The following is a 71,091-nucleotide window of genomic DNA, read 5'->3' as shown; positions in this document are numbered from 1 at the left end:
ACTTTTCTACTAACTTTACATCGTAGAAACTCCCCTCATCCACCATCAATGTGTAGCACCCACCTCAGTGATGCACGGTGACAACTGTTGTGTCGGAGCGCTCATCACACATCATCTGTCAGGTGGAGAGACCATAGAGAGTGACACGACAGAGTCAGGACACCCGTTTTAGCGTCCCATCTGAAAGACGGCACCATAAAAACATGGCCCCCCCCGGCTGAATCTAGTTGTTGATCCCTGATGTAGGCTATTTCCAATGGTGTTCATCAAACCAGGCTGAGAACTTAAGTCGTTTTTTGGGGTATCTGTACTTGACTCTGCTAATTATATTTTTGACAATTTTTACCACTACATTCCTAAAGGAAATAATGTACCTTTTACTTCATACATTTTCCCTGACACCCAAAAGTACTCCTTACATTTTGAATGTTTAGCAGGACAGGAAAATTCCCCAATTCACACACTTATCCAAGGAATATCCCTGGTTATCACTACTGCCTCTGATCTGGGGGACTCACTAAACACAATGCTTTGTGAATTATGTCTGAGCTTTGGAGTGTGCTGCTGGCTATCCGTAAAAAAAGGTAATGGTGCCATCTGTTTCGCTTAAAGCAACAATATGTAACTTTTTGGGCGAGCTGACCAAATTCACAAAGAAATGTGAGTTATAGATCTTTCAATCCCTTTGAAAGCAAGTCTAAGAAGCAGTAGATCTGTTCTATGTGCGCTATTTCTATGCTTCCCGTTCTGCAGTTTCGTTTTTACATATTTTACTATGGCTTTTGTACACCGGCTTCAAACAGCTGAATAAAAATGTTTGACTTCTTGTTTGGTCTCTCAAACTGAAATGTAGAATTTTAGCAACCAGGAAATGGCGGAGCCATTTCTGCGTAGTGCAATTTTTATATAAGGAACTTGAAATGATACTTAAGTACAGTTGAAGTCGGAAGTTTACATACACTTAGGTTGGCGTCAATACATTTCTTGTTAAACAAACTATAGTTTTAGCAAGTCGGTTAGACATCTACTTTGTGCATGACACAAGTAATTTTCCCAAAATTTTTTTTACAGATTATTTCACTTATAATTCACTGAATCACAATTCCAGTGGTTCAGAAGTTTACATACACTAAGTTGACTTTGCCTTTAAACAGCTTGGAAAATTCCAGAAAAGAATGTCATGGCTTTAGAAGCTTCTGATAGGCTAATTGACGTAATTTTAGTCAATTGGAGGTGTACATGTGGATGTATTTCAAGGCCTACCTTCAAACTCAGTGCCTCTTTGCTTGACATCATAGGAAAATCAAAAGAAATCAGCCAAGACCTCAGAAAAAAATGGTAGACCTCCACAAGTCTGGTTCATCCTTGGGAGCAATTTCCAAACGCCTGAAGGTAGCACATTCATCTGTACAAACAATCGTACGCAAGTATAAACACCATGGGACACGCAGCTGTCATACCATTCAGGAAGCAGATGCGTTCTGTCTCCTAGAGATTAACGTACTTTGGTGTGAAAAGTGCAAATCAATCCCAGAACAACAGCAAAGGACCTTGTGAAGATGCTGGAGGAAACCGGTACAAAAATATCTATATCCACAGTAAAACGAGTCCTATATTGACATAACCTGAAAGGCCGCTCAGCAAGGAAGAAACCACTGCTCCAAAACCTACATAGAAAAGCCAGATTACAGTTTGCAACTGCACATGGGGACAAAGGTTGTCCTCTGGTCTGATGAAACCAAAATAGAACTGTTTGGCCATAATGACCATCATGTTTGGAGGAAAAAGGGGGAGGCTTGCAAGTCGAAGAACACCATCCCAACCGTGAAGCACGGGGTGGCAGCATCATGTTGTGGGGGTGCTTTGCTGCAGGAGGGACTGGTGCACTTCACAAAATAGATGGCAGGAAAATGTGGATATATTGAAGCAACATCTCAATATATCAGTCAGGAAGTTAAAGCTTGGTCGCAAATGGGTCTTCCAAATGGAGAATTACAGCTTCGGAAGTATGCTTGGGGTATCAAAATGGCTTAAGGACAACAAAGTCAAGGTATTGGAGTGGCCATCACAAAGCCCTGACATCAATCCAATAAAAAAATTGTGGGCAGAACTGAAAAAGCGTGTGTGAGCAAGGAGGCCTACAAACCTGACTCAGTTACACCAGCTCTGTCAGGAGAAATGGGCCAAAATTCACTCAACTTATTGTGGGAAGCTTGTGGAAGTCCACCTGAAACATTTGACCCAAGTTAAACAATTTAAAGGCAATGCTACCAAATACTAATTGAGTGTATATAAACTTCTGACCCACTAGGAATGTAAAAGCTGAAATAAATATTTCTCTCTGCAATTATTCTGACATTTCACATTCTTAAAATGAAGTGGTGATCCTAACTGACCTAAAACAGGGAGATTTTTACTAGGATTAAATTTCAGGAATTGTGAAATACTGAGTTTAAATGTATTTGGCTAAGGTGTATGTAAACTTCTGACTTCAACTGTACATTTAAAACCCGAATACTTTTAGACTTTTACTCAAAAAGTATTTTACTGGGTGACTTTCACTTTTACGCGAGTCATTTTCTATTAAGGTAACTTTACTTTTACTCAATGATGACATTGTGTATTTTTTCCAATGTGTTTTCCTCAAATCTAAACTGAAACCATGTTCGAATGGTGCACATTTCCCACACATTGTGACTATCCTTCGCTGAAAGAGCCCAACATACTACAAGTGGAATCCACAAAGAATCTGAAAGCATTTCAAACTATGTAGCCTATTTTCTATTAATCTCAATCATCTGCATGTGTGTGTCCCTGGATGTTCACCTCCCGGGGAGACAAGATAGTTAATTTTGGACTGGGAGGTGATCGTTCAGCATTGATGCGAGACTAGTGGAGCGTTGAAAATGGGAGCGAGCTTCTCATTCATTCTGACGCTCCACTCCTCCACTCCTCCGAGCTTTTCCCACAGAGCGAGAGAGTTCATGTCTCTCCAACCATGCATAGCAGTACTCCACTCTCTTTTGTTATAGCAACAGGCTGTGACATATATATTATATATAAGGGCTGTATAGGAGCGTTTAGATGGAGTAAGGCCTCTGCATTCACACAAGGAAGTCAGAGTATTTGGCCTTTCCCTATAATGCTGATGAATTAAAACATATGTTTAATCAAAGGACATCGATCAGCAAAGATTCTCAATTTTCTCCTTTGCAGGTAAATCCTCCTTGACAATACAGTTTGTGGAAGGCCAGTTTGTCGACTCATATGACCCAACCATTGAAAACAGTAAGTGTGTGATGTCATCACCGGTCCCCCTCCAGGTTTCTGAGTTCTGGACACAGACAGGTGCATGTCTCTAGGCTCCTCATTCATGGTGAAGTTCACACAACTCGGACTCAGCAGACACTCTATTTATTAATTTGCACCAGAGAAAACAATACAGAATTATTATTTTTTTTTACTATTTTTTTTAAAAGGGGTGTGCGGGTGTGGTTGGAAGCCCAAGGGTTTATATGAAAACCACACCACAAAACAACAATATATAAGTACACACACTATTAGTAAGGGCACCCATGTACACACTTGTTTGCTCACACACACATGCACTCTCTTTCTCTCCTCAATAGGAGCATTTTTATTAGTGGGTTGTGTGGGAGGACTCTGTTTCATCGCCACTACAAACTATTTGCGTGGGGAGCCAGGGGAGCATTTCTGATGTTTGTGAATGAACAGTCATTTCTGATGTTTGTGAATGAACAGTCATTTCTGATGTTTGTGAATGAACAGTCATTTCTGATGTTTGTGAATGAACAGTCGTTTCTGATGTTTGTGAATGAACAGTCGTTTCTGATGTTTGTGAATGAACAGTCGTTTCTGATGTTTGTGAATGAACAGTCGTTTTGACAGAAGGTAGTGGTCTACCTCACTCATAGTCTCTCAAAGTTAGACAAACCAATAACACACACACACGCTTCAGTCAGACATACATGCGCGCAATACACATTGTTGGTATGGCATTGCTCCCTTTGTTAGCACGGAGCACACAGTTTAATGCATGTTACAGTAGCTTAACACTCCTAGGGTAGACTGTGTTCCTGCCTACTGTATCTACGGTGTCTTAAGGCTTGGAGCTTCCATCCATGCAGCCTCCGGTGAAAGGAACGTCGAGTTATTTTTAGCCAGCCAGGGCTTATTTTTTTTGTGAATGAAATGCTTGATTGCCTCAGCTGCTTCTCCAAGCCCAGGAACGTAGAATGCTTCCCATTTATCAATTGTGCTGGCTTTCATTCTACAAACATGATTCTACTATACTACAGTTGCGATGTGGATTTGGCTGTCTTTCCTGCTATTTCGGTGTGTGTATGTGTGTGTCGCGCTTAAATAAGCCACTGAAGAAAACCCCCTTCGCTCACCTGTGATCCCAGCCCACCGGTCACCACAGAACCACCTCCTGTGATGAGGCACAAAGGTGGATATGGGTTTTCACTAGAGGTCGACCGATTTTTGATTTTTCAACACCGATACTGATTTATTGCAGGACCAAAAAAAGACCATACCTATTTAATCGGCTTTAAAAAATAAAATTTAAAAATATATATATATATTTGTTTGAACATGTTCAATTTGGTTTAAATAATGCAAAAACGTGTTGGAGAAGAAAGTAAAAATACAATATGTGCCATGTAACAAAGCTAACGTTTAAGTTCCTTGCTCAAAACATGAGAACATATGAAAGCTAGTGGTTCCTTTTAACATGAGTCTTCAATATTCCCAGGTAAGACGTTTTAGGTTGTAGTTATTATAGGAGTTATAGGACTATCTATACGATTTGTATTTCCTATACTTTGACTATTGGATGTTCTTATAGGCACTTTAGTATTGCCAGTGTAACAGTATAGCTTCGGTCCCTCTCCTCGCCCCTACCTGGGCTCGAACCAGGAACACATGGACAACAGCTACCCACGAAGCATCATTTCCCATCGCTCCACAAAAGCCACGGCCCTTACAGAGCAAGGGGAACTACTACTTCAAGGTCTCAGAGCGAGTGACGTCCCCGATTGAAACGCTGTTAGCGTGCACCCCGCTAACTAGCTCTGGAGTTGATAGGCTTGAAGCACAGTGAAGAGCTGCTGGCAAACGCACAAAAGTGCAGTTTGAATGAATGCTTACGAGCCTGCTCCTGCCTACCACTGCTCAGTCAGACTGCTCTATCAAATCATATACTTAATTATAACATAACACACAGAAATTTATTAATATGGTCAAATCTGGAAACTATGATTTCGAAAACAAGATGTTTTTCTTTCAGTGACATACGGAACCGTTCGGTATTTTATCTAACGGGTGGCATCCATAAGTCTAAATATTCCTGTTACATTGCACAACCTTCAATGTTATGTCATAATTACCTAAAACTCTTGCAAATTATTTCGCAACGAACCAGGCGGCCCAAACTGTTGTATATACCCTGACTCTGCGTGCAATGAACGCAAGAGAAGTGACACAATTTCCCTAGTTTAATATTGCCTGCTAACCTGAATTTCTTAACAAAATATACTTCTGTGTATTGATTTTAAGAAAGGCATTTATGTTTAAGGTTAGGTACATTCGTGCAACGATTGTGCTTTTTTCGCAAATGCGCTTTTGTTAAATCATCCCCCGATTGGCGAAGTTGGCTGTCATTGTTAGGAAGAAATAGTCTTCACACAGTTTGCAACGAGCCAGGCGGCTCAAACTGCTGCAAATACCCTGACTCTGTTGCACAGAACGCAAGAGAAGTGACACATTTTCCCTAGTTAAAATAAATTAATGTTAGAATTCAATAAACTAAATATGCAGGTTTAAAAGTATATACTTGTGTATTGATTTTAAGAAAGGTGTTGATGTTTATGGTTAGGTACACATTGGTGCAACGACAGTGCTTTTTTCACGAATGCGCTTGTTAAATCATCACCCGTTTTGGCGAAGTAGGCTATGATTCAATGATAAATTAACAGGCACCGCATCGATTATATGCAACGCAGGACAAGCCAGATACACTAGTAATATCATCAACCATGTGTAGTTAACTAGTGATTATGTTAAGATTGATTGTTTTTTTTATAAGATACGTTTAAAAATAGCTAGCACCTTAACTTGGCTCCTTGCTGCACTCGCATAACAGGTAGTCAGCCTGCCAAGCAGTCTTCTCGTGGAGTGCAATGTAATCTGCCATGATCGCTGTCCAAAAATGGTGATTACCGATTGCTATGAAAACTTGAAATCAGCCCTAATTAATCAGCAATTCCGATTAGTCGGTCGACCTCCTAGTTTTCACCTCCCCCACCACCCGTTATGAGGAACAAGGGTGGATATGGTTTTCACCTTCTGTGATGAAGCACAAGGGTGGATATGGGTTTTCACCTTCTGTGATGAAGCACAAGGGTGGATATGGGTTTTCACCTTCTGTGATGAAGCACAAGGGTGGATATGGGGTTTCACCTTCTGTGATGAAGCACAAGGGTGGATATGGGTTTTCACCTTCTGTAATGAGGCAAAAGGGTGGATATGGGTTTTCACCTTCTGTGATGAGGCACAAGAGTGGATATGGGTTTTCACCTTCTGTGATGAGGCACAAGAGTGGATATGGGTTTTCACCTTCTGTGATGAGGCACAAGGGTGGATATGGGTTTTCACCTCCACTCACCTTGAAGAAGAAAGCGGTGTACATGTGGTCTTGCCCATGAGCTCGGAGGGAGTAGCCTCTGTCTGTTGGGCAGTCGGCAGGCAGGAAGTTCAGTTCCAGTCATCCAGAGTCACAGCCCAATCAGAATGTGTCTCAGTCCTGCCTGTTCTAGTTGATTTAAGCACGTCACTTCCACTGTGTTATGATCTCAGCACCACATCAACATGTTGCCCTACTTCTCTCTCTGCTTCACCATGATTTGTCATGGGCTCATCAAAGCGATGTGGAGAAATGGCCTTCTTATTTGTAATGAATGAGACGTTCTTTGTGTCTCTACTTGTCTTGCTAATTCTATGTTCTTTTAGAATACCTCTGACAGAACTGTAGGTGGGTAGAATTACTTAGGAACTCTAAGACTGCATTTACACAGGCAGCCCAATACACAGCAAAAGAGTTTATCTGATTAGTCAAAAGACCAATTGGTGACCAAAAGATCAGAATGACTGCCAGTGTAAACACAACTTTAGTCTTCCTTTCTCTCTCTCTCCTCAGCGTTTACAAAGATGATCACAGTGAATGGTCAGGAGTACCACCTGCAGTTGGTGGACACCGCTGGACAGGTGTGTCCCTCTTACCAGTGGAGAGACTTCTCACACAACATAAAATATTAATACCAGGTGTAGTGTAGATTGGACCAGGGGCAGTGTAGATTGGACCGGGGGCAGTGTAGATTGGACCGGGGGCAGTGTAGATTGGACCGGGGGCAGTGTAGATTGGACCGGGGGCAGTGTAGATTGGACCGGGGGCAGTGTAGATTGGACCGGGGGGGCAGTGTAGACTGGACCGGGGGGGCAGTGTAGACTGGACCGGGGGGGCAGTGTAGACTGGACCGGGGGGGCAGTGTAGACTGGACCGGGGGGGCAGTGTAGACTGGACCGGGGGGGCCGTGTAGACTGGACCGGGGGGGCCGTGTAGACTAGACCAGGTGTAGATTAGATCTCAATTGACATCCTTATTCAGCCTCGTTCCACATACAGTAGCTACATTTCCTAATTTTTCCCATCGTAGGGTAGACATTCTCTCTCTCTGATGTTTGACGAATCCTTCCACAAAAGGCTTCTTTCTCTCTGGCAGGATGAATACTCCATTTTCCCACAGACCTACTCCATAGACATCAACGGATACATTTTGGTGTATTCTGTCACGTCAAATAAAAGGTAGGTAAGCTCCACCCTCCCCTTCATACTGCTGCTAAAGCTTCGTTGCTTATCCCTGAGTGATCTCGTCGCTTAAGGTTTCTTTGAATCTATCTGGTAGCTCTCCTCTCTCTCTCTCTTATAAAAGGCATGAATAAACCATTGCAGCTATTATTATTCAAAGTGAGCTCGAACACCTGCCAAATCAATACGTTCTCAATGAAAATCTCATTATTTTGTGCCTCTGCTAGTTTGAAATTAAAGATCTAGTCACGTTTGAAAGGGAAGATGTGTAGTATGTTATTTTGGTGAATATTAAATTACAAATAGTGCCTCTGATCTTTCACATTTCTATCTGAATGCTATTATATGGAACAGGGCTTCTGTATGTTGCAGTATTAGAGGTAGCTGAAATATATGAATCAGAGATGGTCGTTTCTAGCGCATGTGGGGTGTGTGTTCTACCTTGCCTCCATGTCAGCTGGAGATAAAATCATTCCATCTATCTCTCTCCTCCCTTGCCTCTTCTCTCTTAACCTCATCATCTCTCCCCTCACTGGCTTCCTCTCCATCCTACTCTCTTTCCTCACTCCATCCATCTCTCAATTACACACTCACTCTTTCTCTCTCTCTCGGTCATATATAAGGGCTGTATAGGAGCGTTTCGATGGAGTAAGGCCTCTGTAGTGAGTACTCCAACACTAGTGGGAATATGTAATGATAGTAGTCCTATACCGGAATATATCCTGTGTTGTGCTACTGCTCCAGGTTAAACACTGTGTGGTTTGTGAATGCAGCGAGAATCACTTATGTTGATTTGAAAAGTTTTTTTTTTATTGACTAAAGTCCACTTTCTGTTTTCTACCTGAGTGAATACTGGAAATGCAGTAATTTTAGGTTGCTATTCTGCCACGTCGATATTATGGAATTGTCTAAAAGGCCAGAAAGAGTAGCCTAGTACCAATTTTACCTGCATTTGAGCTATGCTCTGTTTCTTGAATATATCCAGTTTTGAAATTAGCCACATGTGATGGTGAAATAGCATGCATTGTGTTTTCTAAAGATATAGCCCAGGCTCAGCATTTTGGCATTGAGCAAGAGCCTAATTCCATGAGATCTGGATATTTTCTGGAAAAATCATTATTTTAGTCTTTTTGGGTTTTACTGCCAGGGCTCAGGTCTGGCAGTACTGCTCTAGCAGGTCCAGGCTCTGCTGTAGGTCATGTTCTGTGGGTAACAACAGGCATAGGTCATCTGCGAAGAGTAGGCATTTAACCTCTGAATTGTGGAGACTAACACCAGGGGCTGAGGATTTTTCTAGAATAGTGGCCAATTTGTTGATGTAAATATTGAAGAGTGCAGGGCTCAGCTTGCAACCCTGGCGAAGGCTCTGCCCCTGGTTAAAGAATTCTGTAATGGTGCACGTATTCCCAGAATACATTGATTTAATTATGTCATATGTTTTACCACCTACACCACTTTCAATAACTTTGTAGAACAGTCCTGTATGCCAAATAGAATCAAATGCTTTTTGGAAGTCGATAAAGCAAGCGTATATTTTGGTGGACATGTTTAACTATCAGGGTGAGTAGGGTGTAAATATGATCAGTCGTGCAATGTTTTGGTATAAATCCAATTGGGCTTTTACTCAAGACATTGTCCTTATTAAGGAAGATTAGAACTCTTACATTTATAATACTACAGAAAACCTTCCCCGGGTTACTGTTCACACAAATGCCTCTGTAATTGTTAGGGTCAAATTTGTCTCCGTTCTTAAAGATTGGGGTTATGAGACCTTGATTCCCGATGTCAGGGAAATAACCTACACTCAGGATCAAATTAAACAGTTTTAATATAGCCAATTGAAAGGTTGCACTAGTGAATTTGAGCATCTCAGTTAGGATGTCATCAGGTCTGCATGCTTTTTAAATTTGAGGGCCTGAAGTTTCTTATAGAGCTCTTGGTCAGTAATTGGGGAGTCCAATGGATTTTGATTGTCCTTTAAAGCTTTTTCTAATACATTCAACTTCTCATGAATTTGGCGTTCTGCGTTTGTGTCAATTTGAACGGTGAGTGTTTTAAAATAGGTTGTCCATATGTCACCATTTTGTATCGCTAATTTCTCTTGTTTGGATTTCTTTTAACGTTTCTTTTTTGTCTCACAGTAATGAAGGTGTAATTCACCATTATTTGGGTCTCTGTGCTTTTTTTCTTCTGTCTCTCTGTCTTTCAATTCAAGGGGCTTTATTGGCATGGGAAACGTGTTAACATTGCCAAAGCAAGTGAGATAGATAATATACAAAAGTGGAATAAACAATAAAAATGAACAGTAAATGTTACACATACAGAAGTTTCAAAACAATAAAGACATTACAAATGTTATATATATATATATATATATACAGTGTTTTAACAGTGTACAAATGGTTAAAGTACACAAGGGAAAATAAATAAGCATAAATATGGGTTGTATTTACAATGGTGATGGTCTTCACTGGTTGCCCTTTTCTCGTGGCAACAGTTCACAAATATTGCTGCTGTGATGGCACACTGTGGAATTTCACCCAGTAGATATGGGAGTTTATCAAAATTTGATACATTTTTTTATTCTTTGTGGATCTGTGTAATCTGAGGGAAATATGTCTCTCTAATATGGTCATACGTTGGGCAGGAGGTTAGGAAGTGCAGCTCAGTTTCCACCTCATTTGGTGGGCAGTGAGCACATCTTCCCTTGAGAGCCATGTCTGCCTACGCCGGCCTTTCTCAATAGCAAGGCTATGCTCACTGAGTCTGTACATAGTCAAAGCTTTCCTTAAGTTTGGGTCTGTCACAGTGGTCAGGTATTCTGCCACTGTGTACTCTCTGTTTTAGGGCCAAATAGCATTAAGTAATTCTCTTTTTGTTTTCTCATAATTTGGTTGGGTCAAATTGTGCTGCTGTCCTGGAGCTCTGTAGGGTGTGTTTGTGAACAGAGCCCCAGGACCAGCTTGCTTAGGGGACTCTTCTCCGGGTTCATCTCTCTGTAGGTGATGGCTTTGTTATGGAAGGTTTGGGAATCGCTTCCTTTTAAGTGGTTGTAGAATTGAACGTCTCTTTTCTGGATTTTGATACTTAGTGGGTATCGGCCTAAGTCTGCTCTGCATGCATTTTTTTATGTTCTACGTTGTACACGGAGGATATTTTTGCAGATTTCTGCATGCAGAGTCTCAATTTGGTGTTTGTCCCATTTTGTGAAGTCTTGGTTGATGAGCGGACCCCAGACCTCACAACCATAAAGGGCAATGGGCACTATGACTGATTCAAGTATTTTTTGCCAGATCCTAATTGTTATGTTGAAATGTATGTTCCCTTTGATGGCATAGAATGCCCTTCTTGCCTTGTCTCTCAGATCATTCACAGCTTTGTGGAAGTTACCTGTGGCGCTGATGTTTAGGCCAAGGTATGTATAGTTTTTTTGTGTGCTCTAGGGCAACAGTATCTAGATGGAATTTGTATTTGTGGTCATGGCGATTCACAGATGAAAGCAGGTCCACACTGAGCACATGTGACAGACGTGACAGAGTCTGGAGACGCCGTGGAGAACGTTCTGCTGCCTGCAACATCCTACAGCAAAACCGGTTTGGCGGTGGGTCAGTCATGGTGTGGGGTGGCATTTCTTTGGGTGGCCGCATGTGCTCGCCAGAGGTAGCCTGACTGCCATTAGGTACCGAGATGAGATCCTCAGCCCCCTTGTGAGACCATATGCTGGTGCGGTTGGCCCTGGGTTCCTCCTAATGCAAGACAATGCTAGACCTTATGTGGCTGGAGTGGGTCAGCAGTTCCTGCAAGAGGAAGGCATTGATGCTATGGACTGGCCCGCCCGTTCCCCAGACCTGAATCCAATTGAGCACATCTGGGACATCATGTCTCGCTCCATCCACCAACGCCACGTTGCACCACAGACTGTCCAGGAGTTGGCGGATGCTTTAGGCCAGGTCTGGGAGGAGCCTCATCAGGAGCATGCCCAGGCATTGTAGGGAGGTCATACAGGCACGTGGAGGCCACACACACTACTGAGCCTCATTTTGACTTGTTTTAAGGACATTACATCAAAGTTGGATCAGTCTGTAGTGTGGTTTTCCACTTTAATTTTGAGTGTGACTCCAAATCCAGACCTCCATGGGTTGATACATTTGATTCCCATTGATAATTTGTGTGATTTTTGTCAGCACATTCTACTATGTAAAGAAGAAAGTATTTAACAAAATTATTTCATTCATTCAGATCTAGGATGTGTTATTTTAGTGTTCCCTTTATTTTTTGGAGCAGTGTATATGTTTTTGTTCTTTATTCTTTGTTATAGAGCCAAAAAGATTGGAGAAAAGGTTTACCCATACATCTCCATTTTGGATAGATAATTATTTGTGTTGTTGTTTGCTTAGTGTTTTCCAATTTTCCCAGAAGTGGTTAGTCTATGTATTCTTCAATTACATTGAGCTCATGTCTGACGTGCTGTTCCTTCTTTTTCCCTAGTGTATTTCTGTATTGTTTTAGTGATTCACCATAGTGGAGGTGTAGACTCAGGTTTTCCGGGTCTATGTTTTTGGTTGGACAGGTTTCTAAATTTTTGCATTCTTCATCAAACCATTTGTCATTGTTGTTCATTGTCTTCAGTTTTCTATTTGATAGGGAAGCTGAGAGGTCAAATATACTGTTAGGATTTTCTACTGCCAAGTTTACACCTTCACTATTGCAGTGGAATGTTTTACCCAGGAAATTGTCTAAAAGGGATTGAATTTGTTGTTGCCTAATTGTTTTTTGGTAGGTTTCCAAACTGCATTCCTTCCATCTATAGCATTTCACTCAGTTCCTTTGGCTTTGATTGAGTATTGCTCTGTTCAAGTAGACTGATTTTGCTGTGGTCTGATAAGGGTGTCAGTGGGCTGACTGTGAACGCTCTGAGAGACTCTGGGTTGAGGTCAGTGATAAAGTAGTCTACAGTACTACTGCCAAGAGATGAGCTATAGGTAGGTATACTTACCTAGGGAGTCCCCTCGAAGCCTACCATTGACTATGTACATACCCAGCGTGCGACAGAGCTGCAGGAGTTGTGACCCGTTTTTGTTGGTTATGTTGTCATAGTTGTGTCTAGGGGGGCATATGTGGGAGGGAATGCTGTCACCTGCAGGCAGGTGTTTGTCCCCCTGTGTGCTGAGGGTGTCAGGTTCTTGTCCGGTTCTGGCATTTAGGTCGCCACAGACTAGTACATGTCCCTGGGCCTGGAAATGATTGATTTCCCCCTCCAGTCTCTCTCTGTCAGCTTCTCACTCTCACCGTTAATACGAGAATGAACAAGTACAGAAGTTCTCCTGACTGCAGAGAGTTGACCAAAATGAAAGTCATATTTTATTTAACCAGGAAAAGCCCATTAAGACCCAGAGTCTCTTTTCCAAGGGCTTCCTGATAACTCTACTACTGCATTTTCTCTCCTGTAATTCCTCCATACATTTCTAGACTATCATTTCAACAGGATTCATACTGTAGCAAATGCTTTGTCCTGTTTAAGACTATTGTACTGGAGCCTAGGATGCTGTGTGTGTGTGCCCCAGAGACGTATGTAAGATGCCATGGGAGCGGGCCTAGGGAGAGTTTCCCTGGAGAAATCTGTTCCTAACCCCATCCCGTCATGTCTTCCTACTGGCCAGTTAATGATGTCAAATTTAGTTAATATCCCCATTGATTTACATGCGTTTCTACTGACCAGGTTGGGACTCAACGTTCGTCATTTTATATTGAGTCTCAAACTCTGCGTCAGGTCTAGCTCACCCTCTGCCGGGTTTAAAAAAAACAGATGCATCTGATTTTCAGAGGAAATGGAAAGAGAGCCTGTCACTCGACTTCTCCTTTTGGACGTTAACAAGGCGACTCCCCATCTTAACTCCTCCTCCACATTTACTGGATTGGTTCAACAGTGCAGAAGAGAACCTCCCCCTCTTCTTTTTCTCCTCGGGGCCAGAAAAAAAGCTACGACACTAAGGCATTTATTATACGCCTGCTACATTGGGTTGAGTTATATAGGCCTCTACAGTAGACTATGACACTGATGGAACAACATTCCTCAACTAGATGTTGGAAAGGCATCTAACAAGCAAACAAATAGCACATTGTTAAGTACAGTAGTATTGAAATGGCACATTAAGTACAGTAGTATTGAAATGGCACATTAAGTACAGTAGTATTGAAATGGAACATTAAGTACAGTAGTATTGAAATGGCACATTAAGTACAGTAGTATTGAAATGGAACATTAAGTACAGTAGTATTGAAATGGAACATTAAGTACAGTAGTATTGAAATGGCACATTAAGTACAGTAGTATTGAAATGGCACATTAAGTACAGTAGTATTGAAATGGAACATTAAGTACAGTAGTATTGAAATGGCACATTAAGTACAGTAGTATTGAAATGGAACATTAAGTACAGTAGTATTGAAATGGAACATTAAGTACAGTAGTATTGATGGTTTTTATTTGAGGGAGGTTTCTTCTCGTATCAAAGCTTATGTCGTATCGATTTCAAGCAATGGTTCAACCGCAACAGTCCTCTTCCTTTTTTTGAACGCAGCCCTGATTTTGTCCCAGTCTGGTCGTTAGGCAACGTTTGTCAATGTAATCATGGTAGGTTACGCCTCCCATCAGCCCTCTCCAAATCCATACCAATGTAACACATTTAATGAACAAATGATTATCTTTTGATGAGGCCCCTATTAAAAATCTATGTAGGTGATAAAAGGCAGTGGGTTAATTTATCCTTCTTATTATTGTGAAGATGTGGATGGATCAGCACCCACTTAGCTCTCAGATGGTGTTGCTGCTTATTCGCACACAAACACGCCCACACACACAGACTGGAGGTGCCGGGGACAGAGAATGAAGCCATTTGATATGCTGGACACCAACATGTTGCAGATTTAACATTGTCCGACCTAGAAAATGTCAAGCTTTACACCCATTTAAGAATGCATTTAAGTACAAGTAAGCATTTTTACACACATTTCTAGACCCAATTGTTAACTATTCAACTGTATAACCATTGTAAGATGATTTCTTTGAGAATAGATTTAGTAATGTTCTGTTGACTCTGTTCTTGTGTCTAGTAGGAGTTTTATTTAATGCTTTAAATGCTTTTTATTTGTGCTGATCATAAAAGATTGAATGACCTTTTTTTGTTTTTCTTTTGTAGTTTTGAAGTAATAAAAGTTATCCACGAAAAATTATTGGATATGGTGGGTAAAGTACAGTAAGTAGACTGATCCACTATCTGACAATGTTTCAATATATATATACATACATATACACAGTGTTTCACTGATTCGTTTGACTGACAGGACTTTGTCTTCTGCAGAGTACCCATCATGTTGGTGGGGAACAAGAAAGATCTTCACATGGAACGGTATGACACACACACACACACAGCTAGTCTTCCCAGAGGACAGTTGTTTTCATTTTCTTAAATTAGATTTAACAGGGATTTACTGTTCTGTCTTGTCGTTATGTTTGACTCTGTGGAGGCCTGTTCAGCTGACCGAGTGGAGAGAAAGTACATTGGTTCAGCAGAGGGTGCGGGGCTGGAATAAACCTTTACGACTTGATGTCCTGTCATTTTATGGGCCTGCCATATAAGGCTCCACATCTTCCATCTTTTGCACGGAGGGCGAAATTGCAACAAGCTGTCTCACTGCAGAAGTAGATGTATAACCACATTCTCCAAACGTCAAATTTCTGTGTTTTTGTTTCTCCTGCTCTAGCATTCCATTTCTCCAAATGTCAAATTTTGAAGTTAAGGGTTAAGTTTAGTCACTCATTCTGAATGGTTAAGGTAAGGGTTAAAGTTTTGGATAGGGTACATTTTTTAAAAGAAAAACCAGTATCCATGACGGGTCGAACACTTACCCTTCAGATCCAGAGTCATGAGATTACACTTATCCACAACCCTCATACACAAGGTCCTGGCAAAACCCAAGACTACTTGGTGGTAATAGCGCTCACTGTTGCCCCTAGTAGCCTGTTTTGAAGGCATGGATAGATGTCAAATTTTGCAGTCAATCTTGAACGATCTCCCTGGAAATCCATCTCCCACTCAATGCCATTCCCTCGTTGTCCTGACTCCACTAAACTAGACTACTGGCCTGTTGGCACATTGACACTAGCTGGTAAACAGTAGTCCAGTCTGCTCTAAGCTGTCTTTGGAGAAGGCTCTGTTTTGGAGAAGGCAGGGTCAGGTCAGTCTGCTGCATGCCTGGGTCAATCAGTCAGTTAGTTAGGCCTAATTCCTAACATGAGAATGTAGAAAGTATGGGAGGAAAGTGGAATGGTGGTGGTTATTGGAAGACAGTGTAGTAGTAGTTATAGGAAGACAGTGTAGTAGTAGTTGTAGGTATAGGTATAGGAAGACAGTGTAGTAGTAGTTGTAGGTATAGGAAGACAGTCTAGTAGTAGTTGTAGGGATAGGAAGACAGTCTAGTAGTAGTTGTAGGGATAGGAAGACAGTCTAGTAGTAGTTGTAGGGATAGGAAGACAGTCTAGTTGTAGTAAGACAGTCTAGTCTAGTTGTAGTAAGACAGTCTAGTTGTAGTTGTAGGTATAGGAAGACAGTCTAGTAGTAGTTGTAGGTAGAGGAAGACCGTCTAGTAGTAGTTGTAGGTAGAGGAAGACAGTCTAGTAGTAGTTGTAGGTAGAGGAAGACAGTCTAGTAGTAGGTAGAGGAAGACAGTCTAGTAGTAGGTATAGGAAGACAGTCTAGTTGTAGTTGTAGGAAGACAGTCTAGTTGTAGTTGTAGGAAGACAGTCTAGTTGTAGTTGTAGGAAGACAGTCTAGTTGTAGTTGTAGGAAGACAGTCTAGTTGTAGTTGTAGGAAGACAGTCTAGTAGTAGGTATAGGAAGACAGTCTAGTAGTAGTTGTAGGAAGACAATCTAGTTGTAGTTGTGGGTATAGGAAGACAGTCTAGTAGTAGTTGTAGTTATAGGAAGACAGTCTAATAGTAGTTGTAGTTATAGGAAGACAGTGTAGTAGTTATTGTCTACTGTCTCTTACCAGGCCTGTACAGTATAGTACACACTGTATGTTGTCTCTTACCAGGCCTGTATAACATACTACACACTGTCTTCTGTCTCTTACCAGGCCTGTAGTATAGTGTAGTACACACTGCCAGCCTGATGCTTTTCTGAAAATGGGTCACTCACTCATAGCTCTACATCTTTCCTCCTCCTATTCCTTTTTTGTTTCTGCTTCCTCTTTCGTACTCTCCCTCTCAGTCATTCCCAGAATAAACAGGAAATGGGGCACAGTCACCTCAAAGCAGGAAATGTTGTCTGCCATTCCCATTGAGGTGATGTTCACACGCTGGCCCCATTGAGGTGATGTACACACGCTGGCCCCATTGAGGTGATGTACACACGCTGGCCCCATTGAGGTGATGCACACACGCTGGCCCCATTGAGGTGATGCACACATGCTGGCCCCATTGAGGTGATGCACACACGCTGGCCCCATTGAGGTGATGCACACACTCTGGCCCCATTGAGGTGATGTACACACGCTGGCCCCATTGAGGTGATGCACACACGCTGGCCCCATTGAGGTGATGCACACACGCTGGCCCCATTGAGGTGATGCACACACGCTGGCCCCATTGAGGTGATGCACACATTCTGGCCCCATTGAGGTGATGTACACACGCTGGCCCCATTGAGGTGATGTACACACGCTGGCCCCATTGAGGTGATGTACGCAGCATTGAGATTATTCATGTTCTTCTCAGTGTGGAGTGAGGTTGTGAACTGTCCATTGAACGCCCACCCAGACACACAGGAGCCTAGTAGACTGTGTTAGTCCACTAAAGTAATCAAGGCATTACTGATCACTTCCCCATCTCTCTTCTTCCTGTCTCGAGGGCAGTGAAAGGCTTGCTCTGGGTGAAGTGAGAACCGGCTGGACCTCTTTAATGAATCAATAACACCAGGCTATTAAATCATGGGAGTGAAGGGGTTTACACCCCTGAGCTATGTAGCTTTGGGCTCGGCTGAAGACTCATGCGATGCAGTTAGGATCAGTGGGGAAAAGGGGATGTTATCTTAGTATTGTGATGCTGTCTTTTCAGTTAGTCGACGTGGTGTATAAATAACCTGGTATTACCGCCACACCGGCGGTCACAAGTCATTGAAGGCAGTCAAATTTCACATGACCACTTAGTCACGTAATTAGGTTTCTCCAAGCTCTGACACTGCTGCTGGCCGTTAGTAGCCTACCAAACTTGCTAACAGCCTGGTACTCAGCACTCAATTGTCCTTCTAATCACTCTGACATCAATGCAAATGTATTTGAAAATCTAATCAAACACTTCATGAGAGCTCATGTTGCACAACATTTCTATAGTCTATGCAATTGCAGAAGAAACAGAGTGATGGCCTCTATTAAAAAGAGGAGGATCCCATCTTTCTATAGGCTAGGCCTACTATGTTTATTTCTCAACTCTCCTAATATTAAGCACGTTGCTTATATTTACAACAGGAGTATAGCCTTCCTGGCTGGCATGAAGAAAAAAAACAACACTGGGAAATGTATCCTCCAATCACTATTTAAGTGCATAGATGACATGTATTTTTTTTCCACTGCCCCTGTTTTGATACAGGTGCATGATAATGGTCCATTCTAAATCAAAACATATATTTTAAACATATATATTATTTAGTATATGTAAAGACCAGATTAAATCAAGATTAGTGTGATGAGTGACAATATTAGCATATCACTTGTGAATGATGCCCAGCGTAAGGCAAGAAACAATGTCTATTTTTTTTTCCTTTTTCTTATCATATTCGCACACCTCGTGTAGCCTAACCCATAGGCCTGTATGTTTTAATAAGGTTTGTATCACAACTAAAGCGGCCAAATAACTTCTTTAAAATGAAGCACATGAATCCGCTTTACAAGGGTTGTAGAGCCTGACTGGCATATAAGCATCGTGTGAGTTTCAAGTTTGGGGAAGATAATTTCCACCATAAAAATGCAACTTTATAATAAAAGCATTACATGCATAATTGCATTTGTGGTCACTTTAGATAATGGTGTTTTCCTGCTAATGGACATTCGTGCTTATAGCCTACTGCTGTGTGCTCATTGCTGTGCTTATAATGTGAAGAAAAAGCCTAATAGTTGATCAACATTTTAAACTAAACGTTCTGATCTGTTGCATCACCCATTGCATGAAACAGGTTTTTTGATGTTAGTGGTTGTATTAATTTGGGATCTATCGCAACCCACAACTGTCCCAAAATATGTTTGACATATTTTGTTCTCACAAAGAATAGAATAGGTCAACTTTTGTACTATGGGGGATAGTAGATTGACAGGCTAGTGCTTTTGCTGTTCTTTAGGCCTACTCTTATTGTTGGCTAACAAAGTAAATGTGGACATTTCTTCCAATATCTTCAATATGCACCTCGGAATTGGATAAGGAGTTGCTTCCCCGATGTCTGTCTTAACTTGTAGCCTGTGAGAAAGACCCAATCACGTGACGGAGAGCCATGTGAGTGAGAGACGCTTCGGATTGCGCAGCACGCTCCGTGAGAAGGGCACAGCACTCTGGGCCGCAAAAGGCATGTTTTTTAGGGAGCATTACAGCCACAAAGGGGATGCCACCGTTAAATTCGAGGCATTATCAAGTGCTTGTCAAATTGTTAATGAGAGACTACTGGAGTGTGTACAGCCTGCACAAAAAAACAAAGCAGAACTCATGCCTTTCAAGCACTTTTCAAATCATCATTAGTCTCATCATGCAGCCTTACAATGTCTTACAAATCAAAACATATAGCCCAACGTTTGTAGAACAACCAAAGTTACATTAATAACTCTAAAAACAACAGTATGCTATTCTTTTCTTCTGAAATAGACTACATTTTCTTCATATCATGCTTCTTTAGAACTGTCTAAAGCAAATCATGGATTTATTGTGAAGGTCTAGGCTATATTACATGGATTTATGAGCCTTTTTAAAATGGCTTGTAGGGTTGTAAAATGTGTTTTATGTTAACTAACGGTGAATTACCGTGAGACTCAGAGTTATTTGTTTGACAATCACCGGCTGACAATTTTGTGACCGCCACATCCCTAGCTGCGACCATAGGAGTTGGCTATATAGCACAAACAGATCTGGGACCAGGGTAGTGTTGAGAAATAGCGTAGCGAGCCTACTCTGTGGCTTATAGGGCCCAATTCAGACATAGGGAATGACACCTTTCTTACGTATGCCTTTCCTAAGCTCTTATCAGTAGTTGGTATTTAGACTTTGCAGGTGTGGTTCCCTTGAGCTCTGCACACATTTGAATTCAAACACTGAGAACCCACTTGCTGGCCAACATATGTTCTCGTGTAGTTTTCATTAAATGGGGTTTTCAGGACCTTTTATCTAAGGCCATCACTTTAAATGTGGTGTACATTTTTTATTACATTTTTCTCGACAGGCCAACTAGAATATCTGTAGAGAATGATTCAGAATATAGGGATCAATGAAAGAAAGTCATCTAATATATGCATATTTGTCTCCGTCTCAGGTAGATTTAATAATACTCTTATCTTGTAGATTATTTAGGCAGTTTTAGGGTTAGGAAAGTGTTATGAATCGGTAACACTTTACACTCAGCGTCATAACACAGTCATGACAGCTGACACAACTTGTCATAACCTGTTATAATATGGTCATAACACAGTCATGACAGCTGACACAACTTGTCATAACCTGTTATAATATGGTCATAAAACAGTCATGACAGCTGACACAACTTGTCATAACCTTTTATAATATGGTCATAACACTGTCATGACATATATTTAGACCTATTGTGACATTGTTGTTTTATGGCTGGTTATGACACCTACAGTACATAAGAGTGTAGAAACCAACACAACCTACCATGGTAGTTATTTTATGGTTTGTTATGACACCTACATACTGTACGTGTCCAAACCCACAAAACCACACAGGGCAAAACATTCCCTTACACCATAGCCTACGTGTCAACAATGTTATTTTTTGTTTGTTAATTGACCATATTAAATTATAATTGTAATTACACACACATTTATGTCAGACATGCACCTACCCCAATGCTCTGTTGCTGATGACTGGGATGAATGCAGGAGCAGGACAAGACACCCTCTTTTTGACTTATGACTGGGATGAATACAGGAGCAGATTTCAGGAGCAGGACAAGACACCCTCTTTTTGACTCATGATTATGATGATCCAAAAGCTTCTTGACAGAGTCATAAAGTGTATTTTCTACAAGTTATTTAAAATATGATGAAAAGAACCTGACGGTCAAGAATTCATAACAACAAAGGATTTAAGAAACAAACTTTCAAACGAAAGGATAAATGTGGGTTTTGACACTCTTATATAGGTGTCATAACCAGCCATTAAATAATACAATATATGTCACAAGTGTAAATACATGGGTCATGAGTTATGACAGGTTATTGTAGCTGTTATTACATATTATGACCGTGTTATAACACTGGGTGTCATATGAATCATAAACAGGTTTGGAGAGCCTTTAAGCACTAAATATATTGCTGAATAAAAAAATGATGCTTTGAGTCGTCCTGAAAATTGGCATATTCAAGTTAAATTCATTAATGTTTTTTTTAAGTGTACAATAGGGGTTGAACAATAGTCCTATAAATCTACCGTAATCATGGAAGTGTATGACAACTGTCCAGTCGTTGTGAACCGTGCTCCAGGTTTAACCTGCTACGTGTGGTCTGAGTTCCATAATGATTCAAATAGGCTACATGTCCCAAATGACAAATTATTGTATAACGTTAGACTATGATCCACTAATGCTAGGAACAACTATACGGACGTATGGAAAGCAAGGTAAACAGAACTGAATGTAATGATGCAAAATGTAGGCTACAAATGTAAGGAAATTAACATTAAAGGGACAGTTATATGTATGTGGGTATTACTGACGGTGGCTAAAATTCAGAATAACGGCACAACTTATTTATAGCCTGCTTCACTGTGAAAAAGGGGCCCCGATACATGTCATGTTGATATGATTTTCAGTTTGCTTCAATATGTCTGATTTCACATTCATCTCCAGGGATCATAATGGCAATTGTTTTATGATTTTCCATGTGTCTTTAAATTCCCCTTCTCCAAATGGATGACTAATTTACCTAGCTCTTAACAATGTGTCTTTAAATTCCCCTTCTCCAAATGGATGACTAATTTACCTAGCTCTTAACAATGTGTCTTTAAATTCCCCTTCTCCAAATGGATGACTAATTTACCTAGCTCTTAACAATGTGTCTTTAAATTCCCCTTCTCCAAATGGATGACTAATTTACCTAGCTCTTAACAATGTGTCTTTAAATTCCCCTTCTCCAAATGGATGACTAATTTACCTAGCTCTTAACAATGTGTCTTTAAATTCCCCTTCTCCAAATGGATGACTAATTTACCTAGCTCTTAACAATTTGTCTTTAAATTCCCCTTCTCCAAATGGATGACTAATTTACCTAGCTCTTAACAATTTGTCTTTAAATTCCCCTTCTCCAAATGGATGACTAATTTACCTAGCTCTTAACAATGTGTCTTTAAATTCCCCTTCTCCAAATGGATGACTAATTTACCTAGCTCTTAACAATGTGTCTTTAAATTCCCCTTCTCCAAATGGATGACTAATTTACCTAGCTCTTAACAATGTGTCTTTAAATTCCCCTTCTCCAAATGGATGACTAATTTACCTAGCTCTTAACAATGTGTCTTTAAATTCCCCTTCTCCAAATGGATGACTAATTTACCTAGCTCTTAACTATTTGTCTTTAAATTCCCCTTCTCCAAATGGATGACTAATTTACCTAGCTCTTAACTATTTGTCTTTAAATTCCCCTTCTCCAAATGGATGACTAATTTACCTAGCTCTTAACAATTTGTCTTTAAATTCCCCTTCTCCAAATGGATGACTAATTTACCTAGCTCTTAACTATTTGTCTTTAAATTCCCCTTCTCCAAATGGATGACTAATTTACCTAGCTCTTAACTATTTGTCTTTAAATTCCCCTTCTCCAAATGGATGACTAATTTGCTCTTAACAATTTGTCATTTACAGTATATAGAGCATGCTGTTATTTCTGTCCTGATAAAATAAAGTAGCTTTTTCCACTCAACCTTATTCATGGTTTCCTCGCAATGAAAGGTAGTGGAATTATGAGGGAATTAAGTCAAGGTCAGAATACGGTGTATCTGTAGACACACCTTCATTTATTTGATCTCCACCCCAAACCAATAGTGGGTGAATAGCCAGTGGCGTAGCGCACTATTATAGCTAATGTCATGCTATTTTACACATTTAGCCTTTATATGCCGTTTTAGAGTTCAGGGTTTCTTGAAAGACGGGACAATTTCAACTCCACAAACATTTGTCTTAATATTGTACCTTTATTTACTAGGCAAGTCAGTTAAGAACAACTTCTTATTTTCAATGACAGCCTAGGAACAGTGGGTTAACTGCCTGTTCAGGGGCAGAACGACAGATTTGTACCTTGTCAGCTCGGGGATTTGAACTCGTAACCTTTCGGTTCCTAGTCCAACACTCTAACCACTAGGCTGCCCCAATATTAACAACATTTGAAATATATATTTTGAAAGACCAAAGTATCAGCTATCACACCATTTGAAGGAACAACATTGTTACATTATTACATTTTTTATTCATAAAATGCAAATAACTGGATTCATGTCCACTCCGTCAGACAAGATAAAAGCCATTTATTGTTACAATAATTGTCCAACAAGTGTTTAAAGGCCTTGATTGTTTAATTCTAACAAGATATTATTCAAATATGTAATGCATATTTCAGGGCTAATTCTGTTAGCATTTTGACCTTATTTTCTAGATTTAGGACATATATTGAAATTTTTACAGCTTTGGTCTTGCACAGAAATGTTTTCCATTGTTTAAGCATATGTTGCAGAACAGTGTATTAACAAAGCATTAGAGTTTACAAGCCACTGGCAGAATTGTCGACAGATAATTAAAACTGACATGTTTTTGCCTCTAAAAATACAAGTTAAATACAAACATTTGTAAAATATGGTAAATTATTCATTTGAAAATCGGCAATTAAAAAAACAACCATTTAAGACACATCTCACGGAGTTGACCAGATCTTCGGACATCTTTTAGGAATCACAGTTTTGAGAGATATTGTTTAACATTCAGAAGGCTATTGCAAGAAACTACATTAGATAGTTATTCAGTTGATATCCATTATTACAAGTTTTTATAATTTTAAACCCTTTTTTGGAGAGTTTGAAATTGGGATCCATTGCTCCGGAGCATGAGTATTTTTTTTGTTAAATTCCCCAAAACAAATCTTTTTTCTTATAAAATTGCCCTAAATGTAACGTTTGAGCTCAAATAATGCACACAAAAAAAAACAATAAAAAGTGTTTCCCTGCCAGACAAGGATTGTCCCGAATGTCCTGCTTTCCTACACATTGGCAAAATGTACAATTTTTTTTTCTTCAGTTTTAAAGCTACTTTCCTGTAATTCAAAACATTTATTTCATAACTTATGACGTGTTCATATGCTATCTGCGGGGCCCCCAAAGCTTGCCGGTCCCCCCCCACCTTGTGGGGGCGTGCGCTTTGCCAGTGTGAATAGCATGCTATTCTCATGCTTAAGTTCAAGGTCAGAATATGCGTAGAGAGAAAAGTGCATAAAAAATTGAATTGCGTTCCATTTACACGTGCTGGACTCCGGTCGGAATCCCCCCATAGTGAAAACAGCTCAGTTCCATTTACACGTGCTTGACTCTGGTCTGAATTCCCCCATAGTGAAAACAGCTCAGTTCCATTTACACGTGCTGGACTCCGGTCGGAATTCCCCCATAGTGAAAACAGCTCAGTTCCATTTACACGTGCTGGACTCCGGTCGGAATTCCCCCATAGTGAAAACAGCTCAGTTTTGTCATTAGAGCCTTTACCCTCCTGTAAGGCTCCCATTGGATTTTAACACTTTTACATGTGGTTATACTGTAGCGTTACAAACAAATGGTGTTCACTTTATTATTCTGTTCCCCTCAGTACAATCAGGAACTGTGCGTATGGGCTGTACTGCTGTCACAAGCTAATTGTAGTCAATGTGACGTGTTGTTTCCCCCTCTCTCCTCAGTGTAATCAGTTGTGAAGAAGGCAAAGCACTGGCTGACTCGTGGAACGCAGCATTCATGGAGTCCTCTGCAAAAGAGAACCAGGTGATGACTGGACATTCACTCCCAGAGCCATCGGTTAGATGGAGTTTGACATCTACTGTAGTATTGTAATGGGTGCCATCTTGGCACCGAATGTCCCAAGGCTATTACAGTCTAGTTTGAATACATACAGTGAGAGTAATGTAAAGGAAGAAACATTTGGTGCCAACATGGAAGATAGTTTGCCAAAGTGTAATACCTACAGCTTTGTTCATCATTCTCCGCTCATCAATCTCTTTAATCAGTTCTCATCCTTGTCATTCCTGGGTAGGGGGGACAGAGCTAGGCAGGGGAATAGGGGGGGTAGACATTGATCAGACCCCATTTCTGTGCTGTGAGGACTCCAGACCAGGGTGTCGTTTTGATCTCGGTCCCCAGGAGGAGAGGCCTTTTCTGGGGATGCTGAGGACAGCAGTCTGGGCTCCAGAGAGAGGGAGAGCTTCTTATTGAATTTCTCATTCTCTACTTTGATGGAGATGTGTGCACACACCTCTTCCAAGAAATGTTCCTCTCCTTCTCAGGAATAGGCCCTGCTGCTGAAGAAGACCATAAAGGTTTCCTATTGTTGCAGAAAAAAATATTATTTTGACGGATACTTCTTTAAGGCTGTTGCAGAATCTCTCCATAGTCTTTTCAAGGTTACAGTGGTTTTGTTGTAGGCAGAGTGCAAATAGTGACTTGAGGTGTCCTGCTTCAGATCAATATGTATGAAAACCAAAGAAGTAACCGACTTGTATTTGTTTTTTGAAGTTATTTAAATGATATGGTCTGAATGCATCATTCAACATTAATTGCGACTTCCCCAATTTTCCAAAGGAGGCATGTTAGATCCATTGGAAAGGAGATACCTAGTCCGTTGTACAACTCAATGGATTCAACTGAAATGTCTTCCGCATTTATCCCAACCCCTCTGAATCAGAGAGGTGTGGAGGGCTCAGGGAACAGTGGGTTTAACTGCCTCGCTCAAGGGCAGAACTACAGATTTTTACCTTGTCATCTCAAGGATTCGATCCAGCAACCTTTCGGTTACTGGCCCAACGCTCCTATCCGCCAGGCTACCTGCTGACACATGCTGCTGATGATATCAAAATAATGTTTGTATCAAATATTCCAGTGTTTCAACCTTCTTTCTTTCCCAGCAGCCACAATTCATCTGTCAATGTTTGGTTTTCTTTTAGATTTGCTGGTGTGAACTGAACACATTTCACCATCACCATTTAACCTACCTATTAAGCACAGAGCAGAGAAAACATCAGTCTGCACACTCCTGTTGTCTTGATATGGCATAATTTCTGTCCTCTGACTTCCTGTTTCCTGTGTGAGTCAGACGGCGGTGGAGGTGTTCAAGAGGACCATCCTGGAAGCAGAGAAAATGGAGGGGGGAGCCCCCCAGGGCAGGACGTCCTGCTCCCTGATGTAACCATCCGCCTCGGGCCCTCGCAACCCGTCCCCAACCACAGCACTGGACACTGGGAAATCCCTCTACTTGAAGTGGCTAACAGCCTGTTCTCCCTCGAGAAACGTCTTCTTTTTTCCCCTTCTATTTGTGTTTTTTTGGGGGAAGGACATAGGAAGACTTTGACATTAAGAGTAATTATCCATCCCAGCTTAGAGTACACTCGTATCACCCCCCCCCCCCCCCCCTCCTGTCTTCCCCTTCTTCTGAGAAACTAAACATGGTGAAATATCGAGCCTTACTTCTCATTTAAAGCCTGTAATCTCATTGCTACCTGACCCCCCCTGCCTTCCCCTTGAAAAGTTTGCATAACAACGTATTTCATAAAGTTATTATTATGGCCACTACAGTTGGCCAGCATTCATTCACTAGTGTAGTGAATGTTGATTCCCTTTTTTTTGGTAATCATTAAATCTGCATATTGTTTCACTACAGTTTGATTTTCTGTCTGATTGTTTCTCAGAATTAGATTTAGTTTGTATAAAACAAAAAATCAGAATACACATGAAAATGATATATTTTGATATTACAGTATGTGATATAGGAATTATATATTTTCCCTAACCTGTCCTGGGATAAATGATTCGGTATTCTACTTCCTCTTGGCTCCTCTACCTCAGAACATGTCAAAACGCTGAGGTTGCCACCCAGTCAGGGAAACAGAATGTGTCATCACACCGCTCCTCACTCTTGCCAGCTCTCAGAGCGGGTCCATGATAATTAACATTACCAAGGGGAAATGGAAACCTGGTGGGCTGGATTAATATGTGCCCCCATGAGAGATCTAATCCTCATTATATTCCTCTCTATAATCCAGTTGGAGTAGAGTGGAGATAGTTACTGTCATGTAGAACCAATTACAGTACGGACTTATAGCCAGTCTTTACTCCATAGAATACATTAATTTTATGATGGAGAAACAACCCCTAGCCCACCTACCCTCTAGGCACTTGGGTAGATCTGCAAGGATGGAGTCTGGATCTATACTGAACAAAAATGTGAACGCAACATGCAACGATTTTACTGAATTACAGTTCATATAAGGAAATCAGTCAACTGATAAATGAATAAGGCCCTATGGATATCAAGACTGGCTGCACCCCTTCCCAATCAGAATGAGTTTTTCCCCACAAAAGGGCTTTCTTACAGACATAAATACTCCTGTTTTATCAGCTGTCTGGGTGTATGGATCCCGCAGGTGAAGAAGCCACATGTGCAGGTTTGGGCTGGCGTGGTCTGTGGTTGAGGCCGGTTGAACGTAGTGCCAAATTCTCTAAAACAACAGAGGCGGCTTATGGTAGAGAAATGAACATAAACTTCTCTGCCAACAGCTCTGATGTACAGTTGGAGTCATCAACTTTTTTTCAACCACTCCACAAATTTCTTGTTAAACTATAGTTTTGGCAAGTCAGTTCGACATCTACTTTGTGCATGACAAGTAATTTTTCCAACAATTGTTGACAGATTATTTCACTTACAATTCACTGTATCGCAATTACCGTCAGAAGTTTACATACACTAAGTTGACTGTGCCTTTAAACAGCTTGGAAAATTCAAGAAAATGATGTCATGGCTTTAGAAGCTTCTGATAGGCTAATTGACATAATTTGAGTCAATTGGAGGTGTACCTGTGGATGTATTTCAAGGCCTACCTTCAAATGCAGTGCCTCTTTGCTTGACATAATGGGGAAATCAGTCAAGACCTCAGAAAAAAAACTGCCTGAAGGTACCAAGTTCATCTCTACAAACAATAGTACGCAAGTATAATCACCATGGGACCACGCAGCCGTCATACCGCTCAGGAAGGAGACACGTTCTGTCTCAGAGATGAACGTAGTTTGGTGGAAAAGTGCAAACCAATCCATGAACAACAGCAAAGGACCATGTGAAGATGCTGGAGGAAACCAGTACAAAAGTATCTATATCCACAGTAAAACAAGTCCTATATCGACATAACCTGAAAGGCCGCTCAGCAAGGAAGAAGCCACTGCTCCAAAACCGCCATAAAAAAGCCAGACTACGGTTTACAACTGCACATGGGGGTGAAGATTGTACTTTTGGGGAAATGTTCTCTGGTCTGATAAAACAAAAATAGAATTGTTTGGCCATAATGACCATTGTTATGTTTGGAGGACAAAGGGTGACACTTGCAAGACGAAGCACACCATCCCAACCGTGAAGCACGGGGGTGGCAGCATCATGTTGTGGGGGTGCTTTGCTGCAGGAGGGACTGGTGCACTTCACAAAATAGATGGCATCATGAGGTAGGAAAATCTGGATATATTGAAGCAACATCTCAAGACATCAGTCAGAAAGTTCAAGCTTGGTTGCAAATGGGTCTTCCAAATGGACAATGACGCCAAGCAAACTTCCAAAGTTGTGGCAAAATGGCTTAAGGTCAACAAAGTCAAGGTATTGGAGTGGTCATCACAAAGCCCTGACCTCAATCCCATAGAAAATTTGTGGGCAGAACTGAAAAAGCGTGTGCGAGCAAGGAGGTCTACAAACCTGACTCAGTTACACCAGCTTCGTCAGGAGGAATGGGCCAAAATTCATCCAACTTACTGTGGGAAGCTTGTGGAAGACTACCGAAACAATTTAAAGGCAATGCTACGGAATACTAATTGAGTGTATGTAAACGACTGGGAATGTGATGAAAGAAATAAAAGCTGAAAAAATAATTCTCTCTACTATTATTCTGACATTGTACATTCTTAAAATAAAGTGGTCATCCTAACTGACCTAAGATGGAATTGTTACTATTAAATGTCAGAAATGGTGAAAAACTGAGTTTAAATGTATTTGGCTAAGGTGTATGTAAACTTCTGACTTCAACTGTACATTCCTGCAGACAGCGTGCCAACTGCAGTCTCCCTTAACTTGAGACATGTGGCATTGATCATGCTGTTTAATCAACTTCTTGATATGCCACACCTGTCAGGTGGATGGATTTTCTTGGCAAAAGAGAAATGCTCACTAACAGGGATGTAAACAGATTGGTGCAGAAAATTTGAGAGAAATAAGCTTTTTGTGCGTATGAAACCTTTCTGAGATGTTTTATTTCAGCTCATGAAAAAGGGGATCAACACTTTACATGTAGCATTTATATTTTTGTTCAGTATAACAAAATATCCTAGCCTATTCGATGGCATGGAGAAGATTCTACCATATTGGTTTTACCTGTCCAATTCTCCCAGGGTTGAATCTCAATAGTCTAAAGTGGATATCTCCTCTCCATCTGCACTGATCTGAAAACTACAAGATAGGTCAAAGCAGTATGGCGGCTGCCTTCTGGGATTTTGTTTCCTCTGTCCAGCTCTTTCACGTTAGTGCAGAAGAACGGAGACTGCAGATGCAAATGTGCTGTTAGTTAAATCTGGTGCAACACATCATTTCTCACTATTACTGACACTTGTGTTTTTGTTGAACATTGTCTAATGTTAGCGTCTAATAATGACAACTAAAGTGGGAAAGGGGATACCTAGTTGAAGTCAATGAGACCAACATTACAGGCCTGCTACCCAGGCTATGATTGAGAGGGGCTAAATTATACAAAGATAGGGCGATCTATTAACCTATTGGCCCGAGCGAGAAAGAGTCAGCATAGCCAGAGGTAGAGAGACACTTAAGAGGGCTTATCATCCTCTAATGGACTTGTAGGCGATCGATTAGCATTCAAGGGTAGTAATCCAATACCACAATGCACTATCAGCAAGTCAGGAGATCCATTTACGTTCTCTATATTCTCTTACAGAGCTTCAAGCTCTCCAAGATATTACAATATGCCAATGTTGAAAGACATTTTATGACATTAAAGAGTCAGTATAAATCTATATTTCTCACTTGAATGTACAGGGATAGTTCTGACATTCATAAACAGTTTTATCACCAGATTTATATGCCCAGTGCGTTATTGTCATAACAGCCATATAAAACTATTTCAAAGCCATAAAATCTTAATAATCTATTCAAATGTCCCCCACACTTCACATACAACATCACTGCCAGTTCTAGTACTTCAGATCAGAGGTCGATGGTCATCTAAATAAGGTTGTGACACCCTGTCTGTGTGAACAATGGCAGGTCATAGTAGTAGTATTGTGTGGAGAGGGCAGGAGAATACGGAGCCTTTGATGTAGCTCTGCACGCTCTCTTCTCCCTCGTGGGCCCATCACCTGGTTGCCATGATAACCACCCTCCCACCCCACGCACACACACTTCTCTCTGTCTTTCTCACTGTGAGGGCATGCCAGGCCTTATTCAACTTGACCAGAAGAGAAGCGTAGCATGTGCAAAACGGCCTGCACAAAGCCCTGGCCAAGCAAAACCCTTTGTTGTCCTCCTGTTTAGTCTCTCTACAGCCAAAGCCCAGAATCAGCAGTGCCAACAGTTGAAGGGAAAGTGCCCACCCAGCAAAAGCCCTAAGTCCCCCATTGTGTGTCCTTTGTGTGGCAAGCCTCGCGATACTTTCCGGCACGGCCCCGGACGTATATATTGAGGTGTCCAACTTTTTTACTGTTACACTTTACTTGTGGGCCAGGTTGGACAGTATCCAGTGGAAATGTCGCAGTATTCTGGAAAGGTAAGCTGCACCTGGGTCTTCTTGTATACACACGGCATAAGGTAGGTTACCACTGGGACATAACTGACTGGATAGCCAGGCCAGGTCTCCCTTGAAAAATTGGTATTTGGACCTCACTGAGACTACCAGGTAAAGGTTAGAGAGAACTCCAGCCAATAAACATATAGGTTTGGGAGTGTATGCATTTAACAGGTAGTGTAGGTGTGATAAAATGAGTTTGGAAATTGAGGCAATCCCTGGTGAAAATGTGAGATTGTTCTGATCAGTGCCATAACTGTCTTGCTGGGAGAAATGTTAAATATGTCAAGGGAGGTCAAATATTATATCTAAAAGAGCAAGTCTTGTGAGCATTTCATTTATTTATTTGATTTAAACTATCAGTGGCCGGTATGGATAATTAGTTGGTGGCTGGCCAATAGGAATAGACATGCCATAGTCTTGTATGCATAATGCTGCTAAAGCCAACTCTAGTCTTTTATTAATAGCTGCAGTTGGTTTCAGCACATAAATACAGCATGGAAACAAGACTGCATGACAACATCTGGAAAGATGAAGCGTTAAAGTTTCCGCGATTAGAAATGAAAAGGTAACATCCGGTTGAGGCGACATACGCAGCGTTTACCTTGAATGAAGTCTACTCTAAAGCGGAAACATTGCGTTTAAATTTCAATCACGCTGTAAAGCTGAACTTCCGCGATGTGGATTGAATAGACACTCCAGAGACAACGTGTCCGTTAAGCCTCTAGCCTGGGATCCAAACTCAATCGCTCTGGACCGTTTCACTACATTTGGCTAAGTGAACAATAAAAGGAAATGGATTTTGCATCCAAATACTATTTGAAATCGTTCGAATACTTTAAGGGTTTGCTTTAGCCTGCCTGCAGTGGCAGCTGGGTGGGGGTTGCACTTTTGGGATTCTTCTATGGGTTGCATTGCAACAGTCAAGCTCAATCAAGCCAGTTATATTATGATGTTAAATATTATTTGATCCCAGGCTATCCTACCTCGACCTCCCCACCCTAACTAATGAACTGTGGTATTAACCTCCTCACCCACCCAACACAGATCACCTTCTACGAGGGAAAATGCTTCACCGGCAGGCAGCTGGAGGTCAGGGGCGACTGCGATAACTTCCAGGACCGTGGCTTTATGAACCGCGTCAACTCCATCCGTGTGGAGAGCGGCGCCTTCCGCTGCTTCGACCACCCCGACTTCAAGGGACAGCAGTACATCCTGGAGCATGGCGAATACCCAGAGTTCCAGCGTTGGAACAGCCACAACGACCACATGGGCTCCTGCAAGCCCATCAAGATGGTGAGAGATGGGGTTAAGGGTTCCGGATTGTAGGGATAGGGGTTAAGGAGTGAAGGGATAGGTTAAGGTTTGAAGGGATAGGGATTAAAGGGATAGGTTAAGGTTTGAAGGGATAGGGGTTAAGGTTATAAGGGAAAGGGGTTAAGGCTTAAAGGGAAAGGGGTTAAGGCTTAAAGGGAAAGGGGTTAAGGCTTAAAGGGATAGGGGTTAAGGCTTAAAGGGATAGGGGTTAAGGGCTAGGGGGGTGCTAATGAGGATGATGAGAGGTTACGTTATAGAGCCATTTTCTACTTTAACTTAAAGATACTTTAGATTCTTCTCGCTCATCTTCATTATAATAGTATTCCGCTGTTGAAAAGCGTGTATGAAATCCAAATGCAGATTCATGTTAACCTCTCTCCTCTTCTACTGTGTCTTGCAGCACGGTGAGCACTACAGAATGGAACTGTTCGAGGCCTGTAACTTCTCTGGCCAGTGTGTGGAGGTCTGTGACGACTGCCCCTTCCTGCAGAGCCGTGGCTTCAGCAAGAGCTGCATCAACTCCATCAAGGTCTACGGAGACGGAGCGTAAGAAACACACCTCTAGCCACAGACTGCAATCACACACACGTAAAACTGTGAAATCAGAGAAACACATTTACAGTGATTAAACATTTGGATCTATTTTTGTTGAGCTAAGATAGCCAACCTTTTAGCATGTAGGAACATAATTGGAACACATATGCCAACGATCTAGAAGGTAAAGCGTAGATTGCTGAATTCCTAAATAACTAATTCCACTATTCACAACTGTGGTCCCAACTGTTATTTTCCAGGAGTGAGTTGAATATTAAAGGGGAAGTTCAGGATTTTACAACTTGTTGTTAAATGGATCCTCACCCTGAAAGTAGTATATTTATTTTTAAAAACCACATATTTAGTTGATTTGATGTGTGATAGTATTTTATAAATCTATGTAATTGATTCATTTATTAATTTAATGGACAGGCTATAGCTATTAGCAAACACACAATACATTTCTATATTTGACTTAATATCCTGAAAACATCATTAAATTACACACAGTAGATATATTTAGGCCATTACTGCTATTCCATCTTCTCTAACAGTGTGTGAAGTGAGCAGATGTGTGACCATTTCTAACCTGCCGATTTCCTTCTGTAGCTGGGTGATGTACGAGGAGCCTAACTTCCGCGGACGCATGTACATCGTGGAGAGAGGAGACTACTGCAGTCACAATGAGTGGCAGGCCGAGAACCCCAACATCCAGTCCATCCGTAGAGTGGTCAACTACTTTTAAACCTTTTCCCCTGTCCAGACCCACATGGACTGACTTTCACCATTCTAGAAATGTACAATAAAAAATAAAAAATAACATAATACCACAAATGTATTTTTAATCGAACACTTGCTGTGTTGTTTCTGTGAGATACGTGTGAGTGTACGAGGGTCTATATAGAGCAGTGGTTTTCAACCTGGGTACTAGGACCCCTGGGGGTACTTGGGAAGACTCATTAAGAATATTGGCTTAACGATTGATTGCACATGAGGGGGTACTGCGAGAGCAAAGCATATCTGGGGTAAGGTACCCCAAAAAGGTTATGATTAGATAGCACAGGAGGTTGGTGGCACCTTAATTGGGGAGAATGGGCTCGTGGTAATAACTCAGTGGAATGGTATCAAACACATGGTTTCCATATGCTTGATGCCATTCCATTTGCCCCGTTCAAGACGTTATGAGCCATCCTCCCCTCAGCAGCCTCCACTGGTAGATACGGTATAGAGCACAGGCATAAGAAAAATAAATGTTCATACTATCACTCATTCACAACAGTGAATCATGAGGCACAAATACATACTAATTGCAAAGGAGTATTTATTGTATGTAATAACAGGTTCTTAAATTAAATGCAAATGACTTTGAAACTAAAGGCAACCTGAACTATATGGCACTAAGACCAGTCATGTATTGTCATATTGGTAATCAAACTCCATGAAAACCACAACTGAAATAAAAACAGAATTTAACCAACTTAATTTCTTGATTAAATTACTTCAAGGGATCTGGAATACTAAAACAGAGTACAAACACAAATGTATTTCAGTTGGAGAAACATCTTGTACACAAGCAACCAAAATTCCCTTTACGATACAATTATAAGCCTCACATTCTAAACAGGGTTGAAATCTCAAACATGAACCTTCAAATAATCCAAGTGGTGAGAATGGGGAGAACACAGTCCCCAGATTAACTTTCTGATTTCCTTTTTTGATTGACGTTAGCTCACTTCCTTACAAATTATTTCCAATCTGTTCACATGTTTAAATGACAACACTTTGGTACAAAAAAACAGAATGTAAAAATGTTGATGGGGATATCGCTATGGGGAAAAAAAACAATCACAAACCTAATTTGGGGTCTAAAAAGACCAAAATCAAACACCCTTGTTTTAGGACGTGGTGGAAGTGCGTTAAAAAATGGCTGCCGGCTTGACGGCACTTTAGCTGGAGGGGGTACAGTTCCTGTGGAGGTAGGACTTCATCTGAGCTATGACCTCGCTCTCCTCCTCCAGGGTCAGGTCCAGGTAGTCTTCTTCATGTCGGGGGATATCCTCCAGCACCTCATTCACCAGGTCTACGTCCATAGGGTCCTCCCCTTGGCTCCCAGAGCCTGGACACACCAATGACAAGTGTCATGTTCATTAGGGCTCTACTTTGGGGATTTGGGTATAAATGGCATCCTGGTGCCTTAAGTATCAGCAGCATATTGAATGCCTCTTTCTCACATAGACCTCTCAACAGCGGAACACTAGCCAGTGTATGTGACAAAACCGATTTTTTTAAATGATTTATTCAATAAGACCTGTATTGTTGTATTAACGGAGTAATGAGAGCGTGAATCCATCTGTTCATCTGCATGCTTCTCTGTGTACGTACGTGTGTGAATGCGAGTCCTACCTGCGGACTCAGAGGAGGTGCTGGGCTCCTCGGACAATGAGGAGGGGGGAGAGGGGGAGAGCAGCTCTGGGGGCAGGACCCCCTGGTTGTCCAGCAGTAGCTGGGTGGCCCCTTGCACGTCTCCCCCCGTCAGCCTCAGTGCAGCTTCGGCAGCCTCCGGCTCAAAGCCCAGGTATAACAGCTATGCAGAGGGAAGGATAAGGTACCATACTAAACTGATAAACCTACCTTTTATACTGAAATAGTGACGAGAGCGAGTGAGTGAGGGAGAGCTCGAAAGAGGTAGGGGATGTTACCTGCTCAACCTTGGATTGATCTATGGGGAGCTCTGTGTTGTGGTTGGTTACAGCAGCAGACTCAGCCTGGGTGGACTCTAGAAGAATCTAGGGGGAAACAAGTAAACAAGGATCAAGTAATACAAAAAGAATACATATTAGCAAAGTATGCTAGCCTACACCTACACTCTTCTGCTAGCTAATGTTGCTTCATGGCTCTGGTTATGGTAACATGTTGTGATGGTTGGCATATCCTCTTTCATGGCGTATTGAGAAACAATGTGTGTTTTTGCAGTAGCAGCGACTGCCTCTCACCCCATAGGCTCTGTCCATGTCCCCGTCTGCCTGATGGAGGGCCCGGGCAGCGTCTCTCTTGGAGTAACCCAGCGCTCTGAGGGTGGCCAGGCCCTCCATACGCCTCATCCTCTTCTCCCTCTCCTGCTGTTTCATCTCCTCCCTCTCCTTACAGGGACAGACAAAACCATAGAATTACACTCAATATGCTCCACCCATCATGGGACACTGACTCAAATAGTTCTAGTAAGTGTATTTCTATAATTATAACAGCGCTGATAACTTAGTTATCAGTTAATATTTCCTATCATCTGCAACTACATCAGGTGAGAGCGCCGGACCCTTTTTCCCTACTATGGGACTTATTTAATTAATCAAAATACAGTGCCTTGCGAAAGTATTCGCCCCCCTTGAACTTTGCGACCTTTTGCCACATTTCAGGCTTCAAACAAAGATATAAAACTGTATTTTTTTTGTGAAGAATCAACAACAAGTGGGACACAATCATGAAGTGGAACGACATTTATTGGATATTTCAAACTTTTTTAACAAATCAAAAACTGAAAAATTGGGCGTGCAAAATTATTCAGCCCCCTTAAGTTAATACTTTGTAGCGCCACCTTTTGCTGCGATTACAGCTGTAAGTCGCTTGGGGTATGTCTCTATCAGTTTTGCACATCGAGAGACTGAATTTTTTCCCCATTCCTCCTTGCAAAACAGCTCGAGCTCAGTGAGGTTGGATGGAGAGCATTTGTGAACAGCAGTTTTGAGTTCTTTCCACAGATTCTCGATTGGATTCAGGTCTGGACTTTGACTTGGCCATTCTAACACCTGGATATGTTTATTTTTGAACCGTTCCATTGTATATTTTGCTTTATGTTTTGGATCATTGTCTTGTTGGAAGACATCTCCGTCCCAGTCTCAGGTCTTTTGCAGACTCCATCAGGTTTTCTTCCAGAATGGTCCTGTATTTGGCTCCATCCATCTCCCCATTAATTTTAACCATCTTCCCTGTCCCTGCTGAAGAAAAGCAGGCCCAAACCATGATGCTGCCACCACCATGTTTGACAGTGGGGATGGTGTGTTCAGTGTGATGAGCTGTGTTGCTTTTACACCAAACATAACGTTTTGCATTGTTGCCAAAAAGTTCAATTTTGGTTTCATCTGACCAGAGCACCTTCTTCCACATGTTTGGTGTGTCTCCCAGGTGGCTTGTGGCAAACTTTAAACGACACTTTTTATGGATATCTTTAAGAAATGGCTTTCTTCTTGCCACTCTTCCATAAAGGCCAGATTTGTGCAATATACGACTGATTGTTGTCCTATGGACAGAGTCTCTCACCTCAGCTGTAGATCTCTGCAGTTCATCCAGAGTGATCATGGGCCTCTTGGCTGCATCTCTGATCAGTCTTCTCCTTGTATGAGCTGAAAGTTTAGAGGGACGGCCAGGTCTTGGTAGATTTGCAGTGGTCTGATACTCCTTCCATTTCAATATTATCGCTTGCACAGTGCTCCTTGGGATGTTTAAAGCTTGGGAAATATTTTTGTATCCAAATCCGGCTTTAAACTTCTTCACAACAGTATCTCGGACCTGCCTGGTGTGTTCCTTGTTCTTCATGATGCTCTCTGCGCTTTTAACGGACCTCTGAGACTATCACAGTGCAGGTGCATTTATACGGAGACTTGATTACACACAGGTGGATTGTATTTATCATCATTAGTCATTTAGGTCAACATTGGATCATTCAGAGATCCTCACTGAACTTCTGGAGAGAGTTTGCTGCACTGAAAGTAAAGGGGCTGAATAATTTTGCACGCCCAATTTTTAAGTTTTTGATTTGTTAAAAAAGTTTGAAATATCCAATAAGTGTCGTTCCACTTCATGATTGTGTCCCACTTGTTGTTGATTCTTCACAAAAAAATACAGTTTTATATCTTTATGTTTGAAGCCTGAAATGTGGCAAAAGGTCGCAAAGTTCAAGGGGGCCGAATACTTTCGCAAGGCACTGTATAATAAACTAGAATAGACGTTACCATTCAAGTCAACATTGCGTCATTCTATTGCTCATGGGGGACCCACCTGTCTCCTGTGGGTGATGTGCAGCGCGGCCTCGTCTACATTGCCGTGGCAGGCCCTCAGGCCTAGACGGGCCTCCTGCTCAGAGAAACCCAGACCCATCAGCCCGGTCATCTTCCCTGGGTCCAGACACAGACGCCCATACAGGTCCTCCACCTACAACACAGCAGTAAGAGGTAGAATCAGTAATATTACAGTGAGGTGCCTCCCTGCTTATAGAAACTTTGTTGTTAATGTCTGAAGACAAGACAATCTGGAAGCAGGACTCCAGATTGTACAGCCAGATGATGTACTGTACCCGCATTAGCTTCTGTGTGGCCTGGTGTTCGTTACCATCCAGGTATGCTAGTAAGCTCTGTAGGAGGTACAGCCTGAGGAACAGCACTTCCTCTCGTCCTGTGTTTCCCTGAAAACAAAATTAAATTAATAAAATGTACTATATTACAACTTTTATGAAATGTGGGTAGGGGTTAGGCGTTGTTTGTTAACAGAGCCATAGACCAGAGATGGCGGTTCATCACCTTGATCTGCATGAGCCTCTGCTGCTCCTCTCCGTAGCACTTGAGGAAGCAGTCCTCGGCTCTCTGCAGCCTCTGCTTGCCGTCGTCCAGGCAGGAAAGGGCCTCCAGGGCTCTGTAGCACCACACGATGTCCAGCTGCAGTACTGCATAGTTGTCCACCGTGCTCAAGAGCACCGAGCCACATGTTCTGTGGAGAGACACACAAAATAAATATCTTACATCAGTCTTAATAAATCTAATGGATCGGAGGAACTGTACAATGGTATTAGAGGTGGAACAGAACGTGTAGCAGTTGTACACATTCAAAGTCAAATAAAATGATAACACCATAAAATGATCTGACATTTTTAATTAGACATTGACGGATTTAACCAAAAGGTAAATGTGTGTTTTGACCAACATCTGCTTCGACAAATTTCTGTGATTGTAGCTGTAGGTGTTTTACCCAAACTGGTCGTCAGCTTGCAACAGGTGGCACAGAGCAGCGTCGTACTGTTTCCTCTTCATCAGAGCACGGCCTTTCTCGTGGAACCCCATGGCTAGAATCAAAGCCTGAGGACAACAATCACACAGCATTAGAAATAGTCAAGAGTTGGTGTGGTGCGGAGTCACAATCAGTGGAGCTTAAATTCACACAGAACACATGGCAAGAATCATAGTTACCATTCAAGCCACACGTTGTGTGAGCTTGCTGTCCACTCGTACTGCTTATCATGGCAGTTATGAATATAATATTGCTCATATGTTCATGAGTCCTTTGTCTAGACTACCTTTTTCTCTCTGTGAGGTATTTTCAGAGGGTTCCCCTTCTGATCAGCAATCTCTAGGAATGGAGTCGTGGCTGGGTCATCAGTGCCATCTACAATGACAACCAAACCACAGAACCACCATAAAATAACACTCCTGTAGCATTGTGATTGAGGTTAAACGCAGTATGAGGGTTTACTGAGAGGATCTGGATGCCTAAAATGACAACCAAGCCAAAGAACAAGCATGAAGTAATATTCCTGTAGCGTTGTGATAATTGTGATTGTGTTCAAAAGCAGTGTCTCACTAACCTCTCTCGGAGAGGATCTGGAAGCCCTTCTGGGTTCTCTGGACACTCAGGTCCTGAGTTTTCTTCTTCTCCTCCTCCTCCGCCATCTGTTTCTTCCTCTCAGGCTCGCTCACCCGCAGAACCATAATCTTACTGTTGTTCTTCACGTCCTGTTCATCCAGACGCTTCTCTGTGAAGAGAAACCGTTTGAATGCTTGCAAAGTTGAGAGAGAAAAAAAAAACTGCACATTGGTCTTGCTAATATCACTGCTCTTTATTATAAGCTTTACGTATCGGACTTAAGGACTTCATCAAAGCTTTTGCATGCAAAGCTGAAATTACCAAACATAATGAGAGTTAATATGCATTGATTAGAGGGTGGTTGTGGTAACTAGATCTAAGTGGAACTTACCAGGAGTCAGTGTCTTCCCATTCAAAATTAACTTGATGTATTTGAGTCCATATTGTTCAGCAATCCTATACAAATGTAGGAAGAAAGTAGCACTGTATAGCTTTGTGACCTTAGACATAATAGGCCTAATAAGACACTTCAACCACTGATAACATAAAAGATTGACATTGTGATGGCCATTTTCACTTACCTAGCCATGATATCTTGTGCAAGGACATCCAGTTTAGTCTCCAAATAGTTCTTCTTCTTGACATCCTAAAGCAATTAGGTAAAAAATCTGGAATTATTAGTTTATTTTCTGTAGGGTGTGTCAGGGAAAACACACCCACCCTCAAACTCAAAAAACACACACACACACAAACCTTTTTTCCGTCTTTAGGCAGAAGGAGTTCCAACGTGGCCACAAATGTCTCTCTATAGGTCTTATTCCCCATTCCTCTCTTTACTGCTTGGGATCTGATGCTCTCCAAGGCACTTGCCACTTCAGACACAGAGAAGCACACAATGGGTGCATAGTTCACTGCAAGCTGCTGCAATGACAACAGTGACAAAGACAGACACAGACAGGCATAGTTAAAAACTATCACACAACTCTGACTCATAGTCAGGTGACAGACCAACCAGCTGAATGAACATCAACACATTTAGAATGGCTATAACTTCATAGCTAATGTTACCTGCAGAGGTTGCTGTCCTGCCTGGTTGTTTTCTGTGGTGTATGGTGGGTTCCAGAGCTGAATTTTATCTTGTTTTAAAAGATTTACCAGCTTTGCCTGAATATGCATCTCTGCCATTCTCAAAACTGTGAAACAAATATGGTAGGAAAGGTGAAAGTGAACAGCTAGCCCGCAAATAGGGGAAATCCGCAGGATGAAGTACGAACATGTATGTACTCACTACTGTAAGTCGCTCTGGATAAGAGCGTCTGCTAAATAACTCAAATGTAAAATGGATGAGTAGAACTAACTAGCTACAGTAGGTAGAGCCAATATTATTGTATGCTAACTACGCAGTCGCAGACAATAACAACAGCTGCGACGCTGCCCATTTTGGCTACGACTAGCTCACGCAGGATAAATACGAAACATTCGTTGTTTCAGATTTATTTAAAGATTTACCAAATTAATGATTCAGTCACGTTGGAAGTGTTAACCTTGTCGCCGTATTATTTTGATAGGAATGTGTTGAAACGAGCTTTTTAATGTTATTCTTCTTTCACTTCCGCACTAAGGAAAGTCACGAGGTCCAAATTGTCTTCGCTCCTACTCGGTGGCAAAGCACAGAACTTCTAGAAAGTACTCCACCACAAGTATGTCCAATGATTTAAAATACGTAGGTTATCCATTTACATTTTTGGTTGTATTTCATTCCACCTGCTATTACCCTTAATGCAGTGGTGTAAAGTACCTAAGTAAAAATACTTTAAAGTACTACATAAAAGTCTTTTTTTTGTGGAATCTGTACTTTACTTTACTATTGATATTTACAAAATGAAATAATGTACTTTTTATGCCATACGTTTTCCCCGACAACCAAAAGTAGTCATTACATTTTGAATGCTTAGCAGGACAGTAAAATTGTCCAATTCACAGACTTATCAATAGAACATCCCTGGTCATCCCTACTGCCTCTGATCTGGCAGACTCCCTAAACACACATTTATTTGTATTTGACCTTTATTTAACTAGGCAAGTCGGTTAAGAAAAATTCTTATTTACAATGACAGCCTACCAAAAGGCAAAAGGCCTCTTTTTGGGGCAGGGATAAATATATATATACACACACACACGTGTATATATACAGTGGGGAGAACAAATATTTGATACACTGCCTATTTTGCAGGTTTTCCTACTTACAAAGCATGTAGAGGTCTGTAATTGTTTATCATAGGTACACTTCAACTGTGAGAGATGGAATCTAAAATAGAAATCCAGAAAATCACATGGTATGATTTTTAACTAATTAATTTGCATTTTATTGCATGACATAAGTATTTGATACATCAGAAAAGCAGAACTTAATATTTGGTACAGAAACCTTTGTTCGCAATTAAAGAGATCATACGTTTCCTGTAGTTCTTGACCAGGTTTGCACACACTGCAGCAGGGATTTTGGCCCACTCCTCCATACAGACATTCTCCAGATCCTTCAGGTTTTGGGGCTGTCGCTGGGCAATACGGACTTTCAGCTCCCTCCAAAGATGTTCTATTGGGTTCAGGTCTGGAGACTGGCTAGGCCACTCCAGGACCTTGAGATGCTTCTTACGGAGCCACTCTGTAGTTGCCCTGGCTGTGTGTTTCAGGTCGTTGTCATGCTGGAAGACCCAGCCACGACCCATCTTCAATGCTCTTACTGAGGGAAGGAGGTTGTTGGCCAAGATCTCGCGATACATGGCCCCATCCATCCTACCCTCAATACGGTGCAGTCGTCCTGTCCCCTTTGCAGAAAAGCATCCCCAAAGAATGATGTTTCCACCTCCATGCTTCACGGTTGGGATGGTGTTCTTGGGGTTCTACTCATCCTTCTTCTTCCTCCAAACACGGCGAGTGGAGTTTTGACCAAAAAGCTCTATTTTTGTCTCATCAGACCACATGACCTTCTCCCATTCCTCCTGTGGATCGTCCAGATGGTCATTGGCAAACTTCAGACGGGCCTGGACATGCGCTGGCTTGAGCAGGGGGAGCTTGCGTGCGCTGCAGGATTTTAATCCATGAAGGCGTAGTGTGTTACTAATGGTTTTCTTTGAGACTGTGGTCCCAGCTCTCTTCAGGTCATTGACCAGGTCCTGCTGTGTAGTTCTGGGCTGATCCCTCACCTTCCTCATGATCATTGATGCCCCATGAGGTGAGATCTTGCATGGAGCCCCATACTGAGGGTGATTGACCGTCATCTTGAACTTCTTCCATTTTCTAAAAATTGCGCCAACAGTTGTTGCCTTCTCACCAAGCTGCTTGCCTATTGTCCTGTAGCCCATCCCAGCCTTGTGCAGGTCTACAATTTTATCTCTGATGTCCTTACACAGCTCTCTGGTCTTGGCCATTGTGGAGAGGTTGGAGTCTGTTTGATTGAGTGTGTGGACAGGTGTCTTTTATAAAGGTAACGAGTTCAAACAGGTGCAGTTAATACAGGTAAAGAGTGGAGAACAGGAGAGCTTCTTAAAGAAAAACTAACAGGTCTGTGAGAGCCGGAATTCCTACTGGTTAGTAGGTGATCAAATACTTATGTCATGCAATAAAACACAAATGAATTATTTAAAAATCATACAATGTGATTTTCGGAATTTTTGTTTTAGATTCCGCCTCTCACAGTTGAAGTGTACCTATGATAAAAATTACAGACCTCTACATGCTTTGTAAGTAGTAAAACCTTCAAAATCGGCAGTTTATCAAATACTTGTTCTCCCCACTGTATATATATATATATATATATATATATATATATATATATATATATATATGACAAAACACACATCACGACAAGAGAAACAACACTACATAAAGAGAGACCTAAGACAACAACATAGCAAGGCAGCAACACATGACAACACAGCATGGTAGCAACACAACATGACAACAACATGGTAGCAACACAACATGGTACAAACATTTTTGGGCACAGACAACAGCCCAAAGTGCAAGAAGGTCAGAGACAACAATACATCACGCAAAGCAGCCACAACTGTCAATATGAGTGTCCATGATTGAGTCTTTGAATGAAGAGATTGAGATAAAACTGTCCAGTTTGAGTGTTTGTTGCAGCTCGTTTCAGTCGCTAGCTGCAGCCAACTGAAAAGACGAGTGACCCAGGGATGTGTGTGCTTTTGGGACCTTTCACAGAATGTGACTGGCAGAACAGGTGTTGTACGTGGGCTGCAGTAGATATCCCAGATAGAGGTGAGTGAGGCCTAAGAGGGTTTTATAAATAAGCATCAACCCGTGGGTCTTGCAATGGGTATATAGTATGACCAGTTTACAGAGGAGTATAGAGTGCAGTGATGTGTCCTATAAGGAGCATTGGTGGCAAATCTGATGGCACATGCTACGTTTGTAAATTATGCCTGAGTGTTGGAATGTTCCCCTGGCGATCTGTACATTTTCATGTTTTATTTTTGATTGAACCTTTATTTAACTAGGCAAGTCAGTTAAAAACAAATTCCTATTTACAATGACGGCCTAATGATGTCTGAGTGTCAGTGGTGTAAAAACACTTTAAAGTACTACTCTTTGGGGGTGTCTGTACTTTACTATTCATATTTTTGACAACTTTTTACTTCACTACATTCGTTAAGAAAATATTGTACATTTTACTCCATACATTTTCCTTAACACCCAAAAGTACTCATTACATTTTGATTGCTTAGCAGGACAGGAAAATGGTCCAATTCATTTATCAACCAAACATCCCTGGTCATCCTTACTGCCTCTGATCTGGCAGACTCACTAAACACACATGCTTTGTTTGTAAATGATGTCTGAGTGCGGGGGTGTGCCCCTGGCTTTCTGTAAATAAAAAAGAAGTGCAATCTGGTTTGCTTAATAAGGAATTAGAAATGTATACTTTTGATACTTAAGAATATTTCAAGCCAAATACTTTTACTCAAGTAGTATTTTACTGGTTCTTACTTTTACTTGAGTCATTTTCTATTAAGGTGTCTTTGGTTTTACTCAAGTATGACAGTTGGATACCTTTTCCACCACTGCTGAGTGTTGGAATGTTCCCCTGGCTATCTGTAAATTATGTCTGAGAGTTGGAGTGTTCCCCTGGCTATCTATAAATTATGTCTGAGAGTTGGAGTGTTCCCCTGGCTATCTGTAAATTATGTCTGAGAGTTGGAGTGTTCCCCTGGCTATCTGTAAATTATGTCTGAGAGTTGGGGTGTTCCCCTGGCTATCTGTAAATTATGTCTGAGAGTTGGAGTGTTCCCCTGGCTATCTGTAAATTATGCCTGAGAGTTGGAGTGTTCCCCTGGCTATGTCCCCAGTGAAAGTTGCACCCATGGTTTGGGGTTAGATTAGGAGATGGCTCGGTCCTCATATTATGATGCTACCAACACGATTGGAGTTTAGCCTAAAACAAAATGCAGCGAGAGACTGACACAAATGACAACACAGAATAGTAGAAGCGAAGGAAAGAACATCAAAAGTATGGTACCTTTTTAAAATGACTCAAAGAGTTTTGATGGGATGTTTTAATATTCAATATGCATGTTGAAGTAGCACACTGTACAAAGATATTTAAATCACTGCATCATCACACTGTCTGCACATTCCATCTGGATGGCTGGGATTAAGCTTACTGTATGACAATAATAGGCTATGCACACCAGAGAATAATCAGTCATTTTCCACTCATTGGTTCAGTGGCACAGTCCTGCAGACTCACTGGGGAAAATATATTTCCTTCTCAAACAAACACATTTAGGCGCCAATGAGATGAAACTCAAACGGTAACAAACGGGTCCAACACAAGGTAAGGCACAGCAACTTACATGACATCATTAACATGTAAATGGCTGCATAGCAAATGTCCTTATAGCAACTCAACAATAATGTTTTTAATGCAGAAACATAACACATATTGCACTATAGCAGACTCCCTCTCTTATCAGAATGATGTGTACATCCCAAGTCTCCTGGCAGCCTCTGACTTCTTGGGCCCTTTTCGCTGGGGGAAGGGGTAGTGGTGAAGGGGGCTGGAGGAGAACTGAGGTGGCTGCTGGCCCCCAAAACTCAGTTGTCTGGACAAAACGACTGGGGATGAGAACTTCTGGGAGCCTGAAATGCTGTTACTGGAACTCAACTCTTCAGAATGGAAAGACGTAGAATCCCCCAAGACTTTGTCACTGGACGTGTCAGGACAGTCCTCAGAGAGCGAAGTCAAACTCGAAGAATTGCTGCCAGTGAATGTGGGGTTCGGATGAGGTGCTACGATACCGTTGGTCCGTCGGTGGATTCCTAAGTGTGTGTACCACGGAGTCATCTCCAGGTGCCTAACAAAATCAATCTCAGCCTCTGACACCGTCCTCTTCCTCTCATGTGTGCTCTTCATCTCCTGGTTGACCGGGACCATGTTGACCAGGGCTTTCCCACCGATCTCTGTTGCGTCATCAGCTGATACTGTCGGGAAATAGAATAGAAAAGTAAAGACAGGTTAACAGACATTTGCAATCAACCTTTCAGCTCAGAAAAAAATAAAAAATGAAGTGCTTACTTATGTAGTCATGTTATTGTAACAAAAATATAACTTGTGTTCAAATGACACACATGGACATACACACACTTCCAGAAGCCTGTAGCCTAGCCAACAGATCTGACCTTGCTTACAGCTGCATTAGGTTTGGATAGACTTCCTGTACATATTACCTAAACTACCTCGTACCCTTGCACATTGACTCGCGCTGGTACTCCTTGTATATGGCCTCGTTATTGTGATTTATTATGTTACTTTTTTCAATTAGCAAATGTTCTTACTTTTTACTTCTGCGTTGTTGGGAATGGGCTCAAATTAGCATTTCATGGTAAAGTCTACAACAGTTTTATTCCATTGGCGCATGTGACAAATACACTTTTATTTGAATGGGACAATTTTAAAGTACAAGGCATTTGTCATCCCTGGATTGAGGTATGTTTTCTGAATAATATATTGCAGGGGCTCCACAGGTGTTCACGAAGGAAGTCTGTCCGACCCTAGCGCAGCTGTAAGGGTCAGGTCTACTGGCTACAGTAACTGCCATTGTTGTTGTTCAAAGCAGACGGATCAGGATAATCAGTTGTATGAAGAAACAAAAGTAGCCAAGACTAATTCAGTCAAAACTACTGAAATTCACATTATAACTCCATTATAGATACAAAAGACCAAGGAAGCAGAACATCGGCCTGTTGCCAGACAAAACTTTAGACAAAACTGGTTGTGTGCATGCCAAGCTCGCACAGCACTCATCGAAAGAGTTGCCTACCTTGTCTGAATAAAACCACCCGGGTCTTTTGTTTCTCTTTAGTGCAGTTGTACTGTTCTCTCAAAAGTGCAATGTCCTGGTTCATCCTGGTTCGATCCGCGACAATTTCGCGTTGATCCTCGTCCTCAACCAAATGACTCACGTCTCCGGCTGTTTCCCTACGACTCCGGGATCTTATCGGTTCACAGGAACACGTCGAATTGCAACAGGAGCACCAGGGCGACAACATCCTGTTTGCATTGACGACCTATTTAGATTTTTATTTCCCCAATCAAAAGAAGGCACAACTGACAGAATGAAAAGTTGCCTATTTAACTACCTGCCGCATGTAGAATAGCCCACGGCACTGTGTGCATCTGATTAGGTGTGTAGTGTAATCTATGTACAGTGGTTCTGCAGTTTAATTGATGTGCAAACAACTGAGGAGAATTGAAGGTTAGCCTTTTCTTTTACAAAAGACCAATTAGTTGCAATACAATGTGTAGTTTAGCTAGTTATGGTAAAATGTGAAAACTGCTTATCTGTATAATAGAATAAAGTAAAATAGATTAATAGGTTAGTATGACTTTATATAATACAATATTATAAAGTAATGCATGCAGTAAACTATGCTACACAAACATTAAGTTATGTTTGAATCTTCATACTATATAATTTAGTACGTAGGCTTTAAAAAAATTATCTGTAGCCCTAACAATCTAAATTCATTTACTTCTACACCTTCTACACCTGCATTGCTTGCTGTTTGGGGTTTTAGGCTGGGTTTCTGTACAGCACTTTGAGATATCAGCTGATGTACGAAGGGCTATATAAATAAATTTGATTTGATTTGATTTGATTTACATGTTTATGCATTATGTTCTGGAAAGATCTTTTGAATGACCCACTTGTTACTTGGACTAGTTGGCACTGGCGCACAGTATATTGACACAACAGTGTTGTTGAAGTTGTGGGTGAGTCCTGCTTTGGAGGGGTGGCATAAATGGATGACATGGTGACACATATAGCAGGTGTATCTGTGCTGTAAAACCCTTCACAGGAAATATGCCCTCAGTTTAATGCTTGGCAATTAGGCCTATTCACACATCACTCCTTTGCTCCATTATTACTGCCTGGAAAATGGGTCTTTCTCCTTACTAAAGCATTAAGGCATGTGTTTCAAAGATATCAGTAGGCCTACCACAGGGATTTTCTATGCAAACACTCCCTCTTCCATGAATTGTTCAAAGGGACCTGTGGATTTCCTGTTTCTGAAAAAGAACCAGAGGGCTGCTGATACAGCAAATGAAAGAACTCAATGGGGGGAGGGGGGGGGGGTCTCTCTCTCTCAAAAGATAACTTTTGATTTAAAAAAGTAATCAGAATAGCCGGTAATGATTGACATGAATAAAGCCAAGGACAGAGTAGTGACTGCACAGTCAAAAAGGGCTCAATCAAGCGTGCACATTCTATAGGAACGCACCCCAGTGTACTGTAGCTCGCCAGTCACTACACCACCCACTGCAAACCACATCATTTCAACGTAGAAAAGTGGGTAATATTCGGTTGAGATGATGATCAATGAAATGTCAACCTTTATTCACCCACTGAAAAGACAGACAGAAGTTTGTGCACGTACAGTACATAGTGCAAGTGATCAATACAGTATGAAATTATGTTCAGATATCTATATTGTAAAGATCTCCACAGATCTGTAACCTTTGCATGCTTTCTTGAACATGCACATGTTCTATGATTACATAATATGACTTTTGTAGTTACAGTAACCTCAACAATGTGGCAATGGATGGGTTAGTCATTTTAAGGTTGAATAAAAACGGTTACATTTGTTTGTAAGATAGCCTTAACTTTAGGATATTTACTGTATTACAAGTCATATCAAATTGGGTTAGGTTGACAATGCAACCAAATATCAACATTTTAATGAAGATGTATGTCATTCTTGCATAGTTTAATTTGAGCCACTGGCTTAATTCTAATCTGTAACTTTTTTTTTTTTGGGGGGGGGGGGGGGGGGTTTAGTTGGAGACGTAAATCCAACATATTTGTTAATAGGCTATTTACTATATTGCAAAAGTGATGATGAATTGTGTTTGGTTGTCAATGCAACCAAATGTCAGCATTTAAAGGAGATGTATATGTTGTGCCACTGACTTAGTCTGATTTTAATTCCAGTTTGCCTACAAATTAATAATTGATATGTTGGATTCACCTCTGCATCTCAAACAAAAATCAAAGTTAAAGAATAGGACTAAATCTAAGTCAACTGTAAACTTGTAATTTGATTTAGTCCTGTTCTTTAACTTAGATCTTTGGTTGAAATGGAGATGTGAATCAAACATATTCATTATTAACTTGAAGATTCAATTTGACATCAACCGAAGCTTGAAACCCTAGTCATATACAGTGCCTTCGGAAAGTATTCAGACCCCTTGACTTTTTCCACATTTGGTTACGTTCAGCCTTATTCAAAAATGTATTAAATAGCTTTTTCCCCTCATCAATCTACATCCATAATGACTAAGAAAAAATAGTTTTAGACGTTTTTTGCTAATTTATATGAACAATAAAAAAATATCACATATACATCAGTATTCAGACCCTTTACTCAGTACATTGTTGAAGCACCTTTGGCAGCAATACAGCATCTAGTCTTCTTGAGTATGACGCTGCAAACTTGGCACACCTGTATTTGTCAGCATTTCACTGTATTCGGCACATGTGACAAATACAATTTGATTTGATTTGGGGAGTTTCTCCCATTCTTCTCTGCAGATCCTCTCAAGTGCTGTCAGGTTCGATTGAGCATTGCTGCACAGCTATTTTCAGGTCTCTCCAGAGATGTTCGATCGGGTTCAAGTCCGGGCTCTGGCTGGACGACTCAAGGACATTCAGAGACTTTGTTGTTTTCTTGTTGGAAGGTGTTGGAAGGTGCAATAATAGTGTTTAATATGATTTTTGAATGACTACCTCATCTCTGTACATGCAATTATACTGTATGTAAGGTCCCTCATTCAAACAGTGAATTTCAAACACAGATTCAACCATGAAGACCAGGGAGGTTTTCCAATGCATCGCAAATAAGGGCACCTATTGGTAGATGAGTAAAAAAAACAAAAAAACACTGAATATCCCTTTGAGCATGATTAAGTTATTAATTACACTTTGGATGTGGTATCAATACACCCAGTTACTACAAAGATACAGGCGTCCTTCCTAACTCAGTTGCCGGAGAGGAAGGAAACCTCTCAGGGAATTACACCATGAGGCCAATAGTGATTTTAAAACAGTTACAGAGTTTAATGGCTGTGTTAGGAGAAAACTGAGGATGGATCAACAACATTGTAGTTCCTCCACAATACTAACCTAATTTGACAGAGTGAAAAGAAGGAATCCTGTAAAGAATAAAAAATATTCTAAAACATGTATCCTGTTTGCAACAAGGCATTAAAGCAATACTGCAAAAAATGTGGCAAAGCAATTCACTTTTTGTCCTGAATTCAAAGTGTTATGTTTGGGCCAAATCCAATACAACACATTACTGAGTACCACTCTCAATATTTTTAAGCATAGTGGTGGCTGCATCATGTTATGGGTATGCTTGTAATTGTTAAGGACTGAGTAGTTTTCCGGGGATAAAAAATTAATTGCATAAAGCTAAGCACCGGCAGAAAAAAACTGTCTCAGTCTGCTTTCCATCAGACACTGGGAGATTAATTCACCTTTCAGCAGGACAATAACCTAAAACACAAGGCCAAATCTACACCGGAGTTGCTTACCAAGAACACAGTGAATGTTTCTGAGTGGCCGAGTTACAGTTTTGAGTTAAATCTACTTGAGAATCTATGTCAAGACCTGAAAATGGTTGTTTAGCAATGATCAACAACCAATTTGACAGAGCTTGAAGAATTTGAGAAGAATAATGGGTAAATGTTGCACAATCCCGTTGTGGTAAGCTCTTAAAGACTTACCCAGATAGACTCACAGCTGTAATCACTGCCAAAGGTGCTTCGACAAAGCATTGACTCATGGGTGTGAATACTTATGTAAATATTTCTGCATTTCATTTTCAAAACATTCTAGAAACATGTTTTCACTTTGTAATTATGGGGTTTTGTGTTTAAATGGGTCCCGGATGGCAGGGAGCTCGGCCCCAGTCACGTACTGAGCCGTACACATTACCCTCGGTAGCGACTTGCGTTCGGATGTCGAGCAGTTGCCATACCAAGCGGTGATGGAACCAGTCATGCTCTCGATGGTGCAGCTGAATAACCTTTTTAGAATCTGAGTTCCCATGCCAAATCTTTTCAGCCTCCTGAGGGGGAATAGGCATTGTCGTGCCCTCCTTACATCCGTGTTGGTGTATTTGGACCATGATAGGTCCTTAGTGATGTGGACACCAAGGAACATGAAGCTGTCAGTGAAGACACTTGCCAACTGGTCAGCACATGCTCTGAGTATGCGTCCTGGTAATCCATCTGGTTCAGCGGCCTTGTGAATGTTAATTGGTTTAAAGGTCTTACTCACATTGGCACACACTGTCATCCAGAACAGCTGGTGCTCTAATGCACGGATCAGTGTTGCTTGCCTCGAAGCAAACATAGAAGGCATTTAGCTTGTCTGGTAGGCTTGCGTAATTGGGCTGTTTGCAAGCCCTGCCACATCCAACGAGCATCAGAGCTGGTGTAGTAGGATTCGTTCTTAGTCCTGTATTGACACTTTGCCTGTTTGATGGTTCTTTGGAGGGTGTAGCATGATTTCTTATAAGCGTCCAGATTAGTGTCCCACCCCTTGAAAGTGACAGCTCTAGCCTTTAATTTAGTGTGGATGTTGCCTGTAATCCATGGCTTTTGTTTGGGATATGTACGTACGTACGGTCACTGCGGGGACGTCGACTTCAATGCACTTATTTATGAAGCTGGTGACTGATGTGGTATACTCCTCAATGCCATCGAATGAATCCCGGAACATATTCCAGACTGCTAGCAAAACAGTCCTGTAGCTTAGCATCCACTTCATCGGACCACTTTCATATTGAGCACGTCACTGGTACTTCCTGTTTGAGCTTTGGCTTGTAATAGAGTTATGGCCAGATTTGCCAAATTATTATTTTTTCTCTAGATGCACGTGAAATGTTGGTAGGAATTAGGTAAAACTGACATTTTCCTGCATTAAAGTCCCCGGCCACTAGGAACGGTGCCTCTGGATGACAATTTTCTTGTTTGCTTATGGCCTTATACAGCTCGTTGAGTGCAGTCTTAGTGCCAGCGGTAAATAGATAGCAATGAAGAATATAGTTGAAAACTCTCTTGCTAAATAGTGTGGTCTACAGCTTATGATGAGGTACTCTAACTCAGGCAAGCAAAACCTTGAAACTTCCTTAATATTAGATATTGCGCACCAGCTGTTGTTGACAAAGAGACACACCCCATCCCCACGGATCTTACTGGAGGCTGATGTTCTGTCTTACCACTGCATGGAAAACCCAGCTAACTGTATATTATCCATGTCCTTGTTCACCCACGACTCGGTGAAACATAGGATATTACCGTTTTGAAAGTCCTGTTGATAGGATAGTCTTGAACAAACCTTATCCAGTTTAGTAGACAATTAGTAGGTCATGTCTAATTAAAATTGGTCAAAATCACACAATGCACACCGATGATGTCATTTGAAAAACGTGTCTATTAAAAACACACTATTTTCACATATGTCGATGTTGGGTGGTACTGGAGATGATGAATATGAAGTATAAAAATGCTGAAGTTTGCCTTTAAACCTAACCTTTGGAATGACTTTGATAGCAACAGTGAATCTATTTAGTTATTAAGAGATCTCTCAGTAATAATTCTCACGATAGCACATTGGTAGTAGTCCTTGACAAATATCAAAGCAGGGCTTGGTTAAAACCCTGGATGGGAGACTAAATGGATAGCTGATCAACTCCCCACTTGGAGGTAATGCCCAGACTATAGTTTTTTTTCTGATAGTGGATATAACTTTGTAGATCTGACGTTGTTTCAAAGGTACAAATTCGAGATATTTTATACAAGGTTTGTCTATGTTGAAAATTGGTTACCATGGTGACAATTCATGGTTGAAGCTTCACCCTCAAAATGACTTTTTGCAAATCCAATGTATTTTCCACATAGATTCCACAAATGTTGTTGTGCGTCAGCAGTTTTTTACATTTTTTAATTTGTCAGTCTCTGACAGTCACTCAATTAGCCCATGTCAGCTAAATGTTTTTAGATTGGTAAGTTAGTCTATCCAGCTATCAATGCTACCGACCGGGGGTCCCCATTGACTTTGCTATTCACCCTCACTCAGATATCATATTAAAAACTTCTAACCCTTCTTTCCACCACATGTCAAAATGTGTAGAATTGCAGGAAATTAGCTGTAAAACTGCAACATTTTCTCTACGCATGGCAAAATGTGTAAAAATGTCACTTAGGTCCCACAAAAAGCTAGGGCCGGCTCTGACTGCGTGCTTGGGTATGGCTGTGGGTACATGAGCCACTGCCACCCCTCATGAGGAGTTCAGATTTTTTGTGACACCCCAAACCCCATCGAAGTTGCCCTGCTGTAAGATATGATGTGGTTAGCTGATACGCAGAATACCTATCCAGGCGTCATAAGATCATAAGAACTTTCAACAGTAAGTTGAGACCACAGGAGGTTGGTGGTATCTTAATTGGGGAGGATGGGCTCGTGGTAATGCCTGAAGCGGAATAGGTGGAACTGTGTCCACCGATTCATTTCACCTGAGGTTTTGATTTCAGCACTCAACATGAAGGGCTATTATAACTACATCGTTGTGTGTGTAATACTTCCTAGGCACGCATATATTTGAGTTAACACGGAAGAGTAGAAAAAACGACCAATCAGAGGCTACATTATTATAGCTTTGCTTATCTTGAAAACTTAGTCTCTCAAGTAACCCATTAGTGTGTGCCACTATTATTTGACTGTCAAGATTTAGTAGGCAACTTATTTAGGTCTGTTCATTCACTGCATTTGATGGGCATTTTCTTCACTCATTCTGGATTTCGGGCTTGGAGCCAGACAGTTTCATTGTTTATTCATAACTAACATGTTTAATCTACTGCAGCTGCTCACTCAACCCATTTCCTCACTGTTGTGTTCAGCTGAAGGTGGTTGCTGTTGATGGGAACCTCAATGTTGTCCACCGGAACAATGTGCAGTTTGTGTCAGAATTCAGGTAAAACAACAATGAACTAAAGAGAGAAATACGTGCACTCCATAATGTTTTGGATGATTTGTGTTAACAAACAAACCACTTTATTTATTTATTTTCCTCCAAGGACTCAGGGAGGGGTCCGTATCCATGTAGACAGGCTTACTGTCACTCCTTCTGTGGTCATGTTGGTTAAGGTTGTAGTGCACCATGGATAGTACACTACTTTATAGTGCACAAGTACAACTATTTGCTCAGCTCAGTTCACTCTGTTCAAACAATTACATAGCTGAAGTAGTCCATTACTCACCTCTCAGCCGTTATTCAGTTGAGTTCAAAGGTAGGGCCTACAACAGTAAGATCACCAAAAGTGTTGTAACAAATCCAATACACTGCCTCAAACTATAAGATTTATGAAACTAATTTAATTTTACTGCAGATAATTCATATTTTGGAAAAATATGAAATTATCTCTCCACTATCTTCAGCAGAAATACACAACGCTTTGAATCAACAGTCATCAAGATCGGAATGCTACTGGCAGAGCCAATCGTGTTTTAGTCCTGTGATTTGAACTGAGACATTCCATGGGGATTTCCAAGGCACTTGACCTGGTCATTGAAAGCCCTATGTGGGAGTGGCCAGGTGTATGGACTGTACTAGAAATATATTAAAGTGCTCCATTTTGTATTTTGATTAAAGTCAGGCAACACATGTATTGTATTTCATCATTTCCCTTTTTAACAGCAACATAGCAGTGTGTACTGGAGGAAAGGAACCAACCAAGCTCTCAGTGATCTCAATCCAGGAAAAAGTTTGCATGAACTTCTGCAGGTAAGTTGCCCTATAGATAGCATGGATAGTTTCTATACTATGCTTGTCTCAGTGCAACAGTGACATGATTTTCGATACAGTGCCCTGTTTTTCTCAGAGTATTGCTGTTGGTAAATGTCAAATAGGTGGTATCCGCCTGGTTAAAAGTTAATATATTAACTTCCTTGTGTGGGTAAAAAAAACACATTGGCCAAAGTCTTTGATACATTGCAAGCACAGCCGACCATATATAGACAAATATTTGTTCATTAATCCAACACTAACACTCAAACCCTGAGATATATTCAGTTACTGAAGGGGATATTTTTATCTCAGTGAATTTGCAAGTCTAAAAGGACCATGAGAAGGTGTTGCTTTCTGCATTGACTGACCTTCATGTCTTAAAGTAATGATGAACTGTAATTTCTCTTTGCTTATTTGAGCTGCTCTTGCCATAATATGGACTTGGTTTCTTACGAAATAGGGCTATCTTCTGTATACCACCCCTACCTTGTCACAACAGAACTGATTGGCTCAAATGCAATAAGAAGGAAAAAAATCCACAAATTAACTTTTAACAAGGCACACCTGTAAATTGAAATGGATTCCAGGTGACTATTTTATTTAATTTATTTTTATTTCACCTTTATTTAACCAGGTATGCCAGTTGAGAACAAGTTCTCATTTACAACTGCGACCTGGCCAAAATAAAGCAAAGCAGTGTGACAAAAACAACAACACAGAGTTACACATGGGATAAACAAATGTACAGTCAATAACACAAAAGAAAATAAAAATAAACAGATCTATGTGCAGTGTGTGCAAATGTAGAAGAGTAGGGAGGTAGGCAATAAATAGACCCTAGCAGTGAACATAATGACAATATAGCGTTAATACTGGAGTGATAGATGTGCAGATGATGAATGTGCAAGTAGAGATACTGGGGTGCAAAGGAGCAAGAGGGTAAGTAATAATATGGGGATGAGGTAGTCGGGTGTGCTATTTACAGATTGGCTGTGTAAATGTACAGTGATCGGTAAGCTGCTCTGACAGCTGATGCTTAAAGTTAGAGAGGGAGATATAAGACTCCAGCTTCAGAGATTTTTCAATTCGTACCAGTTATTGGCAGCAGAGATTTGGAAGGAAAGGCGGCCAAAGGAAGTGTTGCCTTTGGGGTTGAACAGTGCGCAATATACCTGCTGGAGTGCGTGCTATGGGTGGGTGTTGCTATGGTGACCAGTGAGCTGAGATAAGGCAGGCTTTACCTAGCAAAGACTTATAGATGACCTGGAGCCAGTGGGTTTGGCGACAGATATGTAGTGAGGGCCAGCCAAAGAGAGCATACAGGTCTCAGTGGTGGGTGGTATATGGGGCTTTGGTGATAAAACGGATGGCAGTGTGATAGACTACATCTAGTTTGCTGAGTAGAGTGTTGGGGGCTATTTTGTAAATGACATCGCGGAAGTCAAGGATCGGTAGGATAGTCAGTTTTACGAGGGTATGTTTGGCGGCATTAGTGAAGGAGGCTTTGTTGCGAAACAGGAAGCCGATTCTAGATTTAATTTTGGATTGGAGATGCTTAATGTGAGTCTGGAAGGAGAGTTTACAGTCTAACCAGACACCTAGGTATTTGTGGTTGTCCACATATTCTAGGTGAGAACCGTCCAGGGTAGTGATGCTAGTTGGGCAGGAGGATGCGGGCAGCAATCGGTTGAAGAGCATGCACTTAGTTTTACTAGCATTTAAAAGCAGTTGGAGGCCACGGAAGGAGAGTTGTATGGCATTGGAGCTCGTTTGAAGGTTTGTTAGCACAGTGTCCAAAGAAGGGCCAGATGTATACAGAATGGTGTTGTCTGCGTAGAGGTGGATCAGAGCATCACGAGCGACATCATTGATATATACAGAGAAAAGAGTCAGCACGGGAATTGAACCCTGTGGCACCCCCATAGGTCCGGACAACAGGCCCTCCAATTTGACACACTGAAATCTATCTGAGAAGTAGTTAGTGAACCAGGTGAGGCAGTCATTTGAGAAGCCAAGGCTATTGATTATGCCGATAAGAATGCGGTGATTGAAAGACTCGAAAGCCTTGGCCAGGTCGATGAAGACGGCTGCACAATACTGCCTTATATCGATGGCAGAATTTGATATCATTTAGGACCTTGAGCGTGGCTAAGGTGCACCCATGACTCGCTCTGAAACCAGATTGCATAGTGGAGAAGGTACGGTGGGATTTGAAATGGTCGGTGATCTGTTTATTAACTTGGCTTTCGAAGATTTTAGAAAGGCAGGGCAGGATGGATATAGGTCTATAACAGTTTGGGTCTGGAGTGTCTCCCCCTTTGAAGAGAGGGATGACCGTGGCAGCTTTCCAATCTTTGGGAATCTCAGATGATACAAAAGAGAGGTTGAATAGGCTAGTAATAAGGGTTGCAACAGTTTCGGTGGATAATTTTAGAAAGAGAGGGTCCAGATTGTCTAGCCCAGCTGATTTGTAGGGATCCAGATTTTGCAGTTCTTTCAGAACATCAGCTGTCTGGATTTGGGTGAAGGAGAAGCAGGGAGGGGGGGGGTATGGGCAGGTTGCTGCAGGTCGTGCTGAGATGTTGGCCAGGGTAGAGGTAGCCAGGTGGAAAGCATGGCCAGCTGTGAAAAAATGCTTATTGAAATGATCAATTATCATAGATTTATCGGTGGTGACGGTGTTTCCTATCATCAGTGCAGTGGTCAGCTGGGAGGAGGTGCTCTTATTCTCCATGGACTTTACAGTGTCCCAAAACTTGGAATTAGTGCTACAGGAAGCACATTTCTGTTTGAAAAAGCTAGCCTTAGCTTTCCTAAATGACTGAGGATATTGGTTCCTGACTTCCCTGAAAAGTTGCATATCGCGGAGGAATTTTCGATGCTAATGCAGAACGCCACAGGATGTTTTTGTGCTGGTCAAGGGCAGTCAAGTCTGGGGTGAACCAAGGGCTATATCTGTTCTTAGTTCTACATTTTTTGAATGGGGAATGCTTATTTAAGATGGAGAGGAAATCACTTTTGAAGACCAACCAGACATCCTCTACTGACGGGATGAGGTCAATATCCTTCCAGGATACCCGGGCCAGGTCGATTAGAAAGGCCTGCTTGCTGAAGAGTTTTAGGGAGCGTTTGACAGTGATGAGGGGTACCAGTACGCATGCAGGCAATGAGGCAGTGATTGCTGAGATACTGGTTGAAGACTGCATAGGTGTATTTAGAGAGCAGGTTTGTCAGGATGATATCTAAGAGGGTGCCCATGGTTACGGATTTAGGGTTGTACCTGGTAGGTTCCTTGATGATTTGTGTGAGATTGAGGGCATCTAGCTTAGATTGTAGGATGGCCGGGGTGTTAAGCATGTCCCATTTTAGGTCACCTAACAGTACAAACTGTGAAGATAGATGGGGGGCGATCAATTCACATATGGTGTCCAGGGCACAACTGGGGCCGAGGGGGGTCTATAACAAGCGGCAACGGTGAGAGACCTATTTCTGGAAAGGTGGATTTTTAAAAGTAGAAGCTTGAATTGTTTTGGCACAGACCTGGATAGTATGACAGAACTCTGCAGGCTATCTCTGCAGTAGATTGCAATTCCGCCCCTTTTGGCAGTTCTATCTTGTCAGAAAATGTTATAGTTAGGGATGGAAATTTCAGGATTTTTGGTTGCCTTCCTAAACCAGGATTCAGACACGGCTAGGACATCCGGGTTGGTGGAGTGTGCTAAAGCAGTGAATAAAACAAAATTAGGGAGGAGGCTTCTCATGTAACATGCATGAAACCAATGCTTTTACGGTTACAGAAGTCAACAAATGAGAGCGCCTGGGGAATGGGAGTGATGCTGGGGGCTGCAGGGCCTGGGTTAAACCTCTACATCACCAGAGGAACAGAGGAGGAGTAGGATAAGAGTATGGCTAAAGGCTAAATTAACTGGTCGTCTAGTGCATTCAGAGGGTAACATAGAGTAAAAGGAGCAGGTTTCTGGGTTTGGAAGAATAAATTCAAGTCATAATGTACAGACAAGGGTATGGTAGGATGTGAGTACAGTGGAAGCAAGCCTAGGCATTGGGTGATGATGAGAGAGGTTTTGTCTCTAGAGGCACCATTTAAGCCAGGTGCTGTGACCGCATGTGTGGGGGGTGGAACATAAGGGCTAGCTAAGGCATATTGAGCAAAGCTTGAGGCTCTACAGTGAAGTAAGACAAAAATTACTAACCAAAACAACAATAGACAAGGCATATTAGCATTAGGGAGAGGCATGTGTAGGCAAGTTATCATAGGGTCCAGTGAGTAGCTAGGCGAGCTGGAGGCACGACGATTCAGACAGCTAGCAGGCCGGGGCTAGCACAAGGCTAGCAGTTGGGCCTCAGGGGGACGTCGCAACTGAAGAGTCTGTTGAAACACCCTCGGATGGTTACGTCGGCAGACCAGTCGTGATGGATCGGTGGGGCTCCGTGTCAGCAGCATAGGGTCCAGGCCAATTTGGCAGAATAATTTTTGAAGTCCAGGAATTATCTGATGGAATTCTTCAGCTAGCCGGGAGAAGGGCCTAGCTCGAGTCTAACTGGTGCTTGCTTCAGGACAGAAACCCCCTCGGTCAGTTACATCGGTAGACCAGTCGTGATGGATCGGCGGGGCTCCGTGTCAGCAGCAAAAGGTCCAGGCCAATTGTAAAAAGAGGTAATTGAAGCCCAGGGATTGCTTGATGGAATCTCTTCGGCTAGCCGGGAGATGGGCCTAGGTCGAGGCTAGCTCCAGGCTAACTGGTGCCTGCTTCGGGACAGTGACGTTAGACAGGAGTAGCTACTCGGATAGCAGCTAGCTAGCTGCGATGATCCGGAGTAAAGGTTCAGAGCTTGCGGTAGGAATCCGGGGGTGTGGTAGAGAAAAGCAGTCCGATATGCTCTGGGTTGATATCGTGCTGTGCAGGCTGGCAGGTATTGACCGGGCTGAGGCTGGCAGTCTGCCTTAACAGTGATAACCCCTATCCTTTTTCACTCAACTCCACACTTTTCCAAACACAAAAACACACACCCCACCTTCCATCCCAATACATCCGAACATACATTACCCACATACTGTGCCTTCTATGTCCTCCGTGTTTTATTTCTACCACGTTGATTGAGTACTTTTGTGTTTCAGTTCCTTATATATGAAGAAGTATTATTTAGTTCATTATCATTTCTTCTAATGCTGTCTCATCCATTTCTGAAATACTATAAATAGAAAGTTGAATACGAATTATTTTACCACCTTATCACGTTGGATTTTGTCGACAGCATGGCTTGGGATCTGTAGCACTGTAAGAAATACTTTTTTCACCAAACTTTCAGGATATTCGCCCTCTTTTTCTTTGATACCTTTAAGTACCAGATTTTCTCTTATAGATCTAGTCTGTATGTCAAGTAAGGCTCCTCTAAGAAACATGTTCTCCTTTTGATGTTCATTAACGTCTGTTTCAATCTTATTGACTGACCCTTTCTTTCTCTGTTGTCGCAGCTTTTCGTCACTCATCTAGCAGCTCACCTTCAACTCCTTTATATCTCTACTGACTAACTCAAGTATGCCCAGTTGATCATGTATTGACTTTAACAGATCAGTTTCTACCCTTATCATTCCCAGTGTGGAAAAGCAGAAATTGTCTGTGTCCCTCGAAGTGTCACGTTTTCTTTTGGGGATTGGTTCTGAATGTTTACCCTCCTTCATGTTTGCGTGTGAAGTGCTAATATTAAGTCAAACTTACAGATATTGAATATAACGTTTTTTATCTTGAGGCAATCTGCACAGCTGTGTTCATTCCGCCATCTTACCTTTTCTGTTGTTTGCCAATCAAACCCAATCTCCAGAATTTCAGATTTTTTTTACACAATATCTTAGTGGTCAAATTTAGAGGCAATTTTATCAGTGAATTTATTACAAATGGATGTGTGTTTAACAATGTGTACTGTAAAAAGCGATGTAAAATTGTTTATAACATCATTCATGTTCCAACTGTTATTATTTTTTACATTTCTTTCAACAACAATAAGGTTATCAAGGGGATTTTCTCTGTATGTTATCAGCAGCACTGAATCCATGTTGACATTATAATCAAGTCCTGTATCTGTTTTTCGCTTGAATTTCGTTACAATATACAGCAGGGTAAGGGGAGGGGTCTTGTTTAGCATACAGGAAGAATACGGTCATTTGTGTGACTGTGTAAAATTATCTCTCTCAGTGGAGCGCACAATTGGACCATAACATTTAAGTCTATCTGTCTCTCCTGGATTAGCACAGCTGCCTGTGCTGAGGAGAGTTTCCTAAACAATGATATCTGGTGATATACACAGTAGTAGTAGACCAAGGGGCTGTGATAACATACATTACAGTTTATGAATAACATTCAGTCATTTTAAGATTAGTCAGAATGGACTTACTTGGTGGTTGATTAAAGCATTTATAAGAATCCAATAGAAATGTATACAAATGATGAAATCCTCATGTTAAAGTGTTACCCAAACATGTTGTGCACTTGGTTCCGTATGATCCGCATTTTATTAAAACTGTCCTGCATTGAGGTGTACCGTGTATTCTATATTATTTATGTTCTTTGGAAAGGTTTGATCAGTCGTTCTGATTTTGTGACATGTTTATTCTTTTAGTTTATTAAGGTTCAGGGATGAATTTGATGGACATATTCAGCGAGCAGTGGTCGGAGTCCAGCGAGCAGTGGTCGGAGTCCAGCGAGCAGTCTTCGGAGTCCAGCGAGCAGTCTTCGGAGTCCAACAAGCAGTGGTCGGAGTCCAGCGAGCAGTGGTCGGAGTCCAGTGAGCAGTCTTCGGAGTCCAGCGAGCAGTCTTCGGAGTCCAGCGAGCAGTCTTCGGAGTCCAGCGAGCAGTCTTCGGAGTCCAGCGAGCAGTCTTCAGAGTCCAGCGAGCAGTGGTCGGAGTCCAGCGATCAGTCTTCGGAGAACAGCGAGCAGTGGTCGGAGTCCAGCAAGCAGTGGTCGGAGTCCAGCGAGCAGTGGTCGGAGTCCAGCGAGCAGTGGTCGGAGTCCAGAGAGCAGTCTTCGTAGTCCAGCGGGCAGTGGTCGGAGTCCAGCAAGCAGTGGTTGGAGTCCAGCGAGCAGTGGTCGGAATCCAGTGAGCAGTGGTCGGAGTCCAGCAAGCAGTGGTCAGAGTCCAGCGAGCAGTCTTCGGAGTCCAGCGAGCAGTGGTCGGAGTCCAGCAAGCAGTGGTCGGAGTCCAGCGAGCAGTGGTCGGAGTCCAGCGAGCAGTGGTCGGAGTCCAGCGAGCAGTCTTCGGAGTCCAGCAAGCAGTGGTCGGAGTCCAGCGAGCAGTCTTCGGAATCCAGCGAGCAGTCTTCGGAGTCCAGAGAGCAGTCTTCGGAGTCCAGCGAGCAGTGGTCGGAGGTCACTGCCCCTAACCTGGAGGCGAGACGGCGAGCCCCTGTTCCATCATCAGGTTTTTTGGTAACATTCCCTATGATATAGCATCATACGTACACTTGTGTTTATTGGTGTGTCTATTCTCCTGGTTGTAACTGAGAAAGAATGGAAATCAACTTTTGACCTTAGAATGGGCACATGGAAGAGTGGTCGTGTATGGCTCAGTTGTTAAAGAATGGTGCTTGCAACACCAGGATTGTGGGTTTGATTACTGGGACCACCCATACGTAAAATGAATGCATGTTTCACTGTCACTTTGAGTATATGGCATATATTAGAGGGTGTTTAATATTTTTTATTGTAAAATAATACATTTTTGGTTAAAGGACTTGGGTGGGGTCATGTGTGCATAGTGTCCCCCAGTCTTTGCTATTACCTCATGTTTGTATTTGAAGAGTTGCAGGTCAGCCTGAGGGCTCCAGCTATAACTGGGTAAACAACTGGGGCCATCGACCCAGCTCTCCTCGTCTGTCTTTAGATATGACTCAGCCATATAAAGGCGACCACTGGTCCAGCTACAATCTCCACAGGAAAAGCTGATGACTCCTAAAGCTAACGCTGGGTAATATATATTATAAACTGGGTGGTTTGAGCTCTGAATGCTGATTGGCTGAACCCCGTAGTGTATCAGACCGTATAAGGGAATAACTCGCTGCTCTGAACTCCTCTTCTTATATACCTCACCAGGTTCCCCTCCACAGGGGCCTGTCTCTCCTTACTATTTCACTCGTTATGGCTTCTCAGCGGACTGCAAAGTGGTGGCGTTCCCTGGGGACAACCCAGGTTGCTCTGTAGCTGTCTTTGTCAAGGGCTTCTGTTTTGATTTCCTCCTCCTGTCATTCTGTCATTTGGCCTCTGGGTGGCAGTAGCACTGTACTAATGGCATTGATCTGCTCCAGTAATCCTCAGCTCCTCCACTCCTATTCTACACATGGATGTTGTGTAGATTCTAATGAGAGTGCATGGCGGCGGTGGTCACATGTTCACCCTCTTCCCAGGCAGCTGGATATGAACCCGATGAACAGAGAGAGGAGCTGCCCCCTCGCCAAGCAAGCAGCCCTTGTTTAGGACCACGACCATTCCTGCCTGTGCTGTGTGCTGCCCATGTCTGTAGACTAGAATGTCACGGCAGGCCAGCTGAGCATAAACACAGACCCTGACAGGCTTCAGCCCGCTCCGCCCTCTACGCTAGTCCGCTCAGCAGTGTCATCTGCATAAAAGGGGCTTTGCGACCAATAAAAAGACGGGCAACGCCCAGATCGCAGGTGTGTGAGCCAGCCTGAGGCACAGTCCATTGAGATTGAACTCTTTCAGTACAGCTCGGTGTGAGCAGTCAAACAATAGCAAATGGACTAATTGATACAGCTGTGCAATTGCCTGGCTATAATTCATTTTGATCAATGGTGTGATACAGTATGTCAAGGTAGGCAGGATACATAAGGGGGTGCAGTAAAAGTGGAAGGAGGCTTCATGCTAAGATTTAAAATGGTTTTCCAATTGATATGTACACTGAACTGAATTATAAACGAAAAAAAAAAAAAAGCCACCTCCAATGCCGTTTTGGAGAACCGCAGAGCACATGTATGGCATCGTGTGGGCGAGCAGTTTGCTGATCTCAACATTGTAAACAGAGTGCCCCATTGTGGCGGTGGGGTTATGGTATGGGCAGGCATAAGCTACACTATGAACAACGAACCCAATTGCATTTTATCTATGGCAATTTGAATGCACAGAAATACCGTGACGGGATCCTAAGGCCCATTGTGAGGTCCATTTTTGTAAATGTATCTGTGACCAACGGATGCAGATCTGTATTCCCATTCATGTGAAATTCATAGATTAGGGCCTAATTTATTTATTTCAATTGACTGATGTAACTCAGTAAAATCTTTAAAATTGTTGCATGTTGCGTTTATTTTTGTTCCGTATAGATAAGTATCATTAAGTTGTCATCATTTATGCAACAAAGTAGCTTGAATTCATTTTCAGAGATATGAGTTAAATAAAGGTTAAATTGTTGAGGTAAACTAAATGTCCATGAACACTTTGTCTTGCCTAAACAAATCCTAATATTTTCATCCAAATTTGAGCATGATTTAGTAGCCCAGGAAGGCATATGGATTGTTTTTATTTTACAATTGCACTGATACACAAAGATGTCAACTTATCAATATATTTACAATACTACATTCCCATAAATCACGAAAATGAACAAATTTAAGGTTGGCGACAGATCTGAAATACTTAAAATGATTCCTAAACTTTGGACTCGCATGCCGGTGAAGAGTTGGAATAAGAATCCATCCCGAGGTCCATTTTTCTTGGGACTGTCGTCCTTTCAGGGGCCTGCATGAGTCACAGCACAAGAAAGATCGATTTAACACTTTCTGCAAGGTCACCAAGTAATCCAATGGACTGGAATGATTCAATCTTCCCACCAGGTCCGCCCACTGATTCTGAAGCCCCCAAAATTAAAACATGTAAAAGATCTGCTCAGCAATTCCAACTCAACAGCAGGCAGATGGGACTTGTTATGCACAATACCTGTATACCTTGTTGTCCATATAGAAGAGTGATTATACTTCGGGTAAACTCAGGTCACAGTCTGTGGATGGAAGAGAAATTAAACAGCCAACAACATAAGGTACTGCGTTTGCAGTGACTCAAGTAGATCTGTGAGTCTGTTGTGCAGAAACAGTGGTGTAAAGTACTTAAGTAAAAATACTTTAAAGTACTACGGAGGTAGTTGTTTTGGGTATCTTTACTTTACTAAATATATTTTTGACTACTTTTACCTCACTACATTCCTAAAGAAAATAATGTACTTTTTACTATATCCATTTTCTCTGACACCCAAAAGTACTCGTTACATTTAGAATGCTAAGCAGGACAGGAAAATGGTCCAATTCACACACTTATCAAAAGAACATCCTGGTCATCACTATTGCCTCTGATCTGGCGCACTCACTATGCTTAATACACATGCTTAATTTGTAAATGATCTCTGAATGTTGGAGCGTGCCCCTGGCTATCCGTAAATTGTGATACCGTATCCTCTGGTTTGCTTAATAAGGAATTTGAAATGATTTACACTTTTAATTTGATACTTAAGTATATTTTAGCAATTACATTTACTATTAATATTTAAGTCTATTTAAAACCAAATAATTTTAGACTTTTACTCTAGTAGGATTTCACTGGGTGACTTTAAATGTTACTTGAGTCATTTTCAGTAGCAATTTTAGCATGTAAATCTTGGTGGGGGTTAAAAAAGAACATTTGATGCGTGCCAGCAAAGCCACTACACTACACAACACAACACTAAACCATACATTAATTGCACTATAACGGAGACGAACAGTGCCCACAAACTGTTAGGGCCTACATAAAGCTGTCCCAACAGCAGAGTTTTCTTTGTAGCACCATGGAGTGAATCCTTACCACTGCTACACCTAGCTATCAGTGGAGCTTTGTCTGGCAGCGAAACAGTTCATTCAGCCTCATTTACTGCCTTTTAGAAAAACATAGCTGACATGGCTGACTTGCTCAAACAAATGTGGTTTCCACGGACAATTGAGATGTACAAACTATGGTATAAGGCAGGGGTGTCAAACTCAAATACCCAGTGGGCCAAAATGTAAAACCTGAACAAAGTCACGGGCCAACATTGAACAAATTAACCTTTTAATATGGACCCAAACAAGTTTTGCTTTAACATTGAATATGGAACAAGCATCGCTTATTACCATACAATATATAATTTAATAGTGGAGACATGCAAAATCGAATTTCAAATGAAAAAACACATCAATGGCATTCATTTATTAAATAAATAAAATGTAAATAAAAATTGTATGCCTCTTTTCTATTTGCAGCCTTCTGATTTAAATACCAAAATAAACTTTTTCCACTGGCTAATAATTTTACAAATAAAATGATAATAAATCAATCAACCATTCAAGCCCATGCCTTGTAGCAAGAAAAAGTGCATAAAGAAAACGTTAATTATTGCACACTGGTCTAATCTGATGTGCCCAAGCCAGATACATGGCATCTCTTCTTGGATGCTAGTTCATCAATGTCTGGGCTCAAGCTCTGAGCTGAAGAAATCCTCAGTATCGAGCGAAGATGTTCATCAGCCAGACGTCTCCTGTGAGTTGTTTTGGTCATCTTCATCGAGGAGAAAAGTTGCTCGCATAGATAAGTGCTGCCGAACATGGAGAGCATCTGAGAAGCTTGGGTGCGGAGCTGAGGCATTGTGTCAGGGATGAACCGTGGAAACTGTGCGGCGCCCACAGCATCATACTTTGACTGTGATGTGGCTTTTTTAAACATATTCTGTTGTGAAACCAAACTTCTTTTCATCTCCTCTACTTTCTGGCTCCTTTGAGTCATGTCCAGGTCCTTGTATTTGTCATGGTGTTTCGTTTCATAGTGTCGTCTAATGTTGTACTCCTTACTTACAGCCAAGTTGACTCCACAAACAAGACAAACAGGTTTGTCTTTTACATATGTAAACAGATATTCTGCCTCCCACTTGTCCAGAAAGCTCCTGTTTTCTGCCTTTCTTTTCGCCATTTTTGGGAAGGGTTAGCTCGCTGACAGTTGTAGCGTCTATGTTGCTATGACTACTGTCACAGAGGAGAGAGCGTTTCTGGGTCCTGTCCTGATTGGCGCGCGAAAACAGCAGAGCATTATGGTATTCGTAGTATTAGTGGTGATATTAGTGGTATTAATACCGGCGGGCCAGCTCTAGTAGTAATTTGGTATTGTCTCGCGGGCCAAATATAATTACCCCGCGGGCCAAATTTGGCCCACGGGCCAGAGTTTGACACCCATGGTATAAGGGGACGACAAGAGGATAAGAAGAAATCTGTAATTTAGATTAAGACATTAATGAGTGAGCTAGGACGGATGCTGTCAATATTATTATTTGTTCAGCACATTTGCAATGTACAGCGCCAAAATTCAGATCATGGGCCGTTCTTACAGTATTCTCCCTGTACACCAAGTCAGAACAGAACAGAACAGGATAAATAAAGGGTGCATATATGGAGAAAATGAAAGCTCTTACAAAATTCAATGATTACATTTCTCTATGTGCACCACCAAGTCAATCAAATCAGTAGGCTAAGTTATGAGGGGAAAGGGAACTACATTTTAGGGTGAGGCACATGTGGTACTTTCTTAGCTATAGTATGTATGTATCTCCCTGGCATATTACATAATTTATGCAGCAGCATACAAGACATTTTTGGACTCACCTTGTTGTGCTGTTCTCACTTGAATAGGAAGGTGGTCCTTCTTCTGGGCAAATTTTGTCATCAAAGCCTGGCATTCTCTGGATTTATGATGCTTTCAAGACAAGGTTCAATGATGACGTCAGTGATCTTCAGATCGGAGCTCTAGAAAGAGGTTTGAGTTCCCGACTTGGAACTCCGAGTTGGATGACCGTTCAAAACGTGTTCCCAGTTGTAGCAATCGTAGCTATTTTTTTCCCCGAGTTCCCAGTTGTCTTGAACTCACTGAAGTCTGACATTTTCCTGTTGTTTTGAACATGGCAGAAGTCATGCTGGATTGACAGCATGGCCAATGTATTCAACCTTTTCTCACCCATGGTGTTGAATGTTTATCCTTTTAAGCTTGGAAAAGAGACCCTTAAACCCAGACTTGGACCACATACCCTCTCCACTGAATAGTAGGCCAGTTATTGCTTTGCAACACTTGCAGTTAGCCACAGATTCTTTCCAAACTACTCATTTTTGAATTTGCGATTTCCAACTTGTTGTGTAATGTTTATGTCCAATGGCCGATGAGCTCTGATACGTTTTATCTATAATTTCTCTTCATATGACAAGGATTGAAAAGGATTTGTCAGTAGATTGTCTAATTGCATCATGATGATGACTGCTGGTCTAGCTTGCGAACTAAGATTTTGCTTCGGTAGATATAACATGATTTGACGTCATTTTATCTGTGGCCCCACCACCACAGAAAGCACTGAGCTGGGCTGAAACACCTGCATTTTGGAGCTGCATTACTCAAGAAAGCAAGAAAGAGACCAAGTTTGTATATTTGACTGTATATGTAGTTAGCTAAACAGGTGGGGCTCAAAACAACGGCCCTGAATGACAGGTCGCCACTAGTAATTTTATATTAACGTATCTTTCACTTCCACTCTAGTATGACAATTGGACACTTTTTACAGCACTGTGCATGAACATCTAATTTAAAAGGACATACTGTAGGTGAAAGGTATGAATGGAACATAGAACTAAGTAGAACTAGACTTTCTCAAAGGCTGTCAATCTACAATTAGTGTGTTTCAGGTCTGAATTCTATTTTCATTTCTTATTCCAGGGTCTGGGATGAGGCTATAGGAAGGAGATGTAGCCGTAAGGCCTTTCAGCTTTCTGTCTGCTCAAGCACAATACATCAAATCATAGCCAATTGTAGTGCACATGGCTCAAATGCTAACAAGTTGCAGTTCTATGCTTACAGAGGTTTTACAGAACTTTTACTTCTGTGGCTGCTCTTGATCCAAAAGAAGGCTCCTAAGTGGACAGAAATATTGCCCAGAAATGACCTGATTGGACAGGGGCACACCTTTGAGCAAGCATTGTGTAGCTTCAGGAGATATGACATTGATTCATATTATTGAGTTGAACAATTTAAGTTGACCATTTTATTAGTCATATGTACAGGATACACATGGTATACATTATTGATGGGGGTAAAATCAATACGGTTACATATCGTGATACATTTTTTTAATGATATATCTTTTTGAATATCGCAATATTATTTTTGGCTAGTTGGATGTACCTGCACCAAAACTTTTTCCTTCATAGCTTGTTCTCCATCTTTAAAAATAAATAAAATAGGGAGACATTTTTTGGTCCAATATTTATAGTCTAATATTTATAGTCCAATATTTACACATGTTTTGGGGAAGGTGGGATTGGGGGTGAAGTGTTTAAATTGTGCAGTATTTATCAATCAAACTTCCGTACAGCCTCTTCGACTACAGCAGTACAGTAATGTGATGCAGGGAAGCCATGTTAAGGACCACATGGATGTTCCATGTCATTAAATCATTCATTCCAATAGGTCCGATGTCGTCCGACGAGCAGCAATATTAAGCTGTTTTCATCATCAAATGGAATTATTGGTGGAATCAACACATTAAACGCGTTACAGCGCTAGCTTTGATCTTCGGCTAAATTAGTGATCACACATTTTCACATGTGCTTTGACTACCGGCTTCCAAATCACTTCAGCGACCATTAGCAAATAGAAGTCACTTCCTCTAATCAAAACTATTTGTTTAATGTCTTCCTCCTATATCATGGATTTTGCAATGGAAACAGGCAGCTTATATTTCTATTGATGTATATTATTCCTATGTTCTACAGTATACATATACAGTCCGTTCAGAAAGTATTCACACTTCATATTTGTTTCAATCTCTCCCCATCCCTGTGCCCGCAGCATTCTTTTCCTCTCTCAACAAGCTGACCAGATGGTTTACCTGGCATGGCAAAACCCCTAGGGTTAGCCTGGACAAACTGACCCTTGATTATGGTAAAGGGGGGTTAAACCTCCCCAATTTCAGAATGTATTACTGGACTGCGCAGTCTAGATTTCTGTCTCAGAGGTTTGACAATGGTCCTTCTCTCTCATGGTTGAACATTGAACAGTTTGATGTACATGAGGACACTGGGGCAGAATTGTTTTACAAATGGGGCATTACATTTATTAAAACCCATCACAGACAACCCTTTAATCATACATTCTGTCCTGGCATGGTGAAAACTGCTGTTCAGACGAGAGGGATTTCCTTCCCCTAAAACCCCTCTATGGAGCACTAGATATATTCCTATGTTTTACCAGAATAGTAACTTTAGACCATGGTGTCTCTCTTCTGGAACAGTGTTATGAGGAGGGAAATATTATGTCCTTCAAACAGCTGAAACTGTCACGCCCTGACCATAGAGAGACATTTTTTCTCTATGGTGTAGTAGGTCAGGGCGTGACTGGGGTTATTCTAGTTCATTATTTCTATGTGGTGTTCTAGTTTATTATTTCTATGTTGGGGATTTGTATGATTCCCAATTAGAGGCAGCTGGTAATCGTTGTCTCTAATTGGGGATCATATTTAAGTAGTGTTTGTTCCCATCTGTTTGTGGGATATTGTATTTTGTATTTTGTGTAAGTGTATGGAGCACCTCTGTAGTCACGGTTCGTTGTTTGTTTCTTGTTTTGTTTAAAGTTTCACGGTTAATAAATTATTGGGAACTCAATGTCCGCTGCGCCTTGGTCCGTCTCTACGAACAATCTTGACAGAAACAGATATAGCACCTGTCTAACAAGGACTCCTTTAGTTACCTACAACTAGAGCATTTTATTAGGGTGAATCTCAAGGGACAATGGAACCTACCTAAGATGTCACCTACTGAACAACTCTTCCACGCAGACCAACCACTGTGTTTACGATGCTCTTCTGTCAGGACTACCACTGCCTGAGCTAGATAAACCCAGATTTAGATGGGAAAAAGTTCTGGGTATTGATCTTGATGAGGGT

At 41.6% G+C, this 71,091-nt stretch overlaps 5 protein-coding genes across 9 annotated transcripts in view; 3 read left to right on the top strand and 2 right to left on the bottom strand.

Annotated features, from left to right (window-relative positions):
- Positions 1-27,058, top strand: part of LOC109909557 (GTP-binding protein Rheb) — a 35,360-nt gene extending 8,302 nt beyond the window's left edge. For both annotated transcript variants that reach the window (XM_031796754.1, XM_031796753.1), the window contains 7 exons: positions 3,217-3,288; positions 7,220-7,287; positions 7,802-7,884; positions 15,087-15,143; positions 15,249-15,296; positions 25,090-25,171; positions 26,496-27,058. In XM_031796754.1, coding sequence (XP_031652614.1) covers positions 3,217-3,288; positions 7,220-7,287; positions 7,802-7,884; positions 15,087-15,143; positions 15,249-15,296; positions 25,090-25,171; positions 26,496-26,588 — 503 coding nt within the window. In that variant the 3' untranslated portion in view covers positions 26,589-27,058. The remainder of the gene's footprint in view (positions 1-3,216; positions 3,289-7,219; positions 7,288-7,801; positions 7,885-15,086; positions 15,144-15,248; positions 15,297-25,089; positions 25,172-26,495) is intronic.
- A 4,034-nt stretch (positions 27,059-31,092) lies between these two features.
- On the top strand, positions 31,093-33,925 carry LOC109909725 (gamma-crystallin N-B). Its single transcript, XM_020508740.2, has 4 exons — positions 31,093-31,206; positions 32,272-32,520; positions 32,942-33,087; positions 33,685-33,925. The coding sequence occupies exons 1-4, from the start codon at positions 31,186-31,188 to the stop codon at positions 33,818-33,820; spliced, it is 552 nt and encodes a 183-aa protein (XP_020364329.1). The 5' UTR covers positions 31,093-31,185; the 3' UTR covers positions 33,821-33,925.
- A 1,053-nt stretch (positions 33,926-34,978) lies between these two features.
- On the bottom strand, positions 34,979-41,383 carry LOC109909814 (NEDD8 ultimate buster 1). 4 transcript variants are annotated; one of them, XM_020508853.2, is made up of 15 exons: positions 41,212-41,383; positions 40,771-40,895; positions 40,456-40,623; positions 40,284-40,348; positions 40,094-40,158; positions 39,704-39,871; positions 39,416-39,504; positions 39,091-39,197; positions 38,646-38,832; positions 38,423-38,530; positions 38,128-38,280; positions 36,069-36,215; positions 35,775-35,861; positions 35,479-35,659; positions 34,979-35,191 (listed from the first exon to the last, which is right to left on the bottom strand). In XM_020508853.2, exons 2-15 carry the CDS (start codon positions 40,885-40,887, stop codon positions 35,022-35,024), a joined length of 1,812 nt encoding a protein of 603 aa, XP_020364442.1. In that variant the 5' UTR covers positions 40,888-40,895; positions 41,212-41,383; the 3' UTR covers positions 34,979-35,021. The 4 variants fall into 4 exon arrangements, with proteins under 4 accessions (XP_020364442.1, XP_031652612.1, XP_020364440.1 ...); XM_020508851.2 differs by having other exon boundaries at positions 34,988-35,191; positions 35,458-35,659; positions 41,212-41,347; XM_031796752.1 differs by having other exon boundaries at positions 40,771-41,364.
- A 3,880-nt stretch (positions 41,384-45,263) lies between these two features.
- On the bottom strand, positions 45,264-47,411 carry LOC109909815 (uncharacterized protein C9orf152). The gene is made up of 2 exons (XM_020508854.2): positions 47,049-47,411; positions 45,264-46,209 (listed from the first exon to the last, which is right to left on the bottom strand). Exons 1-2 carry the CDS (start codon positions 47,275-47,277, stop codon positions 45,698-45,700), a joined length of 741 nt encoding a protein of 246 aa, XP_020364443.2. The 5' UTR covers positions 47,278-47,411; the 3' UTR covers positions 45,264-45,697.
- Positions 47,412-54,907: 7,496 nt separating this feature from the next.
- Positions 54,908-64,185, top strand: LOC116354772 (osteocalcin 2-like). Its single transcript, XM_031796125.1, has 2 exons — positions 54,908-55,083; positions 61,723-64,185. The coding sequence occupies exon 2, from the start codon at positions 61,740-61,742 to the stop codon at positions 62,133-62,135; it is 396 nt and encodes a 131-aa protein (XP_031651985.1). The 5' UTR covers positions 54,908-55,083; positions 61,723-61,739; the 3' UTR covers positions 62,136-64,185.
- Positions 64,186-71,091: the final 6,906 nt, after the last annotated feature.

The sequence above is a fragment of the Oncorhynchus kisutch genome, linkage group LG18 (genome assembly GCF_002021735.2).
Source record: "Oncorhynchus kisutch isolate 150728-3 linkage group LG18, Okis_V2, whole genome shotgun sequence".
NCBI lineage: Eukaryota > Metazoa > Chordata > Actinopteri > Salmoniformes > Salmonidae > Oncorhynchus > Oncorhynchus kisutch.
Note: the sequence above shows the minus strand (reverse complement) of the source record. Positions and strands in the feature narration are given on the sequence as shown.

Coding starts and splice junctions, on each gene's coding strand:
- LOC109909725 (XM_020508740.2), top strand. CDS start 31,186: ATGTCGCAGTATTCTGGAAAG. Junction 31,207..32,271: donor TGTCGCAGTATTCTGGAAAG/GTAAGCTGCACC, acceptor CACCCAACACAG/ATCACCTTCTACGAGGGAAA. Junction 33,088..33,684: donor AAGGTCTACGGAGACGGAGC/GTAAGAAACACA, acceptor TTCCTTCTGTAG/CTGGGTGATGTACGAGGAGC.
- LOC109909814 (XM_020508851.2), bottom strand. CDS start 40,887: ATGGCAGAGATGCATATTCAGGCAAAGCTGGTAAATCTTTTAAAACAA. Junction 39,505..39,703: donor CCAGATCCTCTCCGAGAGAG/GTTAGTGAGACA, acceptor TTGTCATTGTAG/ATGGCACTGATGACCCAGCC. Junction 38,531..38,645: donor AGAGGCTCATGCAGATCAAG/GTGATGAACCGC, acceptor TTTTGTTTTCAG/GGAAACACAGGACGAGAGGA.
- LOC109909815 (XM_020508854.2), bottom strand. CDS start 47,277: ATGTTGTCGCCCTGGTGCTCCTGTTGCAATTCGACGTGTTCCTGTGAA. Junction 46,210..47,048: donor GGTGGTTTTATTCAGACAAG/GTAGGCAACTCT, acceptor ATTTCCCGACAG/TATCAGCTGATGACGCAACA.
- LOC116354772 (XM_031796125.1), top strand. CDS start 61,740: ATGAATTTGATGGACATATTCAGCGAGCAGTGGTCGGAGTCCAGCGAG.